Source organism: Lactuca saligna, chromosome 2, assembly GCF_052625555.1.
Source record: "Lactuca saligna cultivar CGN05327 chromosome 2, ASM5262555v1, whole genome shotgun sequence".
Taxonomy (NCBI): Eukaryota; Viridiplantae; Streptophyta; class Magnoliopsida; order Asterales; family Asteraceae; genus Lactuca; species Lactuca saligna.
This window is the reverse complement of record NC_136418.1, coordinates 8,590,728-8,662,816: the sequence shown is the minus strand read 5'-3', so window position 1 is coordinate 8,662,816 and position 72,089 is coordinate 8,590,728. Positions and strand designations below refer to the sequence as shown.

The following is a 72,089-nucleotide window of genomic DNA, read 5'->3' as shown; positions in this document are numbered from 1 at the left end:
TGGAGGATAGATCTGAGGTTGCTACCTCAGATCTGGAGCTACCTCAGATCTGGAATATTGAAGGCCTAGAGTGCATTGAAGTTCCTGTGTTCGAGTGCTTAGTGAAGCCACCATGTCCCAAACATTGGTTCTAAGGTGAATAAGGCCTAGATCTCTTTAGATTCAAGTAAAGTTTGCCACTTTACGTGATGGATGGATTGTAGGAGGTTGGATCTATGTTTTGGATCAATTGCATGGCCTGAGATGCTTCTGTATGGAGTCAGACCGGTGATACTCGTCAAGTCACATGGGGCGACTCGATGAGTTGGAAGAACAACTCGGCGAGTAGGTTGAAGATAGCCTTGGACTCGGCGAGTCTTGTCGAGGAAGTCCCAATATTTCTGGTTGAGTCGAGGAATCGGTGAGTCAAGGGATGACTCGGTGAGTTGGGTGCGATTGGACTCAGAGTTGTTGGACTCGACGAGTCTTGGGGTGACCCGACGAGTTGGGTCGCTGATTGAAGGAAGTTCTGAGCATGTGGACTCGGCGAGTCATCAGGTTGACTCGGCGAGTAGGGTCAGTCAGGCGTTGACTTTGACTTGTCCAAGGTTGACCAGTTGTCTTCCAGGGGTATTTTGGTAATTAAGGGTATTTATTGAGTTGTATGTTTTGATGTTCAGTGGAGGAGTTCGTGTCAGAGTTCGGAGCAGCGGGATCTTATCCTTCAGCCGACAGTTTCGAGGTGAGTTATCCTCACTATATCAACAGGGTCTAAGGCACCAAGGCCGGCCCTTTATTGGATTGAGATTCGGATATGGTTATTATGTTATTGTTTGATCTCTCTGCATCCTGGTAGCTAGGATGGTACATGCTAGGAGACCTTGTTAAGGTTAGTTTCCCGATATACATAGTGATGCTATGCTAGTGACCGGTTAGGTTGGTAACCCGGTTAGGGTAATGATATGCTATGTGATTTGCTTGCTCGGTTGTTGACGATGACTGTTATATGAATGTATGTTTTGTGCACATGGTTGTTTGGACTGGGGATGGGTTGAGGCGGGTCCTGCTTTGTGATGTAGGCCAAGATACCCAGGGCGGACCGGTTGTTTCGAAGGCCCGGCGAGCGGTCCGGATAGGCTGTAGGCCCCACGAGGGCAGACCAGACGTGCCGAGGCTCGGAGAGTGGACCAGGCCGACTGAAGGCCCGATGCGGGCGGACCATTCACACTGTAGACTCAGAGAGTGGACCAGGTGGGTTGAAGGCCCGATGCGGGCGGACCAACCCCACTGTAGACTCGAAGGACATGACTAGACCTGGAGGATGGATCAGGTGGACTGAAGGCCCGATACGGCAAACCAGTCACACAGTAGACCCGATATGCATGGCTGTTCTATGTTTTGTTATGTTATGTATGTTTTATATGTTTTGGACCGGAAGGTCGCAGCCCGGAAGGGCGTATGCGTGGTTGGTATTTTGGGGGTATCTCACTAACCTTTCGGGCTTACAGTTGCGGTTTAATGTTTTTCAGGTTCTTCAGAAGACCGTGGCAAGGCGAAGGCGCGATCGTACCGCTCCTCATGATTTTGTAGCAATGTGATTCTAGGAATACTCTAATGATTTGTATTGAAAACCTTTTTGTAAACATTTTAACGAAATCGGGTTGTTTTGAAAAAAATTAAATTGGTTGTATTTTTCGGATTTTACAAGAGGTGTTTAGGGTCACAAGCTCAATCGTAAAATAATAAGATGTGTAAGTATAATGCATACATGCATGCATATATATAGACTAACCCTAAAGAGATCATCACGGATGGACAGGCCCAAGATGAATATATACAAAAAGTCCTAAGACGCAACATTATAAGTCCAACATTTGCTGTAATATTTGACCGTTCTAAAATTTTCCATATGCCTAGGGCATTAAGAGGGAAAAAGGACTAGAACTAAATTTCACTAAAATAATTAAACAACTGTCAAGGACAATCTAAGGTTCACCAATGATTGGTCGCTTGTGAGCAGTTGGAAATATAGTAACGGATAAACCATATTGACATTATTATAAATAGATAAGACTCTATTTAGAATGAGTTGTCATATGGGAAATATGTAAAAGTTTCCATATTGGGAGTTGAACATTAAGAATTTATGTCTAGATTAGAAACTTTTATGCAAGAAGGATGTCAAAGGAATGTACTTTGAATGTGATACTTCACATCTATGGGATTGTCGTGTAACAATCTCCAATACAAAACTTTGTAATTTCATTGGCCGAGTCTTGGTGACTTTTGTTCCGTGACATTACGAAAGGACTGTTGCATAAAATGTTAGAATCTAACTAATTCTAGTAGTGGCGAGAACTATGTATTCTTACACTAATGATTAGGATAAGGAATTATGAAATGAGCATCATTGGAAATGTGTTCATTCGATCTATTTCTCGAAGTAAGGACCATAGGTAAACATAGTGTGCATGCTTGGTGCATGGGACTGTTGGAATAGTGTCTAAGACTGCAACTATATTAGGCAAGTATTTGACCCGGTTGTGCATGGTCCTTTTGGGTTGCCTTCACCATAGCAACTTGATGGATGATTTGTTAAGAGAGAGTAAATATTATAAGGAATAATATATGGTTATTTGATTAATATAAGTCATAGATTAATTGGAATTAATTGGGTGACTTAAAGAGATTAATTAAATAAAGGGGTATAAACTGTCAATTGTTTGATAGTTAAACTTTAGACTGTAAATCCATTGGGATATGCTTTGGACGAATTCTATGAGATATAGGATATCTAAAATCGTCCAAAGACTTATCTATGGAATGGATTTGGATAGCCTTAAGAGAAGATTATCCAATTAGGGTTTAGGTTGTAACCCTTAAGGAGTCTACAAGTATAAATAGACCCTAGGGGTGAGGGAATTCGACACACCATCTAAAGTAGATACACTCTGGCCGAATTCCTCCCCTCTCCTCTCTCCTAAATCATCTTGCTTGCTATTGGTGTTTGTAAGCCATTAGAGGAGTGACATTTGTGACTCTAGAAGCTCCAAGACAACAAGATCAACAAGGAACTCAAAGGTATGATTCTAGATCTGTTTCAATGTTGTTATTTAACCTAATTAGCCATTAGAAGTCTTGGATTCAAAGCATGTTTAATTAGAAAGCCTAGATCCGAGCATTAGGGTTTTGCATGCGCACATAGGAAAGTTCTTATGGCTAAAACCCATCAGTGGTATCAGAGCATAGCTTGGTTTTCTTTAAATTGTTGCTTGATTAACTGAAACAAACCTGAAAAATTCGAATTTTTGGGTTTATGAGTCATGGACTCGGCGAGTTCCAAAGTGGACTCGACGAGTAGGCCTGACTCGGCGAGTCCCTTTGTGTACTCGGCGAGTCCAGGCGTCAGGATTAGGCAAAACCGGGATTTTTTCATGTTTATCTTATGGAAGCTTACCTTAATCATATTAGATCAACCCTAATCCATTTTTTTGATATATATGATTATAATCTTGATCTAATTAAAGATATTTATCATCTAATAAAATATTTAATTTCCTTATATGATAATTGATTAATTATTTTGATAATTATCTTAAAAGAAATCTTGGATAAATCAAATAAAGATAATTAGGATATTAATTGTTAATTGGAATTATTTGTTATTTGATCCTCCGTGTTTTAAATGTTTAAAACCTACCCTAAAGTTTTGAAATTTATATTTGTGATTAAAAGTTTTAATTTAGACAACTTAAATTTCAAACCCTAGATTTTAAAAGTTTTAAAATACAACCCTATACTAATATGATATTACTTAGGCACTTAATCTCCCCAACATTTCTTCTTCATGTGCACATTTGAAAACAACCTATTGGCTTCAGACTTTTCCTTCCTAGCTGCCCGGATCTGATGCACAAAAAGAGGCCATTTATACTATACGCAGCAGCTGCCAACCTTCAAAGTAGGAGTTCGGGATCTTGTCATGAGCATGCTCCAGAGAAGGCTTTTTCCTTTATTTATCTACCCGTGACCGAGCGAGGATGATCTTCTTCATGATCGGCCAAGTCCGAAAGGAAGAATAATATATATATATATATATATATATATATATATATATATATATATATATATATATATATATATATGTATAACTAAATGCTAGTCTTACCGTTAGTAGGCCTCATTCACGAAGCCGATCTATAAGGTGGGTATAAGGTTGCGGCCTATAAAATGGCGCTTAATGGGTGTACACTCACACCCACCGCTTGCTTGATTGGTGGAGGGTCGTTAGCCGAACGGGTAGGATAGGGCAACCTCATCCTCTCATTAAAAGTATAATAAGAAATACAAAGTAACTACACGTTTTTAAAAAAATTTCCCAATCTTAGTTACTTTAGGAAAAGTGAATTGATGCAATCCCATGAAATTACACTTTGCACCCTTGCTAAGATGTTAGTGGAGCGTGTGTGGTTTACCGGCACACTAATTGGTTCTAAGCAAAGGTGGCAAAGGGTGATTCATTGTTTATCATATTTCGATGGAGCGTGTGTGGTTTACCGGCACATCGAATAGGTGATCGTTACAATGAAGGCACCATGTGAATTTGCATGGTAATTCACACCCGCTTTGTGATCCTCGGCATCCCAGTCACAAACAAGAAGGGCATATCGAGATTTAAACATGCCATTGAATAGTTCAATGAATCTCATCCGAACCTAGGAATTCTCAATACACTTAGGACTAATAGTCTAGGTTTTGTTGTGGAGAATTAGTGAATCGTCATTCACTTACCTTCAATTTATTTTCATGTTAGATTACGGCATCCCTTTTCTAATATGTAAATGTTATTGTTGGATCCTAACCCTAATTTTTCTTATTGGGTGATAATTAGGCATTCTTATTCTAATCTATCTTTGTCCTTTCTATAGATGTCGAACGCAAACAACGCTGCTGCTAGTTCTTTCACGTCGATGAGCCTTTGCTAAAAGGTCACCTTCGATGGAACGAACTTTAGCGAATGGATAAGATACATTCGCACCATTGCTCGCTATGAGGATAAGGAGTATGTCCTCGATGAGAAGCTCGAGAAAATCAACCCCGAAGTTGCTACTCCCGCCGAAATCACCGCCTTTGAAACTCATGAGCGAGATGCAACGAAGGTACATTGCATCATGATCGCCACCATGAACTCCGAATTCCAAAAGTCCTACGAGGACATGTATCCATACGAGATGCATCAAGACTTGTTGGAGAGATACCACCAAAACACGAGACAAGAGCGTTACGAGATTTTCACTAACATGATCTCCGCTAAGATGGGTCATGGAGAATCTCTTACCATGCACCTGCAAAAGATGCAAAGGTATGTCGACCGCCTTCGCAAGTTAAATGTTGACTTTGGTGAAGACGTGGCGATCGACATGGTGCTTCACTCTTTGCCTCCAATGTACAACCAATTTAGGATGACCTACCACATGAACAAAGAAGAGGTCACCCTAAGCAAACTCCAAGGTCTCTTGAGGGTCACTGAGAGCAACTTCAAGGACAAGTCTGTTGCACCTACTCCCAATCCGTCCGCTGCTCCTGTCTTGGCTATTGGTCAAGGGAAGGGAAAGAAGAGGAAAGCTTCATCGAATAACTATCGCAAGGTGAAAGCCCGAGATGGTGCCTCTTCTAGTGGGACCAAAGTTGATCCCGCTAAGCCCTGCTCTAACCCAAAGGAGGCAGAGTGCCACCACTGGCACAAGATAGGACATTGGAAGAGAAGCTGCCCGGATTACCTGCAAGCGATCAAAGAAGGAAAGATCAAGCCATCTTTCGCAGGTATATACACAATCAAATCTAACGATTCTAATCATGCTAGTTCTTGGGTTCTTGATACCGGTTGTGGTTATCACATTTGTTCTAATGTGCAGGGACTAATAAGAAGTAGGGATGTAGAGCAAGGAAGGATCAATCTAATCATGGGGAACAGAAGATCGTCGCCTGTGACCAAGATTGGAGTGTATTCTTAAGTGCTTAGGAATAGTTTGGTTTTAGATTTGAACAATTGTTGCTATTCGCCACAAATGGCTAGAAACATCATTTCATTTCATGGTTTATATAGACAAGGATTTAGATTTTCTTTTAATAATGAGAATGGTTCTATTTTGGCTTATCTAAATGGTGTCTTTTACTTTGAAGCTGTACCATGTAATGGAATATATGAAACTGCTATGATTGTTGATAACTTAGGAAATGATGTTTTGAATATTGATTCTTCCACTAGTATGGATAAAGCATCCTTGTGGCATTGACGTCTTGGACATGTCAACAAGAAACGCATAGCGCAACTCCAAAAGGATGGAGTGTTGGAGTCATTCGACCTTAGGGAAGATGACACATGCGAGTCTTGTTTGCTTGGAAAGATGACTAAGTCACCCTTCACGAGTACTTGTGAAAGGGGTGAGGGGCTATTGGACCTAATACATACCGATGTATGTGGACCCTTTAGATCAACCACGAAGGATGGGAACCGCTTCTATGTGACTTTTACCGATGACTGTAGTAGATATGGGTATATCTACTTAATCAAGCAAAAGTCAGACACCTTTGAAAAGTTCAAAGAGTTCAAGAATGAAGTGGAGAATCAATTGGGCAGGAAAATCAAGATGCTTCGATCTGATCGAGGAGGAGAGTACCTAAGTCTTGAATTCCACGATTATCTCAAGGAGTGTGGAATAGTTTCGCAATTGACGCCTCCTAGGACACCGCAGTTGAATGGTGTGGCAGAAAGGCGTAATCGGACCTTATTGGATATGGTTCGCTCTATGATGAGTCGTGCTTCACTACCTATCTTCTTTTGGGGGTATGCCTTAGAGACTGCCGCCCATATCCTTAACCGAGTCCCTACTAAGAAGGTTGCCAAAACACCTCACGAGATGTGGACGGGGAAAGCTCCCTCGTTGGCACATATCAAGGTTTGGGGTTGCGAGGCTTTCGTAAGACGAGATACTCACGACAAGCTTGAACCTCGAAGTGAGCGATGTATTTTCATCGGCTACCCGCAAACTTCCTTTGGATATCTCTTCTATAGACCGAAAGACAATGTTGTCTTTGTTGCGAGGAGAGGAGTTTTCCGAGAGCGAGAACTCATAAGCCAAGGAGACAGTGGGAGGCAAATCGAACTTGAAGAGATTCAAGAGTCGATAGATGAAGGAACCTCTACCACTGGCATTCAACCCGAGGAGGAAACTCCGGTTGAACCGATTGACGAATCCTTACCTCTTAGACGTTCCGATAGAGTTAGAGTTCATCCCCAGTTTTATGGTTTTCATATTACTACCGAAGGGGACACGTATATTAGTGATGGTACACTAGTAAACCTTGATGAACCTAATAGCTATAAGGAAGCCATGGCAGGCCCGGAGTCTGCAAAGTGGAAAGAAGCAATGGATAGCGAGATCCAATCCATGTACGATAACCAAGTTTGGAATTTGGTTGATTATGTGCCTGGACGTAAGACCGTTGGGTGCAAGTGGATCTTCAAGAAGAAGACCGACGTGGATGGAAACGTACACACGTATAAAGCGCGATTGGTTGCGAAGGGCTTTACTCAAACTCCAGGAGTTGACTATGATGAGACCTTCTCACCAGTTGCGAAGATTAAATCTATTAGAGTGATGCTAGCAATTGCCGCATTTCATGATTATGATATTTGGCAAATGAATGTCAAGACCGCCTTCCTTAACGGAAAGTTGGCTGAGGATGTTTACATGGCTCAGCCAGAGGGGTTTGTGAATCCGAAGCATCCAAATAGAGTGTGTAAGCTTGAGAAGTCCATTTATGGACTTAAGCAAGCGTCTTGCAGATGGAATCTTTGCTTTGATGAGAAAGTCAAAGAGTTTGGATTTGTACGAAGCGAAGACGAATCTTGTGTATATGTCAAAGCTAGTGGGAGTATAGTAAGCTTCCTCGTTCTATATGTCGATGACATATTACTCATAGGAAACGACATCCCGACTCTGCAGGAGGTTAAGTCCTGGCTCGGGAAGTGCTTCACTATGAAGGACCTCGGAGAGGCTTCTTACATTTTGGGAATAAGGATAGTAAGAGAAAGAAGAGACTAATTGGACTTAGTCAGAATACTTACTTAGAGAAGGTACTAAAACGTTTTAGTATGGAAAACTCAAAGAAGGGAGAACTACCGATACAAAGTAATACCAAATTGAGTAAGAGTCAAAGTCCGAGTACCGAAGCTGAGATAGCAGAAATGAGCCGAGTACCATACGCTTCCGCAGTTGGCTCAATCATGTACGCTATGACTTGTACTCGCCCTGATGTAGCCTTTGCTTTGAGCATGGTTAGCAGATATCAATGGAACCCTGGCAAAGCACATTGGATTGCGGTGAAGAACATCCTTAAGTACCTTCGGAGGACGAAAGAATGGTTCTTCGTCCTTGGAGGGAGTGATGACTTGAAGGTGCGAGGGTATACTGATGCCAGTTTTCAGACCGATAGGGACAATTACCGTTCGCAGTCGGGCTGGGTCTTTACCCTAAACGGAGGAGCAGTAACTTGGAAGAGTTCCAAGCAAGAAACCGTACCTGATTCAACGTGCGAATCAGAGTACGTCGCAGCGAGCGAAGCGTCGAAGGAGGCAATATTGCTGAAGAACTTCATTGGTGACCTTGGAGTCGTGCCGGCCATAAAGGAGCCAATGGAGATTTTCTGTGATAACGAAGGTCTGGTTGCCTTGACCAAGGAACCGAGGGATCATGGTAGATCTCGACATATCGACAGAAAATATCACTTCATTAGACATCGTGTAGAAGAAGGACAACTCGTAGTGAAGAGGATATCATCAGAAGATAACCCAGCAGATCCGCTTACGAAGGGATTGAGTAGGGTTAAGCACTTGCAGCATGCTAGGAGTATTGGGCTGAAGGATGATATTAGTATAGATTAGATAGTATTAGAAACGTATAATAGATAAATGTAATTAACATTTGATGATTAAATAAAGGAGTTTTATTTATAAGTAAAGTTACTGTCATATGTTAATTGTTTAACTATTGTTTCACTTTGCATGTTTTGACTTCCAGAATAATTAAGGTTATTAAGAATAATAGAAATTGTTCAAATGGTCCACAATCGTTCATATGTTGGAAGTAGATATGAATGAAGATTGTCATGAATTGGTGTGTAGATTGTCTAAATGGTGTTAGACATAGCAAGGGTTGCTGCAACGTTCATGAGTGCTTATGAACTGGTTTTGAGCATTGGAACAAACCCGCGCTTGCTGGAATCACCTTATGGAATATGATATAAAAGGTGATCGCAAGACGATAATATCATGTAGTCTTAAAACCTAGATATATGGTTTATTATTTGTTAATTGATTGTACATTGATAATGCAAAAACGCATCAGTAACTTGGTGTTATAAAACGCATTGTTGTGTATAGTTGGTTAATGAATAAGTAAATGCATATAAGTCGACGTTTATCTGTAAATTTTTTCCTAAGAGGGTAGAATAGATATCTTGGCCGCTCGATGATTTGATTTGACTTATGTGCCGGGCCCGGTCAGAACTGAATTGATGTGTTTGATTAAGTTCTATGTCAAATAAATCAGAGATCGAGAAATCTAAATGCTTGACTAACCATTCCATAGGATTGTCAGCATGATATCTAACAGAGGACTGTACGATCCCTTATCTAAAGGACAAGATTGATTAGATCAGAGTTTGATAGCGTCTTTGAGAGCTATGATTGCAAACCGAATTGTACTTGTATAGTTACTAGACTTATCCAAGTGGGAGACTGTTGGAATAGTGTCTAAGACTGCAACTATATTAGGCAAGTATTTGACCCGGTTGTGCATGGTCCTTTTGGGTTGCCTTCACCATAGCAACTTGATGGATGATTTGTTAAGAGAGAGTAAATATTATAAGGAATAATATATGGTTATTTGATTAATATAAGTCATAGATTAATTGGAATTAATTGGGTGACTTAAAGAGATTAATTAAATAAAGGGGTATAAATTGTCAATTGTTTGATAGTTAAACTTTAGACTGTAAATCCATTGGGATATGATTTGGACGAATTCTATGAGATATAGGATAGCTAAAATCGTCCAAAGACTTATCTATGGAATGGATTTGGATAGCCTTAAGAGAAGATTATCCAATTAGGGTTTAGGTTGTAACGCTTAAGGAGTCTACAAGTATAAATAGACCCTAGGGGTGAGGGAATTCGACACACCATCTAAAGTAGATACACTCTGGCCGAATTCCTCCCCTCTCCTCTCTCCTAAATCATCTTGCTTGATATTTGTGACTCTAGAAGCTCCAAGACAACAAGATCAACAAGGAACTCAAAGGTATGATTCTAGATCTGTTTCAATGTTGTTATTTAACCTAATTAGCCATTAGAAGTCTTGGATTCAAAGCATGTTTAATTAGAAAGCCTAGATCCGAGCATTAGGGTTTTGCATGCGCACATAGGAAAGTTCTTATGGCTAAAACCCATCAGGGACAACTATTGTTATAATTCAAGTAAGAAGTTGATTACCCAAAACAACAAATAATGAGTAATAAATATGGTGATTAAATAAAAAATGTTTTATTTATACTCAAAGGTTTGGGGCCATATAGGATTAGTATTATTCTTGTGTTTCACTTTGCATGTTTTGACTTCCCAAATAATAAGATTATTCAAATCTTCCACAGTCGCTCATACTTTGGCAGTAGGTATGAATGAAGACTGTCATGAATCCGTCTGTAGATTGTCTAAAGTGTTTAGACATAGCACAAGTTTGCTGCAGAGTTCATGAGTGCTACTATAAGATTAGAGTATTGGATTAAACCTACGCTCACTTGGATCGCTTCATGGATTTTATCATGAGTGATTGGTGAGACAATAATATCTTATATTCTTGAAACCGAGACGTGTGAGTTGTATTCTACAAGTTGGTTGCACATTGATAATATGTAAACGCACCAGTAACTTGGATAAATAATATCTTATATTCTTGAAACCGAGACGTGTGAGTTGTGTGTGATTTGATGAATAGATACAAGAAAGCATTGTAGTCAAAGTTTATCCGTTCCATTTACCCAAATTGGATAAAGGTGATATTTGTGGGCCAATCGATGATTTAGTGATGACACCTAAGTGCTTGGCCAAGCCGGGATAAAGTTGATGTTTTCAATTGTAGTCTGTTGTCAGTCGTCATAAATCGAAAATCGGGAAACAACACATAGACAGAGAGAATGATTATAATCCATGTATCAGTCGATATAATATTTAGAATGGAGGAATATATGATCCCTTATCTTAAGGTCACGTCACCGATAAGATCAGAGTTCGACATCGGATTTTGGTAGCTAAAATTTGCTAGTCAATTTTGAAGTTATACTTACAACTATAGTAATTAGACTTATCCAAGTGGGATACTGTTGGATTAGGTGTCTAAGCCCATAACTATAATTGGTATGTACTTGAATTGATAGTAGCAATGTCTTTTTGGGTTGCCTTCAAACCTGGCAATTGAATAGGATTATTGTTGAAGAGAGAAGAATGATTTATTAATTTATTACTTGGTTAATAAATTAATTTATTAATGTATTATGGATATAATATATTAATTAGAAATCATATTGTTTAATTAATATTTAATCACAAATTAATTTGGAATTAATTTTGGAATTAAAGGAATTAATTGAAATTGCGGGGACTAAAGGTCACAATGTTCAAAATTTGAGCATTGAGTATTCTAGAACCTCCCTTAGAGGGATGGAACGAAATCTAGAGTGTCCTAGGGTTTCCTTGGGCTCTAAGGGTGCCTTGGAAACCTTAGGGAGGAACTTAATGGATTAGGGTTATCTAAGATATACCTACCTTATGCTAAACCTTCCTTATCACCTATATAAACCCTTATAGGGTTGGATTTCGTCTAAGGGCACTCCAAGAGAGGCTAGGGCCGAATTTTCCACTTCCCTTCTCTCTCCATAGTAATCCTTGGTTGCTAGGTTTGTTTGTGAGCCATTAGAGGCGCGACACTCGTGGCGCTTGCTACTAAAGTTCAAGATCTTCAAGGATTTGATAGATATTACAATATAACAATAAAGGTATGTATCCTAACCCTACTTAAATGTTAATTTCGAAAATTACATGTGCCTCCTAGGGTTTCTAGTTTTTGTGTTCAATGCTTGTATGTTTAATAGTTAAAACATAGATCCTCAAATTAGGGTTGCATGCGCACATAGGATTGTTTGTTTTGTATAAAACCCATCATCAACAAGAAGTAGAACATGCATACGAGTCGAAGTTTATCCACTCCTTTTAACCTTAAAGGGATAAAAGCAATACATATGGGCCCCTCGATGATTTAGTGATGACACCCCGAAGTGCTTGGCCAAGCATAGACTGATTTGATTTGTTCAATTAGTCGGTCATCATAAATCGGAAATCGAGAAACAAATAATGGACATAGAGAATGATTATAATCCATGTCTCTATCCATATGATATCTAGAATGGAGGAATATATAATCTCTTATCTAATGGACACATCATTGATTTGTTCAGAGTACGACAACGACTTTCAAGAGCTAAGATTGCCAGTCAGGTTTTGAAGTCATACATAATAATAGTTTTAGAATTATCCTAGTGGGCGACTGCTAGATTAGTTTCTAAGTCCATAACTATAACTAGTATGTATTTGACCTGACTTGGCATGGTCCATTTGGGTTACATGGCATCATGCATTTGGATAGACTAAAATGAGAGAAATAACACTTAAGGTTTATTAATATATTATAAGTTCTAATATATTAATAATATTATTTAATTAGTATTGATCAAGAATTAATTTGGAATTAATTAAGTGATCAAAAGGAGACTAATTAAATATATGGGTTGATTGTGTAAATCATCCATACTTGTATAGTGGGCTAATACTCCATGGTTTACCAAGTTGGGCTAAAACCCATAGAATACTCCATGGATGCTCCATGGTGTTTTTGAAACCATGGATCCAAGAAACGAAGAGCCATGACAATTAGGGTTTAAATGGCGTAACCCTAATTGTGACACACTATATAATCATCATATTCTTCCCAAAATTGGCCACCAACTAAGAAGGGTAAGGGCTAGCTGATTTCATGAGGTGGTTCATTTCTCTCTAAGTTATTCCAAGTGCATTTGATGTTGTATGAACCATTTGAGGTGTCACACTTGAGGCACTAGGCTCTTAAGCTCCATGGAATCAAGCTACATCAAAAGGTATATCTTCTAACTTGCTTTATTACATATGAATCAATGTTTTTGTATGGTAGCTTGGATAATACCCTGGAATGTTCATATTTGCATGTATAATAGAGAAAACATAGATCCAAGGTATTTAGGGTTGCATGTACATTTAGGAGTGTTAGAATGATCAAAACCCAACATACAACACATAAGGAAGCCATGGAAACCCTCCAAGGTCTTACACCTAGTGCCATTGGAACACCCACGTGGTCTTACTACCTGCCGTTTGAACCCCCACATGGTCTTTCTGCCATGGGAACCCCCACATGGTCTTCCTGTTGGATATAATGTCTAAGTCCATAACTATATTTGGTATGTACTTGACCCGAACCGGCATGGTCCATTTGGGTTGCACTTCACCCGAACATTTTATGGATAATATTTGAGAATAGTACAAGTTATGATTTATTAATATATTATAAGTTCTAATATATTAATATAAGATTATATTATTTAATTGGTATTGATCAATAATTAATTTAGGATTAATTTAGATATCAAAGATATTACTAATTAAATATGGCCTTCTATATTTATATAGTGTGGGCTAATGCTTATTTGGAATGGGCTAGGCTTGCATGGAAAAGTCCATGGATACTCCATGGAGCTTTAAGCCATGGATCTCATGGAAATGAAGAGACATGGGTATTAGGGTTTACATGGATATAACCCTAATCTACCACACTATATAAAGGAAGCTTTGGTTCTTGAAATCACACTAGTTGACACTTGTTGAGGTGAGGGCCGATTTCAAGATAGTAGTGACTATTCTCTCAAAGTTCCAAGTTTGTGGTTATTTGTGAATTTCATTTGAGGCATTCACACTATTGGTGCTAGGCTCTAAAACTTCAAGCAATCAACTACTACTACAAGGTAAGTATTTCTACTAGCTTTATTTGATTCATGTTCCCCATGCCATGCTAGTTAGGATATGAACCTTGGAAAAATAATTATTTGCATGTATCTTAGAAAAACATAGATCCAAGGTTTATTAGGGTTGCATGTACATTTAGGAAGTGTTAGAATGCTCAAAAACGCATCAGTGGTATCAGAGCCTAGGCTTATTTGTTTGATACTTGATGCAATATAGTTGAAAAAGTTGAAAAACTTAATGTCTTCCAGATGAACTCGCCGAGTCCATGGTGGGACTCTCCGAGTTCATGTGTAACTTCAACCTACTCGGCGAGTAGGTTTATGCACTCAACGAGTAGAAGCGACAGAGTGCAGATTTTCGACTTTAGTTGCTAGAAATGGACTAGAAACATTACCCTAAACTGTTTTGGTACTTGAAAACTCGTTTTAGATGGTGTAATGTCTTTGGTAATCCATTTACAACAACTTGTTATCAAAATTACAAAGTTTTATGTGTAATTTTTGATTCATGAAAGTGTTCATATTCATGTTCTTGATCTTATGATGTTTAGATGATCATAGGAATTATTTGTAACCTATGTGGTAGTTTAATTCTTGATCATAATGTGTTTTAATGGAGTCCATAACTTGTCCTCAAGTTATGGAAAACCAAGAGTCACACTTGAATTAAAACCATTAAAAGAACACAAAAGTTAGAAAAATGAAGAGTCTTCATTTTATTACTCTATTTAACTCATAAGTTACAAGAAATGAAAAGTTTTGAAAGTGTACAAAACTTGCCCTGAAATTTTGGAACAAGTAAAGTCATATTAAAACTTTAGTTCCAACCCTTAGAATTTTAAAAGTTAAAATTCAACCCTTATACTTATAATATTATAAGTTAATATATATATATATATATATATATATGTATGTATGTATGTATGTATGTATAAGATCAAAGTCGTCTTACCGCTAGTACGCCTCATTCACGAAGCTAGTCTATAAGGTGGGTATACGGTTGTTGCCTATAAAATGGCAACTTAATGGGTGTCTACTCTCACCCACCGCTTGCTTGACTAGTGGAGGGTCGTTAGCCGAACGGGTAAGACAAGGACTTATAAATACTCATTAAAAGTATGATGATTATTATAAAGTAACTAAATGTTTTATTAAATTCCCAATCATAGCTACTTTAGGAAAAATGTGAATAAGGTGCTAATCCATGAAATTACACTTTACACTTTGTCTAAGTCGTTAGTGGAGCGTGTGTGGTTAACCGGCACACTAACTTGAACTTAACAAGGTAGGTAAAGGGTGACTTAATATTTATCATAGTATCAATGGAGCGTGTTGATGGGTTTTGATCATAGGAACATCCTATGTGCTCATACAAACCCTAATGCTTGGATCTAGGTTTCTCTATTGTACATGCAAGTTATCCAAGACTATAAACCCTAATTCTAGCATACAAGCAATCATATTAACATGCAATTAGGTTTAAGATCATACCTTGATTGTTATGTAGCAATAACAATCTCAATTCCTCCTTGTATTGACTTTAAAAAGCTTAGAGTCACAAATGTCACTCCTCTAATGGCTCACAAACACCATAAGCAAGAGGATGAAGAGGAGAGAGGATGGAGGCTGCCCAAAAACATGTGAAACCCTAGAACAAAGCTTAGCCACGTTTTTGGTCCTTAAGGGGTCTATATATAATGAGGCTATTAGGGTTATCTAACAAGGAAACCCTAATTTGGATGCTTAAGCCCTAAGCAACCCATGGACTCCTTTCCTTAAGGCCTTGGACGATTTGCCCATGGGTTTCCCCATAGAATTCGTCCACTCCTCAATACAAGACAATCCATGGCCCAAATTGCAATTATCTTATAATTACAATTCGAGTCCCTTAAGTTTAATTAATTTCTTGTAGTCACAAAAACTAATTACTAATTAATTCTTGACTAATATTAATTAAACAATATGATTTCTCCTTTAATATATTATTCTCATAATATATTAATAAATCATATTTATTCCTTTCTCTCCATAATTCATCCTATCAAGTTGCTTTGGTGAAGGCAACCCAAAAGGACCATGAACCATCGGGTCAAGTACATACCAAAATAGTTATGGACTTAGACACTAATCCAACAGTCTCCCACTTGGATAAGTCTAATAACTATTATGCGTATGACTTCAGATCCTAATCTGCAATCGTAGCTTTCCAAAGCCGCTGTCAACTCTGATCATATCAGATACGCGTGTCCTTAGATAAGGGATCATATATTCCTCCATTCTAGATATCATATGAGATATGATTTCTAATCATTCTCTTTGTACTATTTCTCGACTTCCGATTTATGACGACTGACTAGTTGAACAAATCAAATTAGCCCTAGCTCGGCCAAGCATTTACGTTTGTCATCACTAAATCATCGAGGGGCCCAAAGATATCGCTTTTATTCTACTTAGGATAAAAGGAACGGATAAACTTTGATTCAATGCTCGCTTGCACTCACTCACCGAATCACACACAACAATATGTTTTATAACACCAAGTTACTGGTGCGTTTACATATTATCAATGTGCAACCGATTAGCAAGATACAACTCACACATCTCGGTTTCAAGAATATAAGATGTTATCATCTCACCAATCACTAGTGATACAACTCAGGGAGTGATCCAAGTGAGCGTGGGTTTAATCTAATGCTCAAATTCATATTCATAAGCACTCACGAATGTTGCAGCAAACATTTTCTTATGTCTAATACTCTTTTATACAATCAACACACAAATTCACAACAGTCTTCATTCATACCTACTTCCAACATATGAACGACTGTGGCCTGTTCGAATAATTTGACTGTTCTTAACCAACTAAATTATTCAGGAAGTCAAAACATGCAAAGTGAAACACAAGAATAATACTAATCCCTTATGGCCTCAAACCTTTGAGTATAAATAAAACTCCTTTTATTTATCACCATATCGATTACTCACTATTTGTCATTTCGGGTAATCAACTTCTTACTTGAATTATTACACTTGTCCCATGCTCCTAGCATGCACACAATGTTTACATATGGTTCTTTCTTTGTGAAATAGATCAAGTTGAACACATTTCCAATCATTCTCATTTCACCACTCCAAATCCTTTTCCATAAGTGAAAGAATATCAAATTCTTGCTACTTATAGAATATGCTAGATTCTAACATTTTATGCAATGATCCTTTCGTAATGTCACTGCACCAAAGTCACAAAGAATCTTGCCAATGATATTACAAAATATTCTATCGGAGATTGTTACAAGACAATTCCTTAGATATGATGTCTCTCACTCAAAGTACATTCCTGTGAACATCCTTTTGCATAAAAGTTTCGAATCTAGACATAGATTTTCAATATTCAATTCCCAATATGGACACGCTTCCATATTTTCCATATGACAACTCATTCTTAATAGAATCTTATCTATTCGTAATGATGTTGATATGGTCCATCCAATATGGAAACATTTCCATAATTTCCATATGACAACTCATTCTTAATAGAATCTTTTCTATTCATAATAATGTCGATATGGTCCATTCAATACCATGCTTCCAACTACTCATAAGCAACCAATCCTCTTCGAACTTTGGATTGTCCTTTAATAGTTGTTTAATTATTTTTGTCAAAACCAATTCTAGTCCTTTTTCCCTCTAAATGCGCTAGACATTTTGAAAATTTTAGAATGGTCAAACATTAAAGCATGTGCAATCGATCCTATACCCGAAGCGTATGGGACACGACGCATAATGTTTTATTTGCTATGTTCTCAAAGTTCGAATTGTGAAGAGGAATGTCGTAATCATAATCAAGATTTTAAGAACACACTATGTACCTTTGACTAAATTTATCAACATTTCTCAACCTAAGCCTTTAGATTTGAAATAAAGCATAATATTCTCTCCCTTAATTATAGCAAAACAACTTTACAACCCTTACGACTTTGTAAGGTATAACTCTTGTTTTGTATAATTAATATTGCTAACTTGCAATACTTTCCATAATAATCATACAATCATAAAATTTATGCTCCCACTGTCATGATGATTATTATAAACATAAAACTTATGCTCCCACTAGCTTGATATGTATTCATAAACATATTAACTTTCAGAAAAACAATACCTATTGAATGTCTTAAGTGCATGTTTCTAATACTTAATGCTTTGATAATCTTTTATCAAGGCTTCTTGAACTTATACACCTTTGCCTTAGATAGTTCATATGTGTGTCTAAACAATTAAGACTAATTGCCAAGCCTCACAATTCAAATTATGGAAAGGGATATCGTAACCATAATCGAATTCGAGAATGCAATTTTTCAATCACTATCTTCTTAAAATCTTTCTTAGTGAAAGCATTTCCTCACAATCATTTTCATGAATAAGGAAATATTATGACACTTATGTTTATATGGTGTATTTGTTCCTATCCATGTGAATTTGTCAAAACCAAAGTTTACGATAAATTCAAACTCATATGGATCGAACTTTCTTAATCTTGATTTCCTGCCTTATGGTGGCACAATTGCCCACCATGTCTTCCAAGTAGTTAACCAGCTCACCCTTTCCTATCATTGTACCTTTCATTGATTAAGGTGCCTTGCCTTTTATGCGTTCAAAATGAGAAATCATAGAACTCACATGCATAATTAACTCAATTGGAACGTCAACACGATAGGTTGTAAACCTTAACTCGTGTGCTAGTAATGAATGATAAGATTTATTTGATTTGTTCTTGAAACCTTTCAAGACCATTAAGACTCCCACTGACTCCTTGACATATAAGATTCACTTGTCAATAACCATTTCTTGATAAACAATTATTCAAGAGTTAGTGTAGCTTATATCAAAACACTTCATAAATTGGTCCTGGTTGGTCTTTGTCTTATCCAAGACATCACAACTTTCCACATTTGATGAATGTTATAAACCTTATTAATACTTTTTCACTCGACGTCACAATCTTAACTTTAAGACTTGTTATTGGAACGAAGTACGATTGACCTTTTGATTTAACCATTGGTTCAATTCTTGATTCCTCTTCTTAGACACACAATTTTGCTAAGACTCACTTAGAGGATCAATTAAGATATGGTTCTTAATCATTAAGACCTATCATAAAGCATAAAAGGTACTCTCCATTCTTCTTAGAATGGAGAAACTTTTATCTTTTTGCCTACTTGATTCTTCTTATTCATTTTGCTATTGATTTAAACCTTTTAATCAATTCCGAATTACACTTAATCTTATAAGTATTATCATATTTACTAAACTTTTAGTAAATCATGACGAATATCTTGTTACTCTTATGGTGACCTTGATCAACACACAACTTTGTGTGCTCGATCTCCTAGTCCTTCACTTGACACTTTGTCAACAAATTAGTCTAATTTCCAAATATGAAATTTCTCATTCATCATGCAACCAAGTTGCGTGATTCCAAATTTCTGTCCAATTGAAACTTTCATGATGAGAAACTCTCCCTATTTGGTAAATTCTCGACATTTCCATAAATAAGAATCATATCCATTCATTGTAGAAATATGCAAACAACAATTTTCATAACGATTTCATTGCATGGAAATAAACAAATAAATAAATAAGTCAAACCAAAATTTATTTTATTTATGAAAGCAGCGGAAAACATTTGTCCTTACAATGAAAAACCCATTGAAAACTATTTAGTCAAATATTCCTAACAATTCTATCATAAATATCTAAGCTCAAAATCTAATCTTCAAGTCCATGCGATCGAGGTCCATTTCTTTGTGATTAGACTCATCTTGCTCTTTCATCAAGCTTCCTTTCTTTTCACCGATCCTGCAAAACATTCAAATGCAATCTTATCACATCATGTATTAAGAATCAACGAATAGGAACTTAATGGAGTTATATAGTGGATTTTTTTTACCTGAAGCACAGCCATACTCTTTGACTCTCCCATCTTTGGAATCTTTAGGCTCTTGGTGCAGACTTCTATCCAACGCCCTTTTTCTTGGCAGCAAACGCAGGTCGCTTCTCTTAGAACGTCCTTGGAACCATGGTCGGTTGACTTTCCCAACAAATACGCTCCATTGCTTCGCCAAATCATTTCTGATTCAGCGGCAATGAGCATGTAAGTTAGGTCAATGAGGTTATCGTCATGATCCATCATAGAATACTTTCTTTTGAACTCGTTATATGATGCAGGGAGTGAATGCAAAACCCAGTTCACAGCCAACTCATCCGGGAATGACACACCCAACATTATCAACCTATCAATGTGTGATTTTATTCCTAGAATGTGGGCACACACAGGTTTACCATCTTCATGTTTCATTTCCAATAGGGCTTTAGTGATGTTGAACCTTTCAATTCTTCGATCTTGTGGGTTAGGGAGAACAATTGGAGGGGGTGGAGGAAGTGAAGCATGATTTCTCGTTCCTCGATCGAATCGTGGAATACCATCTTCATGTGGAATGCTTGTACCACGGGATTTGGGAAGACCATAGTTGTCGAACTTTGACATCTACAAAATGGGAGAAAACGAATTCAAGTTAGTTGATTGATTGAGTCCTTAGTAAATCACCCAAATGAGATACTAAGGCTAGGACCCAACACAATATGCTACAACCTAGAAAAGGGATGTCGTAATCTAGTTGTAGAATATTTGAAGGTAGGTGAATGACGATTCACCAATTTTCACCATGAAAAACGAAAAGAAATTTAAGTTTTAAACCTATGAAAACTCCTAGATCCTTAGAGATTCATTTAAAATTTCAATGGCATGTTTAAAACTCGATATGCCCCTCTTGTTTGTGACTAGTATGCCGAGGATCACAAAGCGGGTGTGAATAACCATGCAAACTTACATGGTGCCCTCACATGTTACAGTCACCTATTCGATGTGCCGGTAAACCACACACGCTCCACCGAACTATGATAAACATTGAGTCACCCTTTGCTACCTTTACTTAAAACCATTTAGTGTGCCGGTAAACCACACACGCTCCACTAACGTCTTCGCAAGGGCACAAAGTGTAATTTCATGGAATTGCATCAATTCACTTTGCCTAAGTAACTAAGATTGGGAATTTGAAAAACATTTTGTTACTTTTGTACTTCATCATACTTATAATGGAAGGTTTCGTGCTATCCTACCCGTTCGGCTAACGACCTTCCACTAGTCAAGAGTGTGGTGGGTAAGAGTGGATACCCATTCAATCGCCATATTATAGGCAATTTCCTTAAACACCCCTTATAGACCAGCTTCGTGAATGAGGCCTACTAACGATAAGACTGACTTTTACTCATACATATATATAATGTTAGACTTTTAATGTTATATATAGTATAGGGTGTATTTTAAACTATTAAAATACTAGGTGGTCAAATTTAACAATTATACTTTTAATTCAATTAAATTGTAAACCTAAACTTCTATGGATTTATTAAACCTCTTTTAATTATACACCTTAATTAATTAATAAAACCACAAGGGTGTGATATGAACTTTTCAAAACATTACTAGGGTTTTAGAATTTAACATTCCTAATTAAACCTTTTAATCAACTTTTAAATTCCAAAACTTGAGGGCAAGTTTTGAAACATTTCAAAACATTAGGGTTTAGAATTTAAATATACATCAAAATTAAACTATTAATCAAAATTTAAATTCCAAAACTTGAGGGCAAGTTTTGAAACTTTTTTCAAAACATTAGGGTTTCAACTATTTAAATTTCAAAACAACAAAACTTTTGGGTTCAAATTTAAACTATAAAACCTAAAGGGAAAAATATGAAACTTTTCATAACAACAAGGATCAAATAACAAATAATCTTAATTAACATTTAATCACATAATTGTCCATATTTGATTTATTTAATGATTTCTTGCAAAACAATTTACCAATTTAATCAAAATAATTAATCAATTATCACATAAGGAAACAAATATTTTATTAATTGATAAATATCTTCAATTAGATCAAGAATATAGTCATATATATCATAAAATCGGATTTATATTGATCTAATGTGATAAAGGCAAGTATCTCAAAGATAAACAGCAAGAAATCCTGAAATTAGCTCCATCTGACGCTCGAACTCGCCGAGTACCCCCATGGACTCGCCGAGTAGGGGCAACTCGTCGAGTCCACAGTGGGACTCGCTGAGTCCATCATGCAGAACCACAAAAATCAAATTTTTTCAACATACAAGGCATCAATACAATAGAAACCAATCTAGGCTCTGATACCACTGATGGGTTTTGATCATAAGAACATCCTATGTGCTCATACAAACCCTAATGCTTGGATCTAGGTTTCTCTATTGTACATGCAAGTTATCCAAGACTATAAACCCTATATCTAGCATACAAGCAATCATATTAACATGCAATTAGGTTTAAGATCATACCCTGATTGTTATGTAGCAATAACAATCTCAATTCCTCCTTGTATTGACTTTAGAAAGCCTAGAGTCACAAATGTCACTCCTCTAATGGCTCACAAACACCATAAGCAAGAGGATGAAGAGGAGAGAGGATGGAGGCTGCCCAAAAACGTGTGAAACCCTAGAACAAAGCTTAGCCACGTTTTTGGTCCTTAAGGGGTCTATATATAGTGAGGCTATTAGGGTTATCTAACAAGGAAACCCTAATTTGGATGCTTAAGCCCTAAGCAACCCATGGACTCCTTTCCTTAAGGCCTTGGATGATTTCCGCAAGGGTTTCCCCATAGAATTCGTCCACTCCTCAATACAAGACAATCCATGGCCCAAATTGCAATTATCTTATAATTACAATTCGAGTCCCTTAAGTTTAATTAATTTCTTTTAGTCACAAAAACTAATTACTAATTAATTCTTGACTAATATTAATTAAACAATATGATTTCTCCTTTAATATATTATTCTCATAATATATTAATAAATCTTATTTAATCCTTTCTCTCCATAATTCATCCTATCAAGTTGCTTTGGTGAAGGAAACCTAAAAGGACCATGAACCATCGGGTCAAGTACATACCAAAATAGTTATGGACTTAGACACTAATCCAACAGTCTCCCACTTGGATAAGTCTAATAACTATTATTCGTATGACTTCAGATCATGATCTGCAATCGTAGCTTTCCAAAGCCGCTGTCAACTCTGATCATATCAGATACGCGTGTCCTTAGATAAGGGATCATATATTCCTCTATTCTAGATATCATATGAGATATGATTTCTAATCATTCTCTTTGTACTATTTCTCGACTTCCGATTTATGACGACTGACTAGTTGAACAAATCAAAATAGCCCTAGCTCGGCCGAGCATTTACGTTTGTCATCACTAAATCATCGAGGGGCCCAAAGATATCGCTTTTATCCTACTTAGGATAAAAGGAACGGATAAACTTTGATTCAATGCTCACTTGCACTCACTCACCGAATCACACACAACAATATGTTTTATAACACCAAGTTACTGGTGCGTTTACATATTATCAATGTGCAACCGATTAGCAAGATACAACTCACACATCTTGGTTTCAAGAATATAAGATGTTATCATCTCACCAATCACTAGTGATACAACTTAGGGAGTAATACAAGTGAGCGTGGGTTTAATCTAATGCTCAAATTCATATTCATAAGCACTCATGGACGTTGCAGCAAACATTTTCTTATGTCTAATACTCTTTTATACAATCAACACACCAATTCACAACAGTCTTCATTCATACCTACTTCCAACATATGAACGACTGTGGCCTGTTCGAATAATTTGACTGTTCTTAACCAACTAAATTATTCAGGAAGTCAAAACATGCAAAGTGAAACACAAGAATAATACTAATCCCTTATGGCCTCAAACCTTTGAGTATAAATAAAACTCCTTTTATTTATCACCATATCGATTACTCATTATTTGTCATTTCGGGTAATCAACTTCTTACTTGAATTATTACACTTGTCCCATGCTCCTAGCATGCACACAATGTTTACATATGGTTCTTTCTTTGTGAAATAGATCAAATTGAACACATTTCCAATCATTCTCATTTCACCACTCCAAATCCTTTTCCATAAGTGAAAGAATATCAAATTCTTGCTACTTATAGAATATGCTAGATTCTAACATTTTATGCAATGATCCTTTCGTAATGTCACTGCACCAAAGTCACAAAGAATCTAGCCAATGATATTACAAAATATTCTATCGGAGATTGTTACAAGACAATTCCTTAGATATGATGTCTCTCACTCAAAGTACATTCCTGTGAACATCCTTTTGCATAAAAGTTTCTAATCTAGACATAGATTTTCAATATTCAATTCCCAATATGGACACGCTTCCATATTTTCCATATGACAACTCATTCTTAATAGAATCTTATCTATTCGTAATGATGTTGATATGGTCCATCCAATATGGAAACATTTCCATAATTTCCATATGACAACTCATTCTTAATAGAATCTTTTCTATTCATAATAATGTCGATATGGTCCATTCAATACCATGCTTCCAACTACTCATAAGCAACCAATCCTCTTCGAACTTTGGATTGTCCTTTAATAGTTGTTTAATTATTTTAGTCAAAACCAATTCTAGTCCTTTTTCCCTCTAAATGCACTAGACATTTTGAAAATTTTAGAATGGTCAAACATTAAAGCATGTGCAATCGATCCTATACCCGAAGCGTATGGGACACGACGCATAATGTTTTATTTGCTATGTTCTCAAAATTCGAATTGTGAAGAGGAATGTCGTAATCATAATAAAAATTTTAAGAACACACTATGTACCTTTGACTAAATTTATCAACATTTCTCAACCTAAGCATTTAGATTTGAAATGAAGCATAATATTCTCTCCCTTAATTATAGCAAAACAACTTTACAACCCTTACGACTTTGTAAGGTATAACTCTTGTTTTGTATAATTAATATTGCTAACTTGCAATACTTTCCATAATACTCATACAATCATAACATTTATGCTCCCACTATCATGACGATTATTATAAACATAAAACTTATGCTCCCACTAGCTTGACATGTATTCATAAACATCTTAACTTTCATAAAAACAATACCTATTGAATTTCTTTAGTGCATGTTTCTAATACTTAATGCTTTGATAATCTTTTATCAAGGCTTCTTGAACTTATACACCTTTGCCTTAGATAGTTCATATGTGTGTCTAAACAATTAAGGCTTCTTGAACAGAAGGTGAGACACTTATTAGTGATGAGACACTAGTAGGTCTGGATGAACCTAATAACTACGAGGAAGCCATGGTAGGCCCCGAGTTTGCTAAATGGAAAGAGGCTATGGATAGCGAGATACAATCCATGTATGAAAATCAAGTTTGGAACTTGGTTGAGTATGTACCAGGTCGTTAGACTGTAGGGTGCAAATGGATCTTCAAGAAGAAGACCGACATGGATGGTAATGTACACACTTAGAAGGCTCGACTGGTTGCAAAGGGCTTCTCTCAAATTCCTTGAGTGGATTTGTATGAGACCATTTCTCCAGTAGTTGAGATTAAGTCTATTAGGGTTATGTTAGCCATAGCTGCATTTCATGACTATGAAATTTGGCAAATGGATGTCAAAACCGCTTTCCTTAATGGAAAGTTGACTGAAGATGTTTACATGAGTCAGCCAGAAGGTTTTTTTTCAGCAACAAGTACCCTAATAGAGTGTGTAAGCTTGAGAAATCCATTTATGGATTAAAGCAAGCACTTGGCAGATGGAATCTTTGCTTTGATGAAAAGGTCAAGGAATTTGGCTTTTCTAGGAGTGAAGATGAATCTTGTGTTTATGTCAAGGCTAGTAGGAGTATAGTTAGCTTTTTGGTATTGTATGTGGATGACATACTACTCATAGGAAATGACAACCCAACCCTGTAGGAAGTAAAGTCCTAGCTTGGGAAGTGTTTTGCTATGAAGGACCTTGGTGAAGCTGCCTATATCCTAGGGATAAGGATTTTGAGAAACAGGAGTAAAAGACTAATTGGACTTAGTGAAAGCACCTATATGGAAAAGGTGTTGAAAAGATTCAACATGCATAACTCCAAGAAAGGTGAGTTACCCATTCAGAGTAATGCTAGATTGAGTAAGACACAAAGCCCTAGTACTAAGGCTGAGATAGCAGAAATGAGTCGACTACCTTATGCTTCAGTTGTAGGATCGATCATGTATGCTATGACGTGTACTCGACATGATGTAGCCTTTGCTTTTTGCATGGTTAGAAGGTATCAGGGGAACCCTAGCAAGGAACACTGGATTACGGTAAAGAATATCCTCAAGTACCTGCGAAGGACTAAGGACTGGGTCCTTACCTTCGGTGGGAGTGATGACTTGAGAGTTGTAGGGTATAGTGATGCTAGCTTCCAGACTGATAGGGATAATTTCCGCTCTTACAGGAGCAATAACTTGGAAGAGTTCCAAGCAGGAGACAGTGGTTGATTCCACTTGTGAATCAGAGTATATAGCAGCAAGCGAGGCGGCAAAGGAGGCTATATGGCTAAAGAACTTCATTGGAGACCTTCGGAGTTGTACCAGCTATAAAAGAGCCAATGGAGACTTTCTGTGACAGCAATAGTGCGGTTGCCTTAGCCAAGGAACCAAGAGATCACTGGAGATCCAGACACATTGACAGAAAATATCACTTCATCAGACATCGAATAGAAGAAGGAATCCTTGTTTCAAACAAGGTATCATCAGATGAGAACCCAGCAGATCCCCTCACGAAGGACTGAGTAGGGTTATGCATCTCCAGCATGCTCGGAGCATAGGGCTGAAGGATGATATAAGTTTTAGTAGTTAGATAATTTATGAAATTTGTAAAGTGTAATTGACATTAGATGATGAATAAAATGTGTTTTATTAATGAGTAAATTGTTGCTATCTCTTGTCAATTGTTTACTATATTTTTTTTGCATGTTTTGACTTCCAGAATAATTATGTTTGGTATATCATATTATTCAAACCTCCACAGTCGGTCATATGTCGGAAGTAGGTATGAATCAAGACTGTCATGATTGGTTGCAGAGGTCTAAGGTGTTGGACATGGCTACAACAATCTTGAGTGCTCATAAGTTCTAAGCATTGGACTCAACCCACGCTCACTGGAATCACTTCATAGAATTTTATCTCGAGTGATCGTGAGATAGTAATATCATATAAGTCTTCAAACCTAGAGATATGATTTGTTACTTACAAGTTGGTTATGCATTGATTGTACGAAAACGCATTGGTAACTTGATGTTATAAAACGTGCCTTTGTGTATAATTCAATGAGTGGTAGAACAAACATATGAGTCGAAGTTTATCTGTTCCTTCTAGGATTAGAAGCTGATATCTGGGCGCCTCGATGATTGTGTTTTGACCTATGTACCGGGCGCGGTTAGAACTAAATTGATGTGTTCAGTTAAGTTTTATGTCAAGCATATCGGAAATCGGGAAACAAATGCTGGACAATAAGTAAGACCATGTTCCATGTATTTGTCCGGCTGATATCTTGAGCAGAGGAGTATATGATCACTTATCTAAAATGGCACGTTCTAGTTCAACAGAGTTTAAAAAGCTATGATTGCTTATCGGTTCCTGAAGTCATACTTGCAACTATAGTTATTAGACTTATCCAAGTGGGAGACTGTTGAATATAGTGTCTAAGTCCATAACTATATTTGGTATGTACTTGACCCGACCCGGCATGGTCCATTTGGGTTCCACTTCACCCGAACAATTTATGGATAATATTTGAGAAGAGTACAATTTATGATTTATTAATATATTATAAGTTCTAATATATTAATATAAGATCATATTATTTAATTAGTATTGATCTATAATTAATCTAGGATTAATTTAGAGATCAAAGATATTACTAATTAAATATGAGCTTCTATATTTATATAGTGTGGGCTAATGCTTATTTGGAATGGGCTAGGCTTGCATGGAAAAGTCCATGGATACTCCATGGAGCTTTAACCCATGGATCTCATGGAAATGAAGAGACATGGGTATTAGGGTTTACATGGATGTAACCCTAATCCACCACACTATATAAAGGAGGCTTTGGTTCTTGAAATCTCACTAGTTGACACTTGTTGAGGTGAGAGCTGATTTCAAGATAGTAGTGACTATTCTCTCAAAGTTCAAAGTTTGTGGTGATTTGTGATTTCCATTTGAGGCATTCACACTATTGGTGCTAGGCTCTAAAACTCCAAGAAATAAACTACTACTACAAGGTAAGTATTTCTACTAGCTTTATTTGATTCATGTTCCCCATGCCATGCTAGTTAGGATATGAACCTTGGAAAAATAATTATTTGCATGTATCTTAGTCAAACATAGATCCAAGGTTTATTAGGGTTGCATGTACACTTAGGAAGTGTTAGAATGCTCAAAAACCCATCACTTCCTACCAAGAAAATATCATACAACTAATCATACAAATATACTAGGATGCCATGGAAACCCTCCAAGGTCTTGTACCAAATACCACGGGAACCCCTACGTGGTCTTAGCCTACTACCATGGGAACCCCCCGAGATCTTCCATACAATGCCATACTAAGATAACACATAATCAATCGACAATGAACATATCATAAGATGGGTCGGCCTTGGTTTCTTAGACCCATTGGTATGGTGAGAAAATTCACCTCTCGAATGCTGAATTGACAAGCTAAGTCCCAATTTATCCCACCTGCTGCTCCAACTCAACCGCTTATATTCATTATGTAATTAACTTGTAACAATCTCAGAATACCATAAATACCCTCAATGTCAACCCTGGTCAACGGTAATGGTGACTAGTCCATGTTCACCCTAACTGGTCTAATGAATCCAATAACTCATCGAGTTAATCGAGTAATCATTCAACTCACCGAGTTACCTATGTAACTCGTCGAGTCCCTCAATTTTTGGCCAAGTCAAAGTCAAATAAAGTCAACAAGTCAAACCGGTCAACTCATCTAACCCTTGTATAATAGGGTTTCCATTATGATTCTTATTGTAGTACTCGCAATCTTAATATAGAGTATCACTTAGAGTTTTCACGTGTTCGAAAATTCTAAACCATAATCAGGGTAAGTGATCAATCTACTCGATAAAACATTATTCCATACCCCTTAAGAGCGTATAACATTCATAACAAGGCTTAACAGAGTGTAAGAACCTTACATCGCAAAGCGAAACACTCGAAAAGGTCACAAAACAAATCTCTCCCAAATCTCTCTCTAAATGAGAAATCTCTCCAAGTATGTGAAAACTCTCCCAAATCTCTCTCTGAATGAGAAATCTCTCCAAGTATGGGAAATCTCTCTAAAATCTCTCTCTGATTGAGAAATCTCTCCAACTATGTGAATTTTCTCCCAAATCTCTCTCTAAATGAGAAATCTCTCCAAGTATGTGAAATCTCTCCCAAATCTCTCTCTGAATGAAAAATCTCTCCAAGTATGTGAAATCTCTGCCAAATCTCTTTCAAATCTCTCTCGGAAGTTCATTTAACTTTTTATAGTCTTTCGGGTCATCCCGACCCTCAACCGGGTCAAAAAACAGCTCGAAACGGGAAGAATTCTTGAAAAATAGCCTTAAAGAACCGAAATCTTCTCTTATGGGGCGAAGCCTATCGGATCGAAACCATGAACAACCGAACTGAAGCGTGTTGACCCGAACGTGAACCCTTCTAAACCGAACCCGAACCTCGCCTTCGCTCCTGACCTTTGCCTTCGGCCCATTTCGCCTACGGTTCGAAGTTGCTAAGGATCGAACTTCGGCCCCTACCCGAGAAGCTTCGCAGGAAGCCTTTTTCCACCCGGTTTTCGACTACGACTTCGTTTTAGGCCCATTTTTAATTATTTTAACACGAGATTTTCACCCAAAGTTATATTATAACATTTAAAGCCCCATATTTCATTATTTCCCCCGTTTTTGGGTGTAAATCTTATCCAAGAAGAGTGGGTGAAGTACTTGAGGTGGAGTGTTGACTTCACTTTAGTTTATGACACAAACGACCACCCACACCCGCCACCATACCTCTTCATTCATCGTCCTTTTCCCATCATTTCCCAACTCTATTCTTTGTCTAAGGCTGAAATCTATCCTCTCTCCTAATACTCTCTCATTTTCCCATTCTTCCACCAAAGATCAAACACATTTTCTCTCTCAATTCTCTCACTGAAATTGAAGATTCAAGGGCCTTCTTCCAAGCTTTTCTTCTACTTTTGATCTTCAAATCTTTAAGCAACCTTCCAAGTGTTCTTGAGTTGAACACTTCCCTTATTCAACATCAATCCACTGAAATCACTCAAGGTGAGTTTATACCCCTACATCTTCATGTTTTCTTCAAGTCTTAGGGGGGGATACAAATTAAAACACCAAGAACACAACTAAACTCAAACAACAACTTTCATCATAAAAGTTGAGTCTTATTCACGGACTTTTTTGACTATCTTAAACTTAATATACTTCAAAACTGTTTAATATGCAAATAGTCCAGGTTCATACTTTTAAAATGACTACTCGCACATCTCCATACGATTGATGGTGATTTTTACAAAATTGCCTCTCATTTCAGAAACGAATTCAGATTAGTCTGTGAATATGAGCATTTTAACACAAGTTAAAGACTTCCAAAAATCATAACAACAATTATGAATAAACTAGACACATTTTATAAACTCTTAGAATTTAAGGATTCAGTTTTCGACTTCGTATGATTTTTCTATGATTTTTCTAAAACAATGCAGAAAGATTAAAAACTTTTATACACTGGGTGATTATAGAAGGAATCTACGGGTCTTTCTAGGGTTCATTATCGCATAACATAGAAGCATTCATTTCAAACTTAACAAAGAAAATATTCGGTTTTCTGGAAACGTACTTTGTCGCTTTTACAAAGAAAATGATTTCTTTCTCAAACAAAACTTTTATGAACTCACCAACTTAATTGTTGACACTTTTCAAAACTACTTTTATTCTTAGGAAATCAGTGAAACAGGAAAACATCAACATTTTGAGGATGGCACATTAAATCGTCAAACAGTTCATTTTGTCATCATAATGTAATTGATTTTGAAACATGTAAACTTACTATGATGTAACTTTTTCAATTATATTTATGATAGTTGTATTTACTTTGAGCACTATTATACTCCCTGTTGTGATACTATACATGAAGTCCTCCACCCCCGGGCGTTTCTGCCATCCTTGGTTTGGGGGTGTGACATCTTCACCGCTGGAGCATCTGCCTTAGCAGGGCGGCCATCGGTAATCCTCATTGTGGCCGGCGCACGTGCCTCCACTGCTCCTCCCCCTCCCTGCAACCTCTGAAAATCGGCCATGTTATGGCCAGTCTAGTAGTAGTGGAAACAAACCAAGCCCTTCCTGGGGCAATGCCTGCTCACATGGCCCTTCTGACCACATGTATAACATGCCAGGCCCACCCCCCCCCCCCCCCGATATACAAACTATAAATGCATTAGGACTAAGCTCTCTGATTTAACATTTTCAAATAACTATACTTTTAGAAATAAATAGTTTCTTGTTAAAGGTATACATGCATGCATACATACTAAAGTCAGCATCATTCTAGAACAAAACAAAAGTAATTATTGTTGAATGGCACAAGTAGCCTTGGGGATATATAGTCAGGTCTGGGAATGACATAGCCTGATCAACTATGTCTAACCCAGAAGTGATTAGCATATTCCTGGGAATGGTTGTGGCATTGCAACAAGTCTAAAAACTTACCAATTTTATCTACAATCAAACGCTGAAAACATAAGACAAACATTAAAAAAATACTATAGGAGTATTTAGTGATACTATAACCAACTTATGTGAAAACTAAAGACCCCTATTAGTAGGTCTATAATGACTGAGTGCATACACTAAGGTTATACATAATTGAAGATATTATAGACTTAGAATCTATGACTATTGCTCTACTTCCTATTCCTTCTTTGGTTATGGACTTAGAGTAGAGTCATTTTTACGAAGGTCTATTCTATCTCAGATTATGTATAACTGGTATGCACTATGTGATTATAGACGTGACTGATAAGGATCACCCCCTATAAGTAATTAATTATAGGATTAGTCGCCTATTAATTACCTCTCCCACCCCTATTCTCGCATGGACAGCACGCCAAAATTTCACATACCAGGAGGCCCCTACTTTCCAAACCTGGAGAGTTAGCGAGTGATGAGGAAAAGAGTCGGAGGTGGAGACAGAGGTCGACAACTCTCCTCACATAGCCTGGGCACTCACGAACCGTCTTGACTCCATCAAACCTGTGCCCCATTGGGCAGCATTGATCGAGGGATGGAGTCATCATCAGTAATAGCAACTTGCCATTTGGGGACGTATTATCGTAAGCAGAGTTCATTTCACTCACAAGACCTTGTAGATTAGGTCTATGAGTATGCATTGGTGTTACTCCCCTCCATGTGTAGGCCCGACCCATGAGTTAGTGATTACACTAGTCGAGAGATTTATATGCGGTCGAAACTTTTCTTGCAATGATGTGGTATGGACCTGCATCAGGCTCAAAACCTTCCTTTAAAAACTAAATATGCTAAAATCATACAAATAAAAGGAGAATCCTAGTACCCAACTCCTCATGGAACTTCTTCCATAAACTGGAAGTGAAACGCACATCTCAGTCTGACACAATAGAGATCGGTACACCATGGCGCGATACCACCTACCTCACATACACCTCTGCCAGCCTCTCCGTGGAAGAGCTCTCACTGATAGCAAGAAAATGAGCGCTCTTCGTCAGCCGGTCAACGATCACCAAAATTGCATCGATGCCTCTCGCAGTCCTCGACAATTTGGTGATAAAATCCATGGAAATCTGTTCCCACTTCCACTAGGGAACCTCAAGTGGTTGCAACTTGCCATGTGGATACTGGTGCTCGGCCTTAACCCTGCTAAGCACCTCTCTACAAACCAAACTACGTCCCTCTTCATACAGGGCCACCAATAATCTCTTTTCAGGTCCAAATACATCTTAGTGGCCCCGGGATCGATCGAAAACCTAGACCTGTGCGCCTCCTCCATCAAAATGGCACGTGCCCCGCCCTCAAATGGCAACCAAATCTGGCTCTGGAAGGTCACAAGCCCCCGACTATCAGCAATGAACTCAGATATTTGTCCGATCACCCGCTCTCGCTTGTGGTTTTCCGGTCTCATTGTCTCTACCTGGGCCTCCCGAATGGTGTCCAACAGAGGGGTCATCACTGTCAACCTCAAACAAACATCTCACAATGGGGAACCCTCTGTCCTACGACTCAAGCCATCGGCTACCACGTTAGCCTTGCCCGGGTGGTACAGGATCTCACACTCATAATCCTTCACCACGTCCAACCATCTCCTCTGGCGCATTTTCAGATTGGGTTGATCCATCAAATACTTCAAGCTCTTGTGGTATGTGTATATAGTACACCGAGCCCCATACAAATAGTGACACCAGATCATGAGAGCGAACACTACTGCCCCCAACTCCAGATCGTGGGTAGGATACCTCGTCTCGTGAGGGTTCAACTGCCTCGAAGGGTATGCTATCACATCTCCTCTCTACATCAGCACCGCACCCAATCCCGATATCGACGTGTCACAATATACCACAAAGTCGTCCATTCCCTCTGGGAGGGCCAACACTGGGGCTTCGCACAATTTCTAGCGAAGTGTCTCAAACGAGGTCTGCTACTCTAGACCCCAATTGAATGCTACGCCCTTCCGGATCAATTTGGTGAGACGAATCGCAATCTTGGAGAAATCTTTGATAAATCTCCGATAATAGCCGGCCAGGCCCAGAAAAATCCTGATCTCCGAGGGGGATTTCGGCACCTCCCAGCTCATCCACCCGGAATTCTATGGGTTGTCTCCTCTTTTCTACATAGGACATTTGTCTATCCTGGTCCGCTTTCATTCTTTCTCGGAAAATTTGTATCTTTTCAGTGATGTCTTGAATCATTTCAGATCCTTCAAAGATCTTCTATCCTACGTCATGCCAACATATTTGAGTATGACATTTTACGCTCATATAGTACTTTATATACCTTCAGTATAATTTCTACTATTTAGATTGCTCTCTTCTTCTGACCATTTGTATGAGGATGCTTAGTTGTACTAAGAGCAACTCGAGACCCTAATTCATGCTTCATTCTTGCCCAAAAGTGAGGAGTGAAACGAGTATCACAATCGGAAATAATCTTTAGTGGCGCATCATGTCTTGCCACAATTTCGTCTAAGTAACTTACGCGTATTTCTCCAATGGAGTCGTTTCACATGTGGCGAGAATATATGCACTCTTCGACAACCAGTCGATAATTATTCAAAGGTTATCATTCACAGTTTTCTTCTCCTCTTTCAAGGTATTAACTGTATAAGTCGGATAAGTAGAATATCCCTTCGACATAATTTACGAGTTTTTAAGAAAGAAATTTACTATTTTCACCGTAGACATGAATAGAATCTTCCCTTTCGATACGGATGCATATCATTTCTTTGTAGCACAAGAGCTTTGCGTGGTTCTTTAACGACCAATCCATGTCGAAAATAATATCAAAGATAGGAATTAGGTTAGCAGGAAGATTATAACTTTCAATCCTTATAACACTAACTCTATAGGCTTTATCAACAAGTAATGATATATTTCCTATGTTATCTATATGAAATGACTGGACAATTGCGTAACAAGCAATTTGAAAAGAATGTGCGAATTTATAAGGCACGAAAGAATCTGAGGCATCATAATCAAATAAGATATGAGAAGATCTAAAGTTTACGAGAAAATTACTAGTCACAACATCCGAGTCCTATCATACTTCCTCTGTGGTAATCTAAAGTGTACGATATTTTACTTTTAGTTTGCCAAACGATTGTCAAACTCTTAAAACTTATTAATTACTAGCGGTGCTCAAACCTGCACCCACTCATCATTCTCTATTGGGCTTTCGATCCTAATCTTTGAGTTAAAACTCAATTCTCATTGTAGACTCCTGCTCCTTCTTGGTTTATAGACTAAACCCACGATAAGGTCTTTAATTTTTCTATAAAATCAACTCGAATGGTTTTATTCTAATGACATTTGTATTTATAACACAAAAGACACATAACGAACCAAACTCTTGTATTAGAATCAGATAAAATAAATCAAGCTGATGGAATAAAGAAAATGAAAAGATTTTTATCAACACGTAGATGCTTTGGAATAGAAAGAACAACACCATGTATCTCTAATTCGTGCTTTCGGACCTACACATCTTTTAGCTTTTGGCAGCTCCTCCTTTTTAGTGGGAGTACTCTTTGATTGTTGAACGGAAACTTGACTCCGCACCATTTAACTAGTAAGAGTAAGGTAGAAACATTTGTTGTGGCCAGTAACACTACATAGCAAGTCACATCACTGGCTAATTATTGCTCAATCCTTTAATGAAGAACGTTATATTTCTATCGACTACCTCGACCATTTACTTCTTCAGTATTCTTTCTGAAGTTTTGTCACTATATAAGACATTGTTCTCTGAACCAATCAACTCCTTTTGCGGAATCATACTAACCGGACTCGATTCTTTATGATATTAAGAGTTGAACAATACTTATCTTCTTAGTCATTACCGAATCGAAGGTAACGACATGCATGAATAAAACGAAATCATTTACTATCTTCTTGGTAACCTTGTGAGTTTTCCTAATCTAAGTGTGAAACCTGTGCTTCCAGTAGTATAGGCCTCTACTACAATTCACACCTACTCATACTCGTCCCAAGTATTGTCTCGTAGTTCCCAATTTACCATTCAAAAGTTTTCACAAAGCAACTTATCACACATGAATGTGTTTAAACAAATACCTACAATAGTTTCTCCTAGACTCAACTAGGGTTTTCACGTTTCTATCAAACATATATTGGATTACCTATACTTGCCTTCTAGGATTCTTCTCATGTATATGCTCACTTGAATATATCATAGTACTTTTCCATAGGTCGATAGAAATTTTACTTCCATCTCTTCATCTAAATTCTTTCTCGAGTAGTGTCTACTCTACAAGACACACTATTCCAAAATTTACTCTAGCAGCACGGAGACAAACGGTCTTCTACTACCTGCAGCATCTTCTAACTCATGCAAACCATCATGCACATTTGTACATTTCATTATTCTTCCTTGAAATCTTTATTCTTGTATCTGAGTAAGTCTAAGTCTAATTCATAGGAGTCTATCCTAAAAAGTCTGCACCATATCTGCATCTCAGCAAGCTCTACTAGCTTCAACTTAGTTCTTTGTCATTCCTGGCTACAACATCTCTTCTCATACGATACTATGGGTATATTTCTTCTAATATTGTACCACATAAATTGAGATACTATCGAAGTATTGATCGCCATCTTCGGTTCTTCCAACACTCTAAACAATCACTGCTTCAATCTGAACAGCGGTAGAACAACTTCGTGGATTTGCACCAACACATTTATTTTACCCAAACGTGTTTCAAACGCACATCTTTCTTCCAACGATGTTATTAAATATCAACCATACTTTAAATGTATATTACCACTCTATAGGTATTAATACACTATTTACGATAACACTTCAAAAATATTATTTTACGATATCTCGCAAACGTTTATTTATAAACTTATTGATGTCTACTATCATAAGTCTCTTTATCACTTCGAAAAATTTTATTACGAAAATTCTTAGAATTCATAACATAAAATTTTATGAACCAAGGTTGGCAACAGACCTTAATCTTTCTCAAATAATAGTAATTATAGATAAGCACCCTAAGGCATGCTATAATCATTTATCATTTAGCACATAATAGAATATAAGGCATAGCTCCTCTTAATATTCTAGTGTTTGTCTTCATTTGGTATTCAACCTAAAATATACCAGATACATATCGTTTCATCTTTACTTAATAATTCTTGTTTAAGTTTAGAAATTCTCAAATTTTATAGTTCACATAAACTAATTTTCTTAAAATTCTGAAGTAACTTAATATCTTAGAATACTAGGGTTTATCACTACCCAATAACCCACTTAAGTGTTTCCTATGGTTTGTATCCATATACTTATTATGAATCAGCTCATATATTGAGCTTCCAACAGTTTAAGTCTAAATACCAATCTATGATATTTAGTTCACTTAAACCATTGCTCTGATACCATGATTGAAAGACCCTAACTTTCGTATTTATGAAAGACCCAAACTTTCTTACTATTCCGACATTATCCTTAAGTTACTTCCTCAAAATATGCTACATGCATATTTATAAAACAATATTTTATATTGATAAAGTGATTTACAAAAGATTGGATACAAACCGACTAAGTTTTATTACAATTCATATCTACCCAAGAATCTACTATTCATATACATACATGAACATTAAAATACAGAGAAATAGTATTAACTATTCTATATCTTTAAGCAGTATAAAACTATATTGGATACCCATCACCTGCAATTGATAAATATTGAGAGGGATAAGTGATAATGTTAGTGAATTTAATAAATAGATACAATATAATCTTTTGCCTATATACCAATATGATAGAAGCACAAGGGAACAAGAACAACAATAGCATATGCGTATCATATGTCAGGCTTTCAAAAACAACTCAAGATTTGATTCAAAGATTTACTATCAATGAGACATAACGATTTCAATACTTGATATACATCAATAAAGCTTTTGGCCCAAATGGCACAGAAGACATATAATTTCACATTAACATTTTGGTAGATTTCAAGCTTATAGCCCTGTCTAACCATTTTCCAATACCATAGAATAGAATTCATTCTCGTACGAAGTCATGCTCTACATGGTCAGAGGCTACATACCATTCCTATCTACCCTTCTGCCAATGCCATAAAATAAAAGTCATTCTCTTACGAGACCTGTTCTACATGGCTAGAGGCTACATACCAGTACCACAGTGAATCTAAGTCCTTTCACTGATCACATAGTCAAAGGTATGACTTTTGCTATAAAAATAGCGAATAAAATAACACAGAAAAATAACCTGGAATAATAACACTGAAAAGCACATAGCACATATAACTGAACACACCTTAAAACAATCGGGGGTTAAAATAGTAATTTGAGCAGCACTTCGGCTCTAAATATGACTTTCTGGGTCGAAACAGGGGTTTTTAGTTGAAAACCGGACTTTTCTCGGGCAGAGTTTCGACTTGAAAATAAGATTTTCTCGGGAACTTCGGGGAGTCGGGGCTTGCTTCAGATGTCTAGGATGATACCGGGACTTCGAGGGGTTGAAAATGGGTTAAATGGGTGAAAGAGGGTGTAAAAGAGTGAAAATAAGCAAACATTTCCGGAGACCTTCGCATCCCTTATATAGGGTGCGAAGCGCCTTACTACGTGGGGCGTACATCATTGGTACGTTGGGCGTACACTAGGTGTCACCAGCTCGGACTTTGGGCCTCGTACGTGGCTTCTATGTGGCCACCATGCGAAGACGGTAGACGTGGCTGACGCCGGACCGGATACGTGTGAGGTACGCTGGGCGTAACTCTCGCGTACGCGGGGCGTAACTCTCGCGTACGCGGGGCGTAACTCTCGCGTACGCGGGGCGTACGGCTCCGGATAATACTTTGATTTTTCATTTATTTTTATTTATTAACTTCAAAAATTCATATCTTTCACATATGAACTCTGTTTTTGATGATATTTATATGCACGCGTAGGTGAGAATATACTCTACAACTTTCATTTAGACTTCATCGGCTAATTTTGAATTCATTTTTATTATTATATTTTTAACAGATTGGGACAGGAAAAGCCCGTTAAAAATTCATAACTCCTTCATCCGATGTCCGTTTTCATCAGACTTTTTACCGTTGTACTACAAATGACGAGATATTCAATTCTCATTCAGTTTGTATCGGTTGAATATCGCTCGATCTATGATTCGAGTTTTTAGTTGTCTACTGCTAATCCGAAACTTAGAAAAATCATAACTTCCTCATATGAAGTCAGATTTTGGCGTTTTTCTATCGAACTTCTTGGTTTAACGAATGCTACGACTTTCATTTATATCACTAAGGCTAAAAATTAGTTTATCAAGAACTCACTTTTTACGTCATTCAGCACTTTGTCGGTTTTGTCGCGGATCTTCGATTAGTAGTAACTTCTTCGTTATAACTCGGATTTCAACGAGGTTTTCGCCTAAACATTTCTAACGAGACTATTTACAACTTTAAATAATAAAATTTTACTTATTTCAAATTTTATATTTTCGCTAAATTTCATAATTTGATTTTTAATTGGAATCTCATAAGACTTCCAATATTTTCTGAGTGATTCTAAACATAGATTTACTTCATTATTAGTAAAAACTATTTGTTAGAACTCCACACTCAATTTCACATAATGTTATTCTCTTTTATATTTTACAATACACGTTAACTGAACATGTATGTTACATGCAAACTACAATCAATCTAGACACCATGTCTCTGTTTGATCTGTATGTTGAACTGCAACAACATGATCCAAAGGTCAACAAGCTAGCTCAAGCAACTCCTTTTGATAATCAAGGACTTGCCCTGGGAAATTCAGCACCCATGGCAAATCATTCTCAGAACTTGATTGCACATCACAATCCAATCCCAAACCACTTTGTTGACTAGTTTGTCAACCAAGGATATGGAGCATATCCTTATCAAAGTTCGAGTATGGATAGGAAGTACAACCAGAATTCATACATGTCAACTCAACAACCTCTTCAGATCGAAAATGGGTACATGGCTAATCATCAAGCTTTCATTGGAACTACAATGGAATCTCCTCAAATCAATGAGGAAAAGGAGTATGAAGATTCCTTGGCACTCCTAACCAAGTTCAATCCAAACTTCATGAAGTTTGTGAACAAGCCAACTAGGAACTTTAGAGCACAAAGTTATCAGCAACCCCAACACTATCATCAGAACTCTAGAAAATTCCAAGGAGGAAGCAACAGTCAGCAAAGCTTCAACTCTCAGAATTCAAATTCTGAAAGTTACAATTCTCAAAGGATGAACACAAGGGTTCAAGATAACATGTTGAAGTCCCATGAAGATAATGAAGTAATTAGGTGCCACAACTATCAAGGTGAAAATCATTTTGCCAAGGATTACAAAATGAGAACCAAGAAGGTCATAGAAAAATCAAACTACCTTCAAAAAGCAGAGCAGATCAAGATGCAGTCAAAAGATAAAGCCTTCATGATCATGGAAACTGCAAGTGTGGAAATCTAGGAAACAGATGATGAAGTAGATCAAGTAGAAGAAACTAAAGCCTATAAGAATTACTTCTGCTTCATGGCTGATGATGACAAAGAGCCTTCTCCTCTCCATCAACAAGTTATTGAAAAGGTATGCTTTATGCTTCGTGATAATATGTTAACTATTGAGCCTTTTAATGATGATGTTGACCATATTTCTGAAATGATCAAAGAATATGTCACCAAAGCTGAATATCGTGTCAGTTACTACAAAGATGAACTGACCGACACTCAGTTTAGACTTGAAGAAATAAGATGTCATATGGCTAAGTTATAAAATGACCTTGCAATCAAAACTAAGGAACATCTTATGTTAGTTGAACAATACGAAATTGTATTGAATCAACGTGACATTATTGCAAAAGACAATCGTGAGGTGTACACCCAAATCAATACAAAAGTCAATAGTTATAAGGCATCCAAAACCCTTCTTGAGCAGAACTCACATGCTATTCTTAAGGGACCAAAACCATCATGGATCAAATAGTGTCTTGGTTATGATGAAATGAACAAGGAAATCATGGGTCTCAATACTCAACCAGAGTTGTTAGCATGTGATCTAAGTCTCTTCACTGGAGACAATTAGGATCATGAAGAGGTGTTAACATGTAGTCCTGATGTAATTGTCACTTCATCCTCAAGCATCCCATTGGAAGTTACATCATCCCATGATCTTCCAGACTCAGACACTGGTTCTGAGTCTCCAGTAGAATTTTCTCTTGAATGTCCCACCATGGAAATTTTAAATTCAGAAGATGCCACTTCTGAAAAAACAAATATCCCTGACTCAAAATCCAGTGATAAAAAGACCAAATCAAATGAGCCAATAGGATATTCCAAGACTGAACCCATTGAATTCCTCAGTCAAGAAACGTTTCCATCTCTTAATGTTTTTGTCTCTAGAACAAAGGACTTAGGATGTAAATATTCTAACAAACAACAGACTGGAAAATCTCTAACTCTAGTCAATAAGGATGACACCTTGAAGGCTATAAGCAATGATAAAATTGTTGTTGAATACTCAAGAGACCTTTTTCTCCAATCAAAATATTTTCACCCAGTCCTAAACCGTATTAGACAATTGTTAATCCAACTAATGTCTCTAAAGACAAGGGAAAAGAGAAAATTAATGTCTCTAAAGAACAACGTCCAATTGTAGTCAATCCTTCAAAACCCAAAGTGGTTAAGACTACAAATAATGACAAGGATATGAAGTCCAAGAGAGTACCTAAGGCTAAGCCAAGCCAAGGGAAGACCAGACATACCATTCCTCCCAAAACTTCAAGGACTCAAAGATACTATCCTTCCAATCATGGTTTCTCAAATTCTCGATTTCCAAACCAAACTGGAATTCACTATCACAATAACTTCATACCTAACAATCTTTCTGATTTGCCTGAAATGATGAGACCAAGGCTTGTTCAAACCAAACCCTTCATCTATCAGAATAGAAATTACCCTATGAATTCTATTCTTGGTCCATATTGTGGTTTTTCTTCGTCCATAGGAGGAAATCCCATGTTTGGGGGAAACTCTGGGTTTCCAATGATTAATCAATTTGGGATAAATACCCAGTTTCCCATGTTTGATCAATTTGGAATGCCTGCGAACTATGGATTTCCCTCTCTAGGAATTCCTACTCAGTTCACCAACTCTCCAGTCTTCCCACAAACCAAAACACAAAAGAAGACCCCTAGAAAATCAAAAACTAAGGCCACAAAAAACCAAGCAAAACCCAAAGAGGTTAATGCAAAACAAGAAAAGACTGTCCCAACTACCATAAGTCTGAAGGAAGCTAACACTCAAGGACCCAAATCTACATGGGTACCTAAACCTTCTCTCTAATTGCAGGATTTTTGTGCTAGGGTACCACATGATGATACATGGTACATTAATAGTGGTTGCTCCAGGAACATGACCGGGCACAAAGGATATTTAAGAGATTTCAAGATCACAATGCCAGGTCAATATTTTACTTTTCGAAACAACATGAACGGAGATGTTATGGACACGGAAACATATCAAAACGAGAACTTTACCATTAAGCATGTAGCGTATGTAGATGATTTGAAACATAAACTTATCAGTGTTGCACAACTGTGTGACAATGATCATGAGGTTGATGGGTTTTGAGCATTTTAACACTTCCTAAGTGTACATGCAACCCTAATAACTATGGATCTATGTTTGTCTAATTATCATGCAAAGTTGATTTACAAGGTTATGATCCTATCTACCGTACATGGGGAACAATTTTAACTTGAATAAAAGATAGAACTACATACCTTGTTGTTGTTTTTGATCCTTGAAATCTTGTGAGCCTAGCACCCCAAGTGTGATGCCTCAAATGCTTCACACAACACCAAATGCTATGGAGTAAACTTGGAGAGAAAGTATAACACTCTAAAAATCGGCTCTAGCCCTCAAGTATGCATGCATGTGGCCGATTTTGGCAGAAGCATGAGCTTTATATAGTGTTGACACATCTAGAGTTACACCATGTAAACCCTAATGTGTCATGACTCTTCATTTCCATGACCCATGGGTTTGTAACTCCCATGGAACCTCCATGGAGCATCCAATGGGTTTAAACCAACTTGATTATCCATGCAGCCTCTTAGCCCACTATACAAGATATGGATGATTTACATAATCAACCCATACATTTAATTAGTTATCTTTTGATCACTTAATTAATTCTAAATTAATTCTTGATCAAACAAATTAAATAATATTATTAATATATTAGAACTTATAATATATTAATAAACCACAAGTTTTATTTCTCTCATTTAGTCTATCCAATTGCATGGTGCCATGCAACCCAAATGGACCATGCCGGGTCGGGTCAAGTACATACCAGAAATAGTTATGGACTTAGACACCTTATCCAACAGTCTCCTAATTGGATAAGTATAATAACTATAACTGCAAGTATGACTTTAGGAACCGATCGGCAATCGTAGCTCTTTTCAAGGTTTCTCGGAACTGAGAAGATGATGGTATGCCATTTTAGATAAGGGGCATATAATCCTATGTTCTTAGATATCAGTCGGACAAACACATGGAACAAGTTCTTGCTTATTGTCCAACAGTTTGTTTCCCGATTTCTGATTTGTTTGGCATAGAACTTAATTGAACACATCAACTTAGTTATGACTGGGCCCGATACATAGGTCAAAACAAAATCATTGAGGGGGCCAGATATCAGCTTCTAATCCAAGAAGGAACAGATAAACTTCGACTCATATGCTCGTTCTACTACTTGTTAAATTACACACAAGCGCACATTTTATAACATCGAGTTACCAATGCGGTTTCGCACGTTCAATGCATAACTAACTCATAGTTAACAAGTCATATCTCTAGGTTTGAAGACTTATATGATATTACCGTCTCGCAATCACTCGAGATAAATTCCATGAAGTGATACCAGCGAGCGTGGGTTGAATCCAATACTCAGATCTTATGAGCACTCATGTGTCTTGAGGCCATGTCCAACATCTTGGACCTCTACAACCAACTCATGACAGTCTTACTTCACATCTACTTCCAACATATGACTGACTGTGGATAATTTGAATAATATGTAACACAACATAAATATTCTGGAAGTCAAAACATGCAAAAGAAATAATAGTAAACTATTGACAAGGGGTAGCACCACTTTACTAAAAAATAAACACACCTTTTATTCATCATCAAATGTCAATTACATTTTACAAATTTCAAAATTATGTAACTACTAAGACTAATATCATCCTTCAGCCCTATGCTCCTAGCATGTTGGAGATGCTTAACCCTACCCAGTCCCTTCGTGAGGGCGGGTTCTCATCCGATGATACCCTATTTGCCACGAGGAGTCCTTCTTCTATACGATGTCTGATGAAATGATATTTTCTGTCAATGTGTATGTATCTCCCATGATCGCTTGGTTCCTTTGCTAAGGCAACTGCACTTTCACTATCACAGAAAATCTCTATGGGCTTCGATATAGCAGGTACAACTCCAAGGTCTCCAATGAAGTTCTTTAGCCACATAGCCTCTTTTTCCGCCTCGCTTGCTACTATATACTCTGATTCGCAAGTTGAATCAGCCACTGTTTCCTACTTGGAACTTTTCCAGGAGATTGCTCCTCCATTTAAGGTAAAGACCCAGCCCGACTGAGTGCGGAAATTATCCCTATCAGTCTGGAAGCTAGCATCACTATACCCTACAACTCTCAAGTCATCACTCCCACCAAGGGTAAGTACCAAGTCCTTATTCCTACGAAGGTACTTGAGAATGTTCTTTACCGCTGTCCAGTAAGCCTTACCAGGGTTCCCCTGATACCTTTTAACCATGCTTAAAGCAAAGGCTACATCAGGACGAGTACAGGTAATAGCATACATGATCGAGCCTACTGTCGAAGCATAAGGTACCCGACTCATTTTTGCTATCTCATCCTTATTACTCGGGCTCTGAGTCTTACTCAGTCTAGTGTTACTCTGGATGGGTAACTCTCTTTTCTTGGAATCTTGCATGATGAATCTCTTCAGCACCTTATCCAAGTATGTATTCCGACTAAGTCCAATTAGTCTTTTACTCCCGTCTCTTAAGATCCTTATCCCTAGAATATAGGTAGCTTCTCCTAGGTCCTTTATAGTGAAACACTTCCCAAGTCAGGACTTAACTTCCTGCAGAGTTAGGATGTCATTTCCTGTGAGTAGTATGTCATCCACATACAACACCAAAAAGCTAACTATACTCCCACTAGCCTTGACATATACACATGATTCATCTTCACTCCAAGTAAAACCAAACTCTTTGACCTTCTCATCAAATCAAAGATTCCATCTCCGAGGTGCTTGTTTTAATCCATATATGGATTTCTCAAGCTTACACACTCTATTAGGGTACTTTGTGCTGACAAAACCCTCTGGCTGATTCATGTAAACATCCTTAGCCAACTTTCCATTAAGGAAAGAGAATTTGACATCCATTTGCCATATTTCATAGTCATGAAATGAAGCTATGGCTAACAATACCCTAATAGACTTAATCTTGGCTACTGGCACTACTAGAAAAACAACCTTTTATGACACTCATTGCGCGTCGTAAAAGGCTCAGACAACGCACAAATGCGCGTCAAGGAAGGCCCTGTCATAAAGAGAGACAACGCGCTTTTGCGCGTCGTCTAGAGACGACGCGCATTTACGACGCACGTTTACGACACGCAATGTGTATCAAGGAAGGTTGTGTCATAAAGGAAGATGATACACATTCGCGTGTCGTAACCTTATGACGCGCGTGTTAATGACACGCAATGCGTATCAAGAAAGCCCCTGTCAAGAAAGGCCATGTCATAAATGAAGATGACACACAATTTTGCGTATCATAATTTTAAATGTTTAAAAAAATATTATTTATAGATTTACTAATTTTCAAATTAAATTTTTATTTAATGTCTCATAACAGAAAATAAAATATCATATACAAAAAATACAATCCATTGCATAAAATTTAATGTCATACAAATAATCGTTCCATAAAAAGATAAAACAAATCAGTAGAGTTGTAACAGAAATTTACAAACTAACAGTTCTAATAACCTAATGTGTGCCTCACTATAAACAAGATTTGTGCTGATTTTTTTAAATGTGTGCCTCACTTGTCTCCACTATTCCTTAGTAACACTACTCAAGGACTCTAAATCTATAAAATTGCTCAAAGTATCTATATTGCTTGCACAAAAAAAAACATAACTACAAAATTAGTGTGAAGATGGATTATTACATTGTAAGAGAAGTAAAGAACCTTGAGCTTCCTCCAATGGGACACATGGGTAGTCAGACTCATACGCTTTGCAACATGTATATCTCCTAATGCAAGATCAACTTTATTTCTCCAACTGGAAGGCCATATGAACCTCTTTAGTTTATACTTAAAAAGAGAAACATAAATTATTATTATAATATTTATTTATTTTGACAAAAGTAGTCGAAAAATATTAAATACCTGACCAAAGCCAGCACTTACAAAATCAACAGCCCAACAACTGCCTTTTCTCCTTTAGCAATGATTCTATCGATATCTTCATCTGTGATTGTACTATCCTTTGAACTGAATACCATTTCAGCACCAAACCTCATCATTTGTAGCATCTCATCTTTGTTTATAGCTGCCAAAAAAATAACATGTTATTTAGAAGTAATGGAAACTAGTAAAAAGGTGATGTGAAGAAATGCTTACTCTTTTGCTCAGCTAAACGTTATTGTTGAATAACCATAGCATCAAGTGCAAGTTTTTTATTAGCTCTTTCAATGAATTTCTCCTCTATAGTGTACTGTTATGTTTACAATCAATTAAAATTAGTAAACAATCATTCCAGTAGCCTTTTCATCTATTATAGTACACCACAAATTCCTTTAATATAATAAGACATAGAGTTGTTTAAACCAATACTTTCATGTTGCATAACAAATATAAATATAAATGTTAAAAGTATGAACCTGTGAGAATATCAACACCCTTAAAGTCAAAAGTCAAAAGTTGAAATGGTAAATACCTATGAAACAGCCTGTTTACACAACTGATGCACAGTCTCATCATTCATTATAACTCCTATGACTGGGACACACATGAAAAAGGAGGGCAAAAATGTAAACATAAAGCTATTTGAAAATAAATGAAATCTCAATACTGTTAACATAATGCAATTTGAAAATAAATGAAATCTCAAAGTAACATGATTGATCCATAGTTGAATCAAGACTTGTCATTTTCATTTGAAAATAAATGAAATCTCAAAGTAACATGGGGAGGGGTATTATCGGTATTTTGGGGTGAGACACTTTTTGGGTTATGGGGATTAACATGGGGAGGGGTATTATCAGAAGAAAAGCTACAAGGAACAACAAAACAAAAAAGGTCCTCCATTGAGGACACACTAAGAGGCATATCAGGGGCAGTAACGGAGAGAAAATTATTGTTATTGGTAGTTTTTTGGTGTGTATCTATATCTTTAGGAGGTATACTTGATTTAGAAACATTATTGTCCTGTTTTTGTATGGCTGAATTCATATCAGGGGCAATATCGACAGATTTCGAGAAAAAACTTGATTCATTTAAAGCAAATGGTTGAGGGATTTTGTTGTCTGTAACTGCGGGAATGCCAACTTCATTCTACAAATTTTAAGGATACTATTATTCAATTATCAAAAAACTTCTTTTATAAGAATGGTAAGAGGGTAGATTTCGATATCTTAAGTTAAGAGCAAGAAAACTAATGTTCATACTTCAACCTGAAACAACATTTTTAGATTATCGTCAAATAATTACGAAGAACCTTACGCTTTAGTAGTAGCATAAAGTGCATAAAGAGGACTAGAAGGCATAACAACTGCAACACCCGACCCAATATTAACAATAGCTCATTTCTTTCTCTTGATCATTCCAGTCAAGACGACATTTGTAACTTTAGTCGTCCCTTCAACATTAACCTTAATTAATCAGACATCAACTTCATGAAAAAATATAGCATAAGGATAACAAACCCCAACGTTATTTATCAAAACCCCAACATCTATACCAGCAACTGTTTCCTTAATCCTCTCAATCCCATGATCTAAATCACAACTAAAATATACCACAACAACTTTGATTTGAGTTTTTTTGAATTTAGTTCGGATTAAATCTGAAACGTCGTTTAGTTTAGCAAGATTCTGACCCACAGGAACCAAATTTAGTCCTTTACTGGAAATTAACGAACACCCAATTAATAATTAATTGAATATATAAATGCAAGATTTGAAGGAGGAGGCCCTGATGCTGAAGTAACATTTTTGACCAATACCATCTTCAGGACCCGTAACCAATGCCCATGACCCGTATTTCGTGAGGTTTTTAGCGGGTCAGAGGAAATTAACGAACACCCAATTCAAGATTTGAAGGGATGATTTTAGTAGAGAAAAGGAACCTCCCAATTCAAGATTTGACCCAATACAACTATAAACATATTAACCTTCTCGTAGAGATCAAGGTCACCTCATGCTGTCAAATCAATTAGCAGCCTCACTAGGCACAATTGCTGAAAAAAGGAACCTCCCATTTGCTAGTATATTCTAACTGATATTCAGCCAGATCAGCTACAAGTGACACTAATCTCCTGCGTAGTCTAACATCAGCAGTGACGTTGCTCAAAATGCCATAGAAAACAAGTTTTAAATTAGAAAAGACTTTGATTTGTCAACTTCCACATGCATTACCTGTAGCATTAGGTCGCCGCCTTCGGAATAAAACAATTTGTGGCCATTTAGGTTGTTTCTAATAATCGCTAAAACAACATACAACGCTTTTATGGATTCTTCCTCTAACACACTAGATTTCACCATTGTCATTATGAAAATTGATTCCAAGTTATGAAGCAGATGAAATATTAGACACACAAAAGGATTCAAAGTGTGGTTCAGTTAAATCAACAGTGACTTCATCATCCCCACCATGTGAATCGGGACCTGTAACTGCAACTGGTTCTTTGTTTTCATGAGGGGTATGCACAAGCAATGAAGATTCTACTGGATGACAATTGTTGAAGCTCGCATTCCATTCTAATGGTATAATCCTATTTAAGAAATTAAGATTTTTTTCAGAACGCAGAAAAAACGACTTAACAGAGACAAATTCAAAGTCAACGGAGAAATTCCGCCTTTTAGATTTTTCTGGTGCTATAGTTAGAAGTAATTGAACAACTTCACTCATTGTTGGGCGAGCATCAGGATCCAACAACAAACACTCTTTTGCTAAATAAGCCATCACTTGCATCTCTTCTTCTTCAAACTTCCCTTTCAGACGTGGGTCCGACAGTTGCTTACTCACTATCCTGCTATATTGTAAAAGTGGTGTCACCTGAAAATGAAAACTATCCCTTTCTTTTACTAAATTACATTTTTTATCCCTTTTTTTTGCAAATTTGGTCCCCAATAATTCTTATTATTGCAATCTTCGTCCTTATTTAGTAAAAGCAAATATAAGATTAACAAAAGTGTAAAAAATAATAATAACTAACCCAAATCACAACACCACTAATAAGTTCAAGAAGCACAACACCAAAACTAAAAACATCTGACATCAGTGATGCCCTTCCAACAATCGCATATTCAGGGGCAAAATAGCCCAATGTCCCCTGCATTCTAGCAGGTGAGCTAGAACAGCTTGGAATACCATCACTCACCAAACTCTTAGCCATTCCTAGATCAGTAATCTACCAACAAAATCATCACACAATTAAAAATCAAACTTATTAATATTCACAAATGTGATATTAAAAATTATTAATCCTGATTCCCACCTTTGCTCTCCAGTTTTCATTCAAGAGAATATTAGTGGATTTAACATCTCTATGCAGGAGTCTTGGTGCAGATGTTTCATGAAGATATTCCAACCCTCTAGCAGCTCCAATGGCTACTGCAATGCGGGCCCCCCAGTCTAGACATTTTCTGAAACCCCATCTAGACACTCTCTCAGGTTGCCATTTGACATGTATTCAAACACCAAAAGTATCTCAGGATGTTTTGTGTGGTATTGGTATTCCAAACAGTACCCAAGTAATGGCACCACATGACAGTGATGCAGTCTTGACAGCAGTTCAATCTGAACATAAACTGAACTTGTTTATTAAAAAAACTATTTTGCATTTATATATTTAATTAATTTTTAATTATTACCTTTGTCAAAAATGTTACTTCAGCATCTGGGCCTCCTCCTTGAGATTTAAGACGTTTGATTGAATCTTGCTAAACTATTTAGTTCTCATATATGCCTCAGCTTCTAACCTTGATTTCCATTTGACATTTCTTTAGCTCATTGGTAGATAACTGTTGAGCATCATGAACTCTTAATTCTAACTTTGCAGGATCTGAGTGACCTGCAGAAATAAGAACGAAATGCCAACTTCATTTAGAAAAATATAACATTTAAAGTAATATAAACTTTTGTTCATTATATAGAATAAACTAAAAATAACCATTCACAATATCATATTTTGTTCACAATAAAAAATATATCTAAAAGTGAGATTACCAAAATACCATCACCTGTTTATGGAAATGATAATGTTTGTAACAGAAAATAGTTAAGATACCTTAAGCTAAATTCAAGCTTTCCCATATCCCTCATTTATTTGGGTTAGAAATTGCACATACAACCTAATCTACATTCATAAACGATTCAACAAAAGGTATAAGCTAACCGCACCCTACAAAATCTGTCACCAAGGCTCTATTGGTCACATTTGTACACTTAAACTAACATATACAATAGGAAAAAGATTAAACAATGAAGAAAAGGACTATGATGGTAGTAAGAATAGTATAGATATACGTGATCCTCGTAGTCTTTAATATACTGCTTAGCCCTATTAAAGATAACTCATGGTTTTTTTTTTGGTGCATCTAGATTAGCCAAAAACCATATGAATCCGGATTATCTAGAAGATCAGGTGGATATGGGACAATCCAACATGAAGCGGTGTGGGCCCACTTTGATATGTGTCATCGATGCTTTTCTGGTTTCTCATAAAGAAAAGAAGATCAAAACAAGTACTGAATTGATTTAAAATTATAAATCAACTCAAAATAAAATAAGAATTAAAACAAAATAGGAGTTGAATGCACAACATTTCACATTTCCTAGTTCCACTAATAAACAATGAAGAGGATTAGTGAACAATAAGCATAAATTATTCAAAAAAAAATTAGCATCAGAAGAAGAATTCTAGAACTTATTTTAGAACACAAATCTACCAATAAAAAATCAAATCCAGAACAACAATATATGTAACAAAACCTAAGAGGAAAACTTTCAATCAGGTTTCAAATTTCATGTTTAGGGTTCGGAAATGGGCAAAATTCCCAAAGAACCGGACACCACGGAATCGATTCATCATTCGGTCCAAATATTATTATAAATCCCGAATTAGACTTATGTAATTACCCCTGATCGCACTTCGCGCCTTCATCTTTGATAGGGTTCGAACAGAATAACGAAACAAAGCGTCTTTAGAGGAACAGAAAACAGAATATGGAATATCCGGAAGGTTAAGGGGATATACCATAGTTGAATATTAGGTGGTGTGAAGAATCGAATTTGATGTCCATGGCATCGTCCTCAAGTGAAATAGATGAACTCGTGAATTTTTTGGCAGGAAATCAAGGGTTTTTGTGGATGACCTCGTCAATGTTTTTGTTGGGGAAGAAGACTGCCATGTTGGAAGAGAAGGAGAATCGTTGAATCGGTACATCTTTCAACGTGGAGAAGATTGAAGGAGAGGAGAAGAATAGGCGTACATCTTTCAAGGTGGGTTTTTTGATTTTTTTTGGGATTTCGTTTTCCGCCTAGTTACTGAGAAAAACGCACGTTCAGTAAAAGAAAATATAAAGTGACACCTCTACACGATACACATATTTTTTAGGTGCCCTCCGTGGTTTTTTTTCCTTTTATTGGGACACTAATTTTAGGGCACGCAAAAATGCGTGTTCTAAATCCTTCTAATTTTAGGAAATATGACAATATTTTTAGGGCACATACTTTTACGTATCATAAATTCGTGCGTGTCGTAGTTTGCACGTCATTAAAGGGCTATTTTCTAGTAGTGTGGTGAAAAGGTCTCATCATAATCAACTCCTGGAGTTTGAGAAAAGCCCTTTGCAACCAGTCATGCCTTATAAGTGTGTACATTACCATCCATGTCGATCTTGTTCTTGAAGATCCATTTTCACCCAACTGTCTTACGACCTGGCACATTGTCAACCAAGTCCCAGACTTGATTGTCGTACATGGATTGTATCTAGATATCTATTGCCTCTTTCGATTTAGCAAACTCGGGGCCTGCCATGGCTTCCGCATAGCTGTTAGGTTCATCCAGACTTACTAGTGTCCCATCAATGATAAGTGTCTCACCTTCCCCAGTAATATGGAAACCATAGTAATGCTCAGGTTCATTCCTAACCCTTTTGGAACGCCTCAGAGGTACAATTGGAGGTATAATTGGATCAATAGGAGGTTTCTCCTCAAGTTGACTGCTAGGGTTTGAGGTTCCTTCAGCACTTGACTCTTGAAGTTCTTCAAGGTCAATTAGCCTCCCACTATCTCCTTGGCTTATGAACTCTCTCTCTCTCTCTCTCTCTCAAGACATCCTTCCTTGCTACAAGACCACATTCTCACTAGGTCTGTAGAAGAGGTAACCAAAGGATTTTTCTGGGTAGCCGATGAAAATACACCTCTAACTTCGAGGTTTGAGTTTGTCGTGAGTCTCGCATCTCAAGAAAGCCTCGCAACCCCAAACCTTGATGTGGGCTAGACTAGGAACTTTTCCAGTCCACATCTCGTGAGGTGTTTTGGCAACCTTCTTTGTAGGGACCGGATTAAGGATATAGGTGGCAGTCTGTAAGGCATACCCCCAAAATGAGATTGGTAGCATAGCTCGACTCATCATGGAACAAACCATGTCCAACAAGGTTTGATTACGCCTCTCAGTTACACCATTCAAATGTGGTGTCGTAGGAGGTGTCAATTGTGAGACAACCCCACATTCCCTTAGATAGTCGAGGAACTCATTACTAAGATACTCACCACCATGATCGGATCGAAGCATCTTAATGTTCCTGCCCAATTGATTCTCGACTTCCTGTTTAAACTCTTTAAACCTTTCAAAAGTCTCTAACTTATGCTTGATTAAGTAGACATATCCATATCTACTATAATCATCTGTAAAAGTCACATAATAACGATTAGCATTCCTTGTGGCAGTTTTGAAGGCTCCACATACATCTTTGTGTACAAGATCCAACAAACATTCACCACTCTAACAAGAACCAGTGAAGGGTGACTTTGTCATTTTTCCAAGTAGGCTCTGATACCACTAATGGGTTTTGAGCATTCTAACACTTCCTAAGTGTACATGCAACCCTAATAACCTTGGATCTATCTTTTTCTAATTATCATTCAAAGTTGATTTCCAAGGCTATGATCCTATCTAGCATACATGGGGAATAATTTTAACTTGAATCAAAGATAGAACTACATACCTTGTTGTTGTTTTTGATCCTTGAAACCTTATGAGCCTAGCACCCCAAGTATGATTCCTTAAATGCTTCACACAACACCAAATGCTATGGAGTAACTTGGAGAGAAAGTATAACACTCTAAAAATCGGTTCTAGCCCTCAAGTATGCATGTGTGTGGCCGATTTTGGGAGAAACATGAGCTTTATATAGTGTTGACACATCTAGAGTTACACCATGTAAACCCTAATTTTCCATGACTCTTCATTTCCATGACCCATGGGTTTGTAACCCCCATGGAACCTCCATGGAGCATCCAATGGGTTTAAACCAACTTGATTATCCATGGAGCCTCTTAGCCCACTATACAAGATATGGATAATTTACATAATCAACCCATATATTTAATTAGTTATCTTTTGATCACTTAATTAATTCTAAATTAATTGTTGATCAAACTAATTAAATAATATTATTAATATATTAGAACTTATAATATATTATTAAACCACAAGTGTTATTTCTCTCATTTAGTCTATCCAATTGCATGGTGCCATGCAACCCAAATGGACCATGCCGGGTCGGGGCAAGTACATACCATAAAGAGTTATGGACTTAGACACCTTATCCAACAGAGGTTTTGTTCACCAAAACCAAGAGTTTGATTATGGATACCAACAAGCGCATTCTTTCCGATTCTCCACAACATGGGAACATGTATCCTCTTGATAGTGAACTAATTGAGGGAACCCCATATATTTGTCTTCCTTCCAAAGTTTCCTCTGACATCTGTTGGTTGTGGCATAAAAGAGTCTCCCACCTCAACTTTGGTGATATCAAAAACTCATTGGAAAGGATCTTGTGAGAGGACTACCATTGTTAAAACTTGATAATGATATACTTTGTGTTGCCTGTGAACAAGGAAGAATCTTCAAATCTCCACACAAAAGTATAACAAAACATAGTGTATCTGAACCTCTTCAGCTTATACATATTGATCTGTGTGGTCCCACTATAGTTCCTAGCTTAAGTGGTAAAAAATACATTCTTGTGATTGTGGACGACCATACCAAATTCAATTGGGTGTACTTTCTACGAAACAAATCTAAAACCACCAATGAGCTAATCAACTTCATCCGCTACATAGAAGTTACGGTAGGCAAGCCACTTAGAAGACTGAGAAGTGACAATGGTGGCGAATTCAAGAATAATGCCTTAGATAGCTTTCTTGTATCCAAAGGCACCAAGCACAATTTTTCTGCAGCCTACACTCCACAACAGAATGGTGTAGTTGAATGGAAGAACCGGACACTATGTGAAGTTGCTCGATCAATGTAGATCTTCGCAAACCTACCACAATACTTATGGGCTTAAGCCATAGCAGCCACCTGTTTCACTCATAACAGATCCCTAATCAACAACAGGCTTGAAGTCACTCCCTATGAAGCAATGAACAAGAGGAAGCCCAATGTCAATTTTTTTTTACATATTTGGCTATCATTGCTACATCAAGAATAATAGGGATCAACTAGGGAAATTTGCACCCAAAGCTGATGAAGGTATCTTTCTTGGATATTGCCTTCATGCTGCAGCCTATAAGGTTCTGAACAAAAGAACCAGGGTGATAAAGGAAAGCAGTGATGTCACTTTTGATGAAAGTTATGTAAGGGTTCTGGATCCAAACCACTATGGTCCTCAAATGGTAGTACCATTTGATAAAATGAACCAGCCATCACCCGCTACTGCTTCTGCTCCAGTCCATGCTATTGAAGTAGATTTTGATTTCCTCTTTCCAATTCAAACTTCTGGCCTTGAATCAGAAAAGCTCATAAAAATAGTTTCTCCTAATATCTCTCAACCTCATCAACCATCAAAAGTCTCAAGTTCCACCAAAGCTTCGGTTGAGGGGGAACCATCTTCGAATGATTCTATCCCTAAAAGTCCTTTAGCATCTTCTGAACCCTCTACTCCAACCTCCCATCAATATGAACAAGTCATAACACCAGTCACTGCATCTTTCGAGGGGGAACCACCTTTGAATGGTTCCATTCTTAATGGTACTTTACTATCCTCCCAATCATCCAGTCCATGGTTTCAGTAGGAACCCCACTCGACTGGTTCCAAATCCTCAAATTCCTTCACATCCACTTCATATGTTGAATTCAAGCATGAAACAGTTGAGGGGGGACCACTTATTTTAGGTAGTTCTGGACTTTTCCAAGATGATCTATTTGAAGGAACATTCACTTCTGACTACCCTTCTCGTCCAAGAGAACAAAATGAGGTAGTTTGTACTCCATAAATCCATAAGGAAGCTCGCCTTACAAAATGGACAAAGGATCATCCAGTTGATCAAATTATAGGCGATCTAGACTCTGGAGTAATGACTCTTTCATCAACTAAGAATGATTGTCTATATGCAAGCTTTCTATCCATGATAGAGCCTAAAGGAATCAAAGAGGCTCTATAAGATGCAGATTGGGTAAAAGCAATGCAAGAAGAGTTAGCTGAATTTGAACGCAACAACGTGTGGGACTTAGTGCCAACACCAGAAGGAGTATTAGTTGTTGGTTCACAATGGGTCTACATGAACAAAAGTGACGAAGATGGAGTCATCATCAGGAACAAAGCCAGACTAGTTGTCAAAGGCTACTCGCAACAAGAAGGCATAAACTATGATGAAACCTTTGCATTTGTTGCAAGGATAGAAGCCATTAGGATTTTCTTAGAATTTGCTACACACTAGAATTTTAAGGTCTACCAAATGGACGTGTAGTGTGCATTCTTGAACGGAGAAATCGATAGACATGTCTATGTTCAACAACCCCCTTGGATTTGAATATCCAAAGTTCCTTAACCATTGTTATAAGCTTCAAAAGGCTGTCTATGGATTGAAGCAAGCCCCAAGAGCATGGTATGGAACATTGTCTAAGTTCATAGAAGATTCTAAGTTTCATAGAGGTTCTATTGATCCCACCCTCTTTAGGAAAATCCACAACAACCATCTGATCGTCATGTAGATCTACGTCGACGACATCATATTTGGTTCAACCAGTAAGGACCTTAGTGTTGAGTTTGCTGAGTTGATGTAAAAAAAATTTATAATGAGTATGTTTGCGTGAGCTCAACTACTTCCTAGGTATATAATTTTGTCAATCTCCTAAGGGAATCTTCATCGGTCAAGAGAAGTACATCAAAAATCTGTTGAAGAGATACTCCATGGAGGATGCATCAACTGCAAAGATACCGACGTCTACTTCCTACAAGTTTGATTTAGACCTTGATGGAAAATCTGTAGATCAGAAGAACTACAAAGGAATGATTAGCTCATTACTATATCTTACATCTAGTCGACCAGACATCATGAATTCAACATGTTTGTGTGCACACTTTCAAGCCAATACCAAGGAATCAAATCTCATTGCAGTCAAAAGAATTTTCAAATATCTCAAAGGAACTGCTTCTCTGGGTCTATTCTATCCTGCTAAAGACAACTTCTATCTCCAAGCCTTTACTGACTCAGATTATGGAGGATGCAAACTCGACAGGAAGAACACTTCTGGTAGTTGTCAATTCTTAGGAGGCAGGTTGGTCAGTTGGACCTCAAAGAAGAAAACATGTGTTTCCACCTCTACTACTGAAGCTGAGTATGTTATTGCCACCAGTTTTTGTTCTCAAGTGCTCAGGATGCAAACACAACTAAGAGATTATGGATTCAAAATGCAATAGATCACAATCTATTACGACTCTAAGAGTGCAATTGTAATCTCTCACAATCCAGTCAACCACTCAATGACCAAGCACATTGATATCAGGTATCACTTCCTTAAAGATAATATTCAAAAAGGTCATATCGAGCTTTATTTTGTTCGTACAGAAGAAGAGACTACAGATGTGTTCACAAAAGCTCTAGATGAATCCATGTTCTTACACTTTGTAGGACGACTTGGTATGCTTAATCTAGATTTTCTAGGCATTTGAAAATTTTTCTTTCTCCTTTTTTTGAAAACTCCAAAAATATTTTATTTCTAATTCATTGTATTTTCACTTTACCTTTAAAAATAATAATAATAATAATAATAATAATAATAATAATAATAATAATAATAATAATAATAATAATAATAATAATAATAATAATAATAATAAATAAATAAATAAATAACTCAAAAAGATTTTACAGTTTTCTTTACATAAGAGAAAACTACAAAAAGATTTTACTTTCTGTATTTTATCTTTACTTTAAACAAAAGAAAATACCAAAAAGATTGTATCTTAATTTTTGTTAGAAAAATGCAATTTGTCATCACAACTATGGAAATGAAGAAGGTTAGTTGCTCCACAATTTAATGATTTATCAAAATAATAAATTTTTTGGTTCTTCAGTTTGCTTCAGTACACAACTAATATTGGTACTTTAGTAACCATTAACAAGCTTCATGGTTATACTCTACTTAGAGTTATAACATACATCAAGTACACAACTATGGAAATGAAGAAGGTTAGTTGCTCCACTATTTAATGATTTATCAAAATAATAAATTTTTTGGTTCTTCAGTTTGCTTCAGTACACAACTAATATTGGTACTTTAGTGACCATTAACAAGCTTCATGGTTATACTCTACTTAGAGTTATAACATACATCAAGTACTAATGTTATGTGGGATAATTTGAGGCAAACTTTAAGGTTTAGTTAAGCCAATGTGTTATAGTATATTTGTGGCTTCACTGTCCTAGTGAGCTCATGAGACAAAAACGTGAACTTGTGTAGCTTGAGGGACATAAAAAGTTTTGCTTTATGAATATCTATACCTAATAAAAAGCTTCTTAATTAAAACAAAGAGAGTCAAGTTCCAAGTATATCTGTTTAATTTCTGCACTTTGAGTCTAGTTATATATTCAATAAGTTATAGTTCAGGAGAGGAGTCAATCTGTGACCTATAAGAACTCGGCTAGTAAACCCCACGGGATATTGAAAATCCATCAACCTGCAGTACATTAACGCTGATCAGACCAGGAAGAAGTCCGCTACATGAGTTTTTATAGAAACTCATGGACTCCATTAGTAACCTAAGAGATTCCGAGCACTCCAATTAATTTCTTAGAAAGTCATGAACTAAAGCACAAATAGAAGTAAATCTAAGAATTATTTTCTAGTGTACTTTGTCAAAGTTAGAGTTATAAGCAAAGATTCAAAAATAAATAAATAAATAAATAAATTCAAAAAATAAAAAACAAAAAATCAAAAAAAAAATCATATATATATATATATATATATATATATATATATATATATATATATATATATACATATAGTTATATTCTTAGGTCAACTATTAAAAATATTTTTTTCTTTTAAGTTCGTGTCACTTGGAATTTGGTGATAACTTTTGAAAAAAAAGGAATAAATGAAAAGGTATAGCTGGTCGGAATGCCAAAAATTAATGGTATTCAAAATAAGTGGGGAACATTTATGAGGATTGTCAGTATTTAGGGCTTAGGAAGTAACTAGGCCTTAGACACAAATATACGCATTACGGTGAGACATAATTGGTGAGTACAAATCGGGTTATTATGTGTGATTTTAAGGAATTCAACACCTAATAATCCACAAGGGAATTCTTTACAATGCAAAGTGAAGAATCAAACAAAGAATTTAGTTGCTTGATAAATCTATAAGTAATAGAAGATCATCAATGCCTCTAAATGAGTAGACTAGTGTTTACTTAAAGTTCTTGTTTCCACATGCACACACTTCACTGCATTTTACTATTCCCTTCTCAAATTCTCTATCCACGTGCACACACATCACTTTCAAAGTTAGATTATTTAGTGTTTTCACTTTTATACTTTCTCTTTAACTCATTCCTTAGAATCTAGGTAAAACAGCTAAGTAAGATAGAGAACATCACTTACTTGATCATGGAAAATCCTTAGCCAAGTGGAGCATCTTATGAGAATCCATTGTCCTCTTCAAGAAAAGCATATGTGTTTGTCTTGGTTTATGGAGCATTCTTCTATATTGTGAACAAGGTCAAGATAAAAAGCCTTAAATAAGCATCTTGAAGCAACTTCGTGCTCTTAGACCAACATGGAACAGCTTCAGGAACATGGAACAAATTTGGAGCAACAACATCAACTTGATCATCTTAAGGCATGTTAGACCATCTTCATCAACTTAATAATCTTGATCATCTTGAGGCATGTTCGACCATCTTCATCAACTTGATCATCTTGACCATCTTGAGGCATCTTGGAATATCTTCACCATCTCAATCAACTAGAAGTACCCCGTACAAACCTCACCAACTTGAAAGATCTTGATCACTTGGACCAGCTTTGAGCATATTCAGTCAATTAGAGCATGTTCAAAAATGTGGGACCATTCTCAACAACATTGGTGTATGATCTAGAACATTGGATCATGATCAACAGTTAGTAGCATCTTCAGCCAGTTGATGCATCACACCCATGTGGCTCATTAAGTCCACATAGAGCATAATAAATGTGACATGCACATTTCCAATAGGTCATACACGTTTTAATAAGCCATGCAAGTTTCAAGTAGGCCATGCACGTGTCACGTATGTCATGCACGTTTCAAGTAGATTTTTCCTTCGGTGTCATGCACGTCTCAAAGATATCAACCATGCGTTCACCACCTTTTCTTTCTTGCTTCTCAAGGCATCATTCTCGTGCTCACGAATCAAGTTGAAATACTCCTATTTATACTTGAGTACCATCCAAGCCTTATGGGCCCACATGTTGGTCCATGAAAGCCCTATTTCGGCCCGTTGAGAAACCTTACAACCCTTCAACTATAAATACCTCACTTCTACTTCTTATTCTTGCTTTTTCACTCTCTCACAAATTCTTACTTTCATAATCACTAGGAGCAACAAAGCATCGTGAGCAATAGTTGCGTATGCAACAGGAAACTTAATTTGGTGAGAAACAAGAAGTAGCCTTGGCACAACAACAAATTTGGCTCAACAACCTAATTTTTGAAATTTCTTCTTGAGCCACAAGTTTTTTTTGTTCCAAAACCCTATTTTGGCTCAACAACAACCATATTTTCGAAAATCACCTCTTGATCTACAAGTCATTTCTTGTTCCAAAATCCTTAGTTGGCTCAACAACCCAATTTTTGAAATTCACCTCTTGATCCACAAGTCATTTGATGTTGCAAAACACTAATTTGGCTCAACAACCTACCTATTTTCCAAAATCCTCTATTGAGCCACAAGTTTTTCTCGAAACCCTAGTTTGGCTCAACAACCCTAGCTTGGCATAATAAATCCTAATTGTGATCAACAAGGATTTTTGATGTCCTCTTAAGCCATCACTAAAAAACAAAATCCTTCTTGAGCCATTCATGATCAACAAGGACTTCTTGTGCCCTCTTGAGCCATTAGCCATTAGTGATCAACAAGGACTTCTTGTGCCCTCTTGAGCCATTAGTGATCAACAAGGATTTTGAGCCATGAATAATTTTGAAACCCCTCTTGACTCATTAGTGGTCAATAAGGATTTTGTACCCCCCCCCCCCCCCCTCTTAAGCATCAAGTAATTTCGAATCCCCTCTTGAGCCATTCATGATCAACAAGGTTTTTGTTCCCTCTTGAGCCATCAAGTAATTTCGAAACCCTTCTTGAGCCAAAACCCTAATTTCGAAAGTCCTTCTTGATCCTCAACAACCTTCTGTTGCTCATCAAGTAAGTTCAAAACCCTTCGTGATTCACACCCTAATTTCGAAATTCCTTCTTGATCCTCAACATCCTTCTCTTGCTCATCAAGGAAGTTTAAAACCCTTCTTGAGTCAAACCATAATTTCGAAATTCCTTCTTGATCCTCAATAACCTTCTCTTGCTCATCAAGTAAGTTCAAAACCCTTCTTGAGTCAAACCCTAATTTCGAAATTCCTTCTTGATCCTCAACAACCTTCTCTTGCTCATCACGTAAGTTTAAAACCCTTCTTGATTCAAACCCTAATTTCGATATTCCTTCTTGATCTTCAATGATCCCCTCTTGATCATCAAGTAATTTCGAAATCCCTCTTGAGCCATCACCTATTTCGAAATCCTTCTTGATCCTCAACAACCTAATCTTGATCATCAAGTAATTTCGAAATCCCTCTTGAGCCATCACCTATTTCGAAATCCATCTTGATCCTCAACAACCCTATCTTTATCATCAAGCAATTTCGATTTCCTTCTTGACCCTAACCCTAATTTCGAAATTCACTCTTGATCATCAACAACCTTATCTTGATCATCAAGTAAATTCGGAATTCCTTCTTGACCAAACCCTATTTTCGAAATTCTCTCTTGATCACCAACAACCTTATCTATATCATCATGTAAATTCAAAACCATTATCATGTCATATATATACTCATTGCTCCATCCTCTTGATCATTCACTCAATCTCGTGATCATCAACAAGAGTATTCACCACTCTTGAGCCAAAAACCCTACTTGATCAAGACTCAAATTTCAAAACCCTACTTGAGCCATACTCAAATTTCGAAACCCTACTTGATCAAGACTCAAATTTCGAAACCTTACTTGAGCCATAATCAAATTTTGAAACCCTACTTGAGCCACCCTCAAATTTTGAAACGCTACTTGAGCCACACTCAAATTTCGAAACCCTACTTGAGCCACCTTCGAGTTTAGAAACCCTAGTAAACATCAAAGTCTTGCAGCAACATCAATTGATCTCATCGTCACCTCTTGAGCCAATCACAACCCTAGGTGAGTATTTTTTTTTTTTTAAAAAAACCCTAATTCACGTTTTTTTTCCTCTCTTAACCCTAGACCTTTTTTTTTTTTTCTCTTTGTCTTGTACAAACCCTAGTTTTTTTTTTTATCATCATCAACTAGTTGTTGGAGAATCATCATTCAACCTCTCTTGTGTGGATCATCTTCAAAATCTAGGTAAGCATCACTACTCTTTTGTGAAACCCTAGTCATCACAAATCCACCCCATGAGCATTATCATATGCTACATGTGTATTCCTTTCTTTGTACATCATAGTCAACTTAACATTGATTATTGAATTGTCATGTGTTTAGTGTTTATCATCACGTGGTCTGTCATCGTTGAGCACCACATTCCTTGATTAGTCTAGGTGTGTGTTCATTCCTTTTCTTTACACTCTATGATGATCATGATGTACACCTTTTAAAGTTTTGTTTTTTTCTTGACATAACATAGATTTGCATATCGCCTGTGTCATTTGTGTTGACTTATCTCTCTGTTACTCACTGATTCAACAAGGCATCAACTGGTAAGAAACTTCTCTCTCACATGTGCACATATCCTTATATAATAAAGTTACCTCTCCTTTGGTTGATGATTCATGTCTATGCATATGTTCCTATGGTCAGGTTCCCTTGGTATTAGCCTATCACTTCTTTTAAGTGAACATCTCCTATTGTTTCAATCATATTGAATGAGTAAAAAAAATCCATTTTTTTATTTTTATTTTATTTCTTCTTGTTCATTAACTCATCTTCACATACCATGCTTAGGTTATTTAGTGTTGAGTTTTTGATCAAATCTTTCCTGTGAGCATTATACTTATTGGTGCCTATCTTGCTTTTCATACTCACAAGTCCATTACCTACACCCATCTTGTTTAAGACATGGATGACATAGAAGATGGTCAGACTTCTAAAGCAAATTCTTCTCATAAGGTTTCACTCTCTCACGCCACTAGACCTTCAACTGAGACACACTCATCATCACCTAAAGTTGAAATGGCTGCATCCAACTGTACAACACTTCTCAACACTCAGGAACAACCCAAAGAAGTCGGTGTCATAGTTGAGTATCTGCATAAATGCCCGTTGGCATATGAACTTTTTTCTACTTCTCCAACTCCACAATCTCTTATCACTGAAGTCTTTCTGTTAGGAGTCATCTCCACAAGAGCAAGGTCCAAAAAACTTGATGTTGAATTTAATCTTTTTCAAGCTACTTTGGTACTCACTAAAGAAGAGTTCGCAGTCATTTTAGGTCTAAGCGCTATTCCTCCTACACCTTAGACATTTGTCACACCAACTTCTGCTCAATTATTGACAATGTTCAAGGAAATGGGGTATAAATTTGAAGACGGACAAGAACCATGTCTTTCAAGAAATCGGAAGTCATGTGTTCCCACACCATGAAACTTTCTTAGTTCCGTTCTCACTAGATGTCTATTCGGATCAGTTGGTGGATGCAACAACGGTAAAACAGACCTTTAGATTCATATGTACGGGCTCTTCTATGACATCAATGTTGACTACACATCTATTCTTTGGGAAGATTTCTTAATTTTCTCCCTGCATCAAAGAATAAGTTTCTGATTCATCATCCTCATTGGTGGTCAATCATTATTTATGAGGCCATCCATAATAGTAATCTTGCACCAGGATGGATTCCAGAAGGCCCACAGCCACATTTCTTGTGTATGATGCCATATCGGATACGTACGACAGCTGAATCTGGGTATTCACAATTAGTCATCATTCCGGATTCTATTCTTACAAGGTTGGATGAAAACAGTGCTTCTCTATGCTCATATCAGAAATACATCCAGGGAATTATTTCGCCTCCCAAAAAAGAAAAGGAAGCATTCTGATCATGCATCCAAGAAGTCTGCAAAGAAGAAGAAGAAATCCAAATCAAGTCAACCACCCCTTATCTCATCTCCAGCCGTCTCTGATGATAATCATGGAGCAGATTTAGAGGAATCCACTATATGTTCCAGGATTTTCACCATTGATTTGTTGGGTTTTGAGCAATCTAACACTTCCTAAGTGTGCATGCAACCCTAATAAACCTTGGATCTATGTTTGTCTAAATAAATGCAAAATAATAATTTTTCCAAGGTTTATAACCTATCTAACATGGCATGGGGAACATTTCAACATAAAGAGTTAGAAGAGATTACATACCTTTTTGATGAGTTTGGTTCTTGAGGAGTTTGAGGGCCAAGCACCAATAGTGTGAATGCCTCAAATGGAATCACAAAACACCACAAACTCTTGGAAGACTTTGAGAGAGTGTATACACTTGTATATTTTGGCCACACACAAGCTCACACACACTAGTTCACTAGTTACACTTAGGCACCATTTCATGCTCCATAAGCATGCTTATATAGTGTGCATGGTTAGGGTGAAACCCTAATAACCCATGACCTTTCCTTTTCCAAGGATCCATGGGTTAAAAGCTAAATGGATCATCCATGGACTTCCATATAAGCCTAGCCCATTAACAAAAGAGCATTAGCCCACACTATATAAACCAATAGCCCATAATCTAATTAGTCTTCCTTTTAATCTCTAAATTAATTCATAATTAATTTAAGACTAAAACTAATTAAATAACATAATCTCATATTAATATATTATAACTTATAATATATTAATAAACATATGTGCATAACTCTCATAAAATTATCCATAAATAGTTTGGATGAGATGCAACCCAAATGGACCATGCCGGGTCGGGTCAAGTATATACCAAATAAGTTATGGACTTAGACACCTTATCCAACAGACTCCCACTTGGATAAGTCTAATAACTATATTTGTGTATGTTACTTCGGGAACCAACCAGCAATCGTAGCTCTCAAAAACTCCGTTGAACTATGAAGACTCTGTTGAACTATGAAGCGCCATTTTAGATAAGTGATCATATAATCCTCTGTTCTCATGATATCAGCTGAACAAATACATGGAACAACGTCGTACTTATTGTCCAGAAGTTTGTTTCCCGATTTTCGATTTGTTTGACGAAGAACTTAATCGAACACATCAATTTAGTTCTGACCGGCCGGTACATGGGTCACAACAAAATCATCGAGGGGCCCAGATATCGCTTCTATTTCTAGAAGGAACAGATAAACTTCGACTCATATGCTTGTTCTACTACTTGTTGAATTGTACACAAAGTCACATTTTATAACATCAAGTTACTGATGCGTTTACATGCAATCAATGCACAACCAACTCATAGGTAACAACTCATATCTCTATGTTTGAAGATTTATATGATATTACCGTCTCACGATCACTCGAGATAAATTCCATGAAGTGATACAAGTGAGCGTGGGTTTATTCCAATACTCATAACTTATGAGCACTCATGAACGTTGTAGCAACCATTGCTATGACTAAACCCATTTAGCCATCTACAAACCCGATTCATGACAGTCTTGATTCATACCTACTTCCAACATATGAACGACTGTGGAGTGTTTAAATAACTTAGTCATTTGGAAAGAATAACCTAGCTATTTTGGAAGTCAAAACATGCAAAGTGAAACACAATAATAATCGAATCCAATATGGTCTCAGAACCCTTTTGAATATAAATAGAACCACCTTTTATTTATCACCATATTGATTACACATTATTCATTGTATAATGTTTCAAACAATCAACTTATGACTTGAATAAAAACAATAGTCGTCCCATGCTCTTAGCATGTACACTTTGTTTTTCTAAACAATAGTTATGCCATACTCCAAGTATGCACACTATGTTTGCCTATGATCCTTACATTGTGATGTAGATCAATTGAACATGATTCCAATGATACTCATTTCACAATCCCAAATCCTTATTGTAAATGTGAGAATCCCCGATTCGTATCATTTACCAAGAAATCTGTTAGATTTTAAACTTTTATGCAATGTTCCTCTTGTATTGATTATTCACAAAGTCACCAAAACCTTGTCACCAGTCATTACAGAGTATTCCAAAGAAGGTCAACTTCTATGGAACGAAAGTCTCATATTCAAAGTACATTGCTTTGAACATCCTTCTTGCATTAAGGTTTTTCTAATCTTACGTAGATTGAATAACTTCCACCTATGGAGACATTTCCATAGCCCATTTTGACTATCACTTCCGAACAAGAGTTACTTCTTTTCAAAACATGTCAATATGGTCCTTTCCGACAACTTACATCATACTTCCAACTTTCCCTGAGCAACCACTCTTTGGCGAACCTCAGATTTGTCCTCGACAATTGCTTAATCACTTTAGTCATATCCAGTTCTAGACTTTCCCTTCTCAATGCCTTAAGCATTTGGAAAATTTAGAAAAATGAATATTATAGCACATGCAATCGATCCTATATCCGAAGCATATGGGACACTATTCATGATGTTTGACATAAAGACATGATACTAGACCAGTCTTTTGCTACAATATTTTTTATTTGCCATGTTTTCAAAATTTAACTATGAAGAGGGATGCCGTAATCATAATCGAATTTTGAAAACGCAATACATATAGAATTTCTTCAAGTTGAACCATTCCAACACAAAATTCATATATATTCTTGACTAAAGATGATTAAAATCTCAATCTAAGCTTTAGAATTGAAATGAAGTATAATTTCCTCTCCCTTAATTATAGCAAAACAACTTTTCAACCGCTGCAACTTCACGAATTGAAGCTTTGTTTCCTATAATTAACATTGCTAGCTTGCAATACTAATCATAATAATCATGCTCCCACTAACATGATGATTATCAGCATAACACCTATGCTCCCACTATCTCTGACATATTTCCAGAAATCTGTTGGACTTCTGAAATTTAGCTTCATACACCCTTTCTTAGATAGCTCATATGTGTATCTAAACAATTTTCAGAACTATGAAAAGGATGACGTAATCATAGTCTCACTTGCTTAGGCATTTGCCATTTCCCACAAGTCCACGTTAGTGTGCCGGTTAACCACACGCGCTCCACTAACGACTTTTGAAAATGCAAATAACACAATTGCTATCTACTTAAAATCTAGTTAGTGAAAGCGTTTCCTCACCATCATTTTCATGAATCGGAGAGAAACCTTATGAAACTTAGATTTTATAGTGTATGAGTTCTTATCCATGTGAATTTGTCAAAACCATAATCACAAGATAAGGTTAGTGACAAATTCAGCCTTACATGGATTAAACTTGTTCAATCTTAGTTTCTTGTCACCTTGGTAGCACAAGGCCCACCAATGCTTCCAAGTTGAACTTTGATAACTCACATGCAAATTCAACTTATTTGAAGTAGGTACAGAAATAAGAATTATGTCAACACGATAGGTTACAAACCTTAAGTCGTGTGCTAGTGATAAACTACAGGTTTTACTCTTGATTAAATCTTGAAACCCTTTCAGGATCTTTAAGGCTCCCACTGTCCCCTTGATATATAAGTTTCCCCAGTCAAGAACCATTCCTTGACAAAACAAATACTCAAGGGATAGTGCGGATTCTTATCAAGACTAACACTTCACACAATTGGTCTTAGTTGGTCTTTGTCTCATCCAAGACATCACAACTTACCAATCTCAAATGTACAAGGGTAGAAACATTTTTCTCTTACATTTGACTAGTGTTAATAAATATTCCTTTATGTCACTCAAGGTTACAATCTTGGAGTATGAATCTAAGAATTGTTTTGGAACGAAGTATGACTCATCTTCTTGAGTTTAACGAATGCAACAATTCATGAACTCTCTTCTTAGCCATAACAATGCACTAAGACGTCCTTAGAGTATGAATTTGTGATATGGTTTCATAATCATTAAGATGATCATGAAATATGATACTAAAGTACTCTCCCATCCTTTCAGATTTGAGAAAATTTTATCTTTCTGCCTAATTTGATTCTTCTCATTTGTTTTGTCATACATTGTAACTTTTCCAATGTTACAGAATTATACTTAACCTTATAAGTATAATCATATTTACTAATCTTTAGTAAATCATGACAAATTAATCTTTGTGGTGGACCTTGACCAGCGTACACCCAGTGTACCTAATTTCTTAGTCCTTCAATTGACTCACATATACATGTGATCAAAGAATTAGTCTTAATTTTCAAAGATGAAAATTCTCATTCATCATACAATACAACTTGTATGATTCCAAGTTTCTGTCCAATTGAAACTTGGGTGATGAAAAACTTTCTTCATTTGGTAAATTCAGACACTGCCACAAATCAAAGAATCAAATCCACTTTCCAATATTGCTATTACTGGAAACATATAAGCAACAATTTTCCATAGATGCCATTGTAAGGATATTTTTAAAATAAATAAAATTAAAACCCCTTTTTTCTTTTATTTTAAAACTTTGCGGAAAAACTTATCCTCACAATCCATATGAAAACCTTGTTGTTATCTATGCCTAAGTTATATATCATAACTCTCAAGCAACAGCTCAAAATTCTTATCACCGAACCATGTGATTGAAACTCATCTTCGCAATCAGAATCAACATATACTTCTTTAAGCTTCCTATCTTTTCTTTGATTCTTAAAACATCAGCATGTGACCCATTCACATTATTTAATAAGAATCTCCAAATAGGAACTTAATAGAGTTAGACAATGGACTTTAACTGAAGTAGAGTCAAACTTTTTGACTTGATCAATCTTATGATCTTTCAGGTAAATATGGCAGCTTCGCGATCAGAGTCTCTCCCTTTGGCAATAAAACATATAGACCCTTTGGTAATGGCACATAAGACTATCTCAGACTCAGCCTTTCTCTTTACCATTTGGTCAACCGAGTTGACTATGGCCGATCCCTTTCCATTGGGAAGAGAAATGCTTTTCTAGATATCCAATGCTACCATTGCCAATGTCCATTTAAGGTTTGGGAAGTTGATCTTCTAATAAAATTTTCTTTACTAGTGTTCCGAATCATTTTTGAATCTGCAGCACTGAGCAAACAGGTAAGATCATTAAGGCTCGTGTCATAGTCTGTCTCATAGTAGTCCCAAAGAGACACACTATGTTACTAAGAAAGTGATCGAACATCCAACTTTCACGTGACTTTGACACCCAACTCTCCCGGCTTGTCAATATGTGTCTTTATCTCCAAGATGTGAGCACACATAGACTATGCTTTCCAATAGGGATTGAGTGACTTTAAACTTTTTAAGAACTTGTGGGTGAGGGAGAATAATTGGAGGAGGTGGAGGAAGTGAAGCATGATGTTGAGGAACACCATCTTCAAGAGATTTGGGAAGATCATAGTTGTCTGAACCAGACATCTATAATGGGAGAAAATCAAGTTAGTTGATTCAAAGTCCTTAATATAACACCCAATATGAAATATTAAGGCTAGGACCCAACACAATATTTTATAATTTGGAAGAGGGATACCGTAATCCAAACTATAAAATATTTGAAGGTAGGCGAATGACGATTCACCAATTTCCACCATGAAAAACGAAATAATTTATTAGGTTTTAATTGGATTTGAAATTCCTAGATCTTTTGAGATTCATTGAACTTTTCAATGGCATGTTTCAATCTCGAGTGTGCCCTCTCAAATTTTGTGACAGGGATGCCGAGGATCACAAAACAAGGTGTGAATAACCATACCAATTCACTTGGTACCCTTAATAGTATCACCTAATCAATGTGCTGGTTAACCACACACGATCCATTGATCTATGACAAACATTAAGTCACCCTTTGTGGTCCTTACTAGTCCAAGTTAGTGTGCCGGTTAACCACACACGCTCCACCAACGACTTGGTAAGGTACAAAGTGTGAATTCCATGGGCTAGCACCAAATTCACATTTTTCCTAAAGTAACTAAGATTGGGAATTAAATAAAAATAATATTTAGTTATTTTATAATAATCATTATACTTTTAATGAGAATTTAAAGTCATTGTCCTACCCATTCGGCTAACGACCATCCACCGATCAAGCAAGCGGTGGGTGAGAGTGGACACCCATTAAGTCGTCATTTTATAGGCAACAACCTTATACCCACCTTATAGACCGTCTTCGTGAATGAGGCCTACTAACGGTAAATGACTTGTTCTTATACATATATATATATATATATATATATATATATATATATATATATATATATATATATATATATAATTAACCATTAATGTTATAAATAGTATAAGTGTTGAATTTTAACTTTTAAAATTCTAAGTGCTGGAATTAAAGTTTATTAAAGTGTGTGAAAGTTTTCCAAATTCCAAAAATTGAGGGCAAGTTTTGAACAATTCATAAACTTTTGGATATTCATAACTTATGAGTTTTAATTAAGTGTTTTAAAGCTTTTAATGAAGAGTCTCTTGGAAATCCATAACTTGAAGACAAGTTATGGAGTCCATAAAACATTTATGGGAAAAACTCTTCAAGAAAATGTAACCTACAACTTCTTAAAAAAACATTTAAAAGAAAACCTCTTGGAATTCCATAACTTGAGGACAAATTAAGAATTCCATTAAAACACATTAAGATCAAGAATTAACTAACAAACAATTTGCAAATAATTCCTATGATCTAACAAAACTCATATGAACATGAACATCCACATCAACAATTTCAAGTTTCATATGAACACATATAAAATTGAAATTTTGATTATAACTTTGAAATTTGTCCACCATCATCATTACCACATCAAAAACATGTTTTATGAGTCCAAAACAATTTAAGGTAATGATTCTAGACCAATTCCAGCACCAAAACTCGAAGTTATGCTGTCTGGGGGTCCAACTCGTCGAATGCATGAACCAACTCGCTGAGTTGGATGAGTTTTGCCTTGGACTCGTCGAGTCCCTTCATGGAATCGGCGAGTCAGCTGTGCAGACAGCATAATATCTTTGATTTTCAACAATTTGCATCAAGTATTCAAACAAGCAAGCCTAGGCTCTGATACCACTGTTGGGTTTTGAGCAATCTAACACTTCCTAAGTCTGCATGCAACCCTAATAAACCTTGGATCTATGTTTGTCTAAATACATGAAAAATAATAATTTTTCCAAGGTTTATAACTTATCTAACATGGCATTGGGAACATTTCAACATAAAGAGTTAGAAGAGATTACATACCTTTTTGATGAGTTTGGTTCTTGAGGAGTTTGAGGGCCAAGCACCAATAGTGTGAATGCCTCAAATGGAATCACAAAACACCACAAACTCTTGGAAGACTTTGAGAGAGTGTATACACTTGTATATTTTGGCCACACACAAGCTCACACACACTAGTTCACTAGTTACACTTAGGCACCATTTCATGCTCCATAAGCATGCTTATATAGTGTGCATGGTTAGGGTGAAACCCTAATAACCCATGACCTTTCCTTTTCCAAGGATCCATGGGTTAAAAGCTCCATGGATCATCCATGGACTTCCATATAAGCCTAGCCCATTAACAAAAGAGCATTAGCCCACACTATATAAAACCAATAGCCCATAATCTAATAACTCTTCCTTTTAATCTCTAAATTAATTCAAAATTAATTTAAGACTAAAACTAATTAAATAACATAATCTCATATTAATATATTATAACTTATAATATATTAGTAAACATATGTGTATAACTCTCATAAAATTATCCATAAATAGTTTGGATGAGATGCAACCCAAATGGATCATGCCGGGTCGGGTCAAGTATATACCAAATAAGTTATGGACTTAGACACCTTATCCTACATGATCTTGATGATTACTCGCCTCCAACTCCAAAAAAAAATATCAAGAAAAAGATGTTGTTAGCGAACCAAATCTCTCATCCTTTTCACAAGACC

At 36.7% G+C, this 72,089-nt stretch overlaps 2 pseudogenes; both read right to left on the bottom strand.

The window, feature by feature from the left end:
• Positions 1–47,796: 47,796 nt before the first annotated feature.
• Positions 47,797–56,201, bottom strand: LOC145029500 (very-long-chain 3-oxoacyl-CoA reductase 1 pseudogene; annotated as a pseudogene).
• On the bottom strand, positions 48,866–50,623 carry LOC145030552 (receptor-like serine/threonine-protein kinase NCRK; annotated as a pseudogene).
• Positions 56,202–72,089: the final 15,888 nt, after the last annotated feature.